This window comes from Pleurodeles waltl, chromosome 9, assembly GCF_031143425.1.
Source record: "Pleurodeles waltl isolate 20211129_DDA chromosome 9, aPleWal1.hap1.20221129, whole genome shotgun sequence".
In the NCBI taxonomy this organism is placed as follows: Eukaryota; Metazoa; Chordata; class Amphibia; order Caudata; family Salamandridae; genus Pleurodeles; species Pleurodeles waltl.
In genome coordinates, this window is record NC_090448.1 from 543,206,877 (window position 1) to 543,278,965 (window position 72,089).

Genomic DNA, 72,089 nt, shown 5'->3' on the forward strand with positions numbered 1-72,089 from the left:
CCGCCGTCCGCCGCGGTCAGAATCACCCCCAAAATGTTCCCTTCAGAGGTCCCCCAGAATAGCATAGTGCTCCACTGTTACTTCCCTTTCATCTTTGGGACTGGTTACACTCCCTGTGGCTTCATTTAAAAAAAAGCCAGGAGTCCACATTCTTCCTGAATTCCAGGTGGTTTTTGGTAGTTCTTATTGTTGTTGGTAGAATTGCAAAACTCTGTCGCTTGACCAGAGAAAAAGGTTCCACTGATGCATTTCTTCTTGCAAACTGGTATCGTCAGTGGCAGTGCTAGCCTGTTAAAGATAAGGCTTCTAAACGATTTTTAATGTACACTGGCAAAGAGTATAATTCTTCCTTAATCGGTTGTGGAGAGAGCTTGGTGCAACATTTAGACAGTTCTCTCTCCTCCAGTCGAAGACATCTTCATATACACATTATTTGCTAAGGGCTCCATAATATTATAATCATATATGGCCTGCAGTGGCGTTCCACAGCAACAGTCCTGTAAAGCTTCTAGGACAATGGAATAAAAGCAAAGTTAATATGATGACTTTAATCATAGTAATAAGACAATTTACCATTCAAGGTAACAAGCTTTTTCCTCTTGTTGGAAGAAATGGATGGAAAACCATTCAAAACTCATGCTAATCAGTGGTCACGAAAGTTAGCAGCTGAATAATCTGTACTATCTGATGTTTAAATGTCAATCTACAAGCAGGTAACATTCAGCCCTTGCGTCACCCTTCCCTTCTGTTCATATACAATTTCTTCATGCCAACTTACCAGTTTCCGTCTGTAGAACAAATTTTGCAATTCCACAGTTTTCTTCTGTGAAATTCTTTTGGTCTTTACTTGGAGGACAGCTGGTCATATGCAGTGGATAGCCCTATGGATTGTGCATAGGGTATAGGAGGTTGAACATCTAGCTATCAAACCAATGATGTGATTCTAGGGCTGGCCAGATTTGGTCACATGGATGAGTGCAGTAGTTGTCGTTTCTGGACATCAAGATTCTTTGTAATTGTCACAGCAATTAGATTGAGACTGTTGGTAAAGACTGACGTGGCAGCAAAAGAGAAATGGTTGTCTGGAGCTTCATAGAGATTCCTGGATGTGGGAAAATTTGTCTTAGAAAGTGATTCTCATGACTGTTTACTTAGGGAGCAAGTGGCAGGTTGGAGTCCATGACTACACACATGTTTCTTACTACTTTTAAAGAATCTGGGTAATACTCCAGGTTCCTAGATCCAGGCTAAGTAGGGATGGTTATTCTCCCCATCTCTATATGTAAAGTACTGTGTTTTGTGTGCAATAATGTTAAGGTGAACATCCTTTGGTCAATAACTCAGAGACAGTGGTATGATCTGAATATGTCAAGATACCTTGGATTTTCCATTTTTATAACATCCACAGTGCAATTGGCCTAGTTGCAACCTGCCAGATTGATGGATTTGATGAGATATGGCAATGAACTGAGGTAGATAGGTAGGTTGTATGATTGATTCAGTAGATGCTCCTTAAGTGGTGCTGAAAGATGGTAATATGAATGGATATGCTAGATGATGTTTAATCTGTCTGAGTGGTAGGAGGAGTTCCAAACAAGGTATTTCCCTTGCTGCAAAATTTCTCTAATATCTCTGGAAGGATGGGGTGAATAGGTATATTTTCAGTGACCTGTTCTGCTGTTACTTCTTGTAAGCTTCCTTACTATCATATAGTGTTAAAAGTAATTGATAGGACTTTTAGCTAGCATGACTGTTTCTTCATTCTTCTGGTTTGTCCTGTCAAACAGAGTGACTTCCTGCTCACTCCTCATGTGAAAAATGTGCCAAAGATTATAATTTTATACCTTCCTGTCCTCTTTGTCCATCCGATCCGGTACTTCAAACTGCCCGATGCACACAATGGCCTAAGCCTGCCACTACGGGCCTTAATTAATTGATGATGTGATGGTCCCTAAAGGTAAATTTCTGTGCACAAGTCCGTCATTTGCATTTTTAATTGGTTGAGAAGGAACTATATTTATTACACATTCAATACTCAATTTATTTGATGAATTTTTGCTTGACTTCCTGTCGTTTTTCCACATTGTTCTGGGAATCCCAGGAAACTAGGTCTTTCAAATTAAACAAATACCCAGACAGAAGATAAACATGGACCGAGATCTAGAGTGAACTGGCCAGAAAAAAATTACAGTGCTTTCCTCCATATTTTCAAGAAACCTGACAAATTACCACCAATAGAAGTTATGGAATATTACAATGTACCTATTTTGCAGAGCTTTTTGTTAGGTACTTCTTTAAAACTAGTAGGGTAGGCACTAGAGTTACCAAGTTCTCACTGACTTCAAACAAAACAACAAAATCACTCTATATAGCAACGGGATAACTACGAAAACCACCCTTGCATATATATATATATATATGTAGGTATAGTTAGGACCTAGTTTCCATAGAAAAAGTTTTTTTTTGCTTCACTCAGTCTTTGGCACTGTCAAGTCTTTATTATAGTACTCTCTGGGGTCTTGTTGTGCATGGAAACTTTTGAGATGATCCGTCAAGCGGGGCAGAGAAAAAGGGGAGTCAAAAAAGTGCATTTCCCATGTTAATTCTCGGAGACTATTTAGACATGCCTGCAGCTCAAACCGCTGGACAGAATTACACCAAATTTGGCAAAAATTTAGCTCTTGGTTCAGAGGTCACGCTTTTTGTTATTTGGTATAACTCCATCCAGTAGTTTTTGAGATATTAAAGGAAATCCAAATGTATATATCTAGAAGAGCGACTACTTTGCATATAGTCCCAGTCTGGTGCTGAGATTTGAATGGCTGCAAACACTTCAGCCAGGATGTGTTGGCAGCCATTTTGGTGCTCGGCTTCAATCAGGTCCAAAAAAGAAAAAAAATAAATTGGGCAGGTTAGGGATGCCCTAAATGCCCAGCCTTGGTTCTGGGGTCCCACTGGGACTCCACCAGGGCTCAATAGCCTTTTTATTACATTCACTGTGAAATTTATGAATATTTGTGAATTTTGCTATGAATTTTTAAAAAAACAAGCACAGTCTCCTGTGCTTGCTTTTAATTTTGCCTCTGGGTGGGCCAGGTCCCAGGGGCATACTTATTAGTAATAATGAGGGGGTGCATGGGGCCTCCCAATTAGTGCTCCTAAAAGTCCCAGGGATCACCACCTTGCCGGGGCTACATTTTAAAATTGAGGTGGACCCCACCAGGTACCACCGCCTCCCAGGCCTGTTTTTAGGAAAAGGATAGGGAGGCTACGCGGACCCACCACCCTCGGGCTCCGGAACCACCACCTCCCCGGGGCTACATTTTATGACTATGCAGCTAAATAACAAAAAATGACGGAGTGGCCGTGTGGCCCCCCCCCCCCCAGCCCCGGGAAACGAAATGTCTCCAGTACTACAATGAAATTTAGTAAGGGGTTCCGCGCTGACCCCCTGGCCCAGGGAGTGGTGTCTTCCTGGGGCCAATTACATTTTTTGAAAGAAGGAGGAGGGCTGTGCAGCCCACTTCCTAGAGCCATATATGGGTCTAAGGACCGCCGCCCCCCAGAGCCAGCTCCTGTTACCACCTGAGGTGCCCACCCTTGGGAGGTAGCTATTTGCTTTTGCTTGGTGAGAGCTATGACAGCTCTCACCAAACAAATGCAAACATTGCACTTCCAGCAAGCGGGAGCAGCTCCCGATTGCCTGAAACAGAGTTTTTATCTCTTTTTCTGCCTGTAGACATTTGGGCACAGAAACAGATTAAACTATTGCTCCCACACACAGGTAGCTGCATTTTCATCAGCTCCCTGCGTGCGGGAGCAAAACCGGCTCCTGCAGGAGGTGGGGAGCCTGCTGGGACCACAGGGACATTGAGGTTCCCTCCGCGGTCCCCAAAATGTATGCAAAACATTTTTATCCTGCCCTACTATTTTTAATTATGAGAATACGCAGGGCAGGTTTCATTGTGGCATGATGATCATTTCATAGAAATAAACCTCCACAGCAAGCACTTGCAGGTATAACCAAAGTAGATGCCCAAATTAAAGCTCAACTTCTCTAAAGTAGTAATCATCCTAACTTCGTGCACATGGTCAAGGCACAGCAAGTGTGCTTTCTCTGCATTTCCATAATGAAAATATATCTGTAAACCTTGAAGGAGGTGTTTGAATCCTTGCAGTTTTCTGAGCGTAATATCTCATGTAGTGATTGTGATGAAAGGGTTCTTTCTTGTCATCTGCTGCTGAGACCAGATATCGTGTTATCCCTTTTTAAAGATACAAGTATGTGATATGGCCTAGAAGCCCCACCCTTTTGGCACTCCCATATACATTAGTGATATGCAACAAATCCAAGGAAGATGGACAGTTTACTAAAAGGACCGCCGAATGTGTTTCACACTGATTTTGGAGGTGCACTCTTGATGCAGAGGAATATGATCACATCTGCACCAAACAAAGAATCACTTCGTAAGTGCCGTGGGGTGGGCTGCAGAGCCTGGCCTGTGGCCTGGCCCTGTGGCCATCCCCTGCCATGAACGGCCAAAGGCCACGTGTGGCATTGGGTTGGCAGATTATCTGGGATTGGCCGCTAGGCCTAGCTAAAGGCCAGGTCTGATGGCGAACCTCTACCATGCACAGTCGCATGCTGTATGCAGCAGTGATTGGATTCATGTATAGTAATTAAAATTACTTTGGGCCTGATTACAACTTTGGAGGAGGTGATAATCCGTCCCAAAAGTGACGGTAAAGTAACGGATATACCACCAGCCGTAGTACGAGTTCCATAGGATATAATGGACTCGTAATACGGCTGGTGGTATATCCGTCACTTTACCGTCACTTTTGGGACAGATTAAGACCTCCTCCAAAGTTGTAATCAGGCCCTTTACATTTAAAAAAGCATAGAAATTCACTGACAAAACCAAAGGTCACAGGGAAATTATAGTTATGAAATAGAATAAAGAAAAGCATAGAAATTCATTTTAAAAACTAAAACGTTACAGAGACGTTATAGTTAGGCTCACATTTTTAATTTACAAACTACAGAAATTCAGCTGTTATAGTTAGAGTTATTTCAAGTAACTATAACTTGTGCCCTAAGGTAACTATAACCCACATCCTCCACATGCACTGCTTATAACATCAGATAATACAGGACTCATGGCATCTTTTATGATATCATTGATAATATCACAGAAGCATTTGCATTACATTATTGATGAGAAAACTGTGCATGGCGTGGTGCGAGTTATAGTAAACTTAGGCCACTCTGGCCACTCTGTGTTCTGCTCGCCCAGTAGCATCACAAAGGCACACACACAGGCAGCTTTCTGACCAGCTGGGGAGATTGTTCCTGAGCTTGGGAGTCGATAACACGAGGCAGTGCCGCAACAGCGAGAGTCACCTACTCTGTCAGGTTGTCCACTTAATGGTTTAGCCCAGAGGCAATCTTCGAAGGGTAGGCGCCTTTGATGGGCCCCCAGCCTAACACTCCTGAACAGGATGCCTTTTGCTCCTAGAGACAGGGCTACACATGGGAAGCTTGTCCTCAAACTAGTTTTACCATGGGCAGGTAGCCCTCAGATAACCACACCTCGAGGGTGGGCTACTAAGCTCCTGATGACTGAAGAAAGGTCATGCCATCTTGAAAGTAGCACGACTGTGGCATTTTGGGATAGCCAGATGCCACACATCACAGGAACTTCATCACTAGGTAGGAGGGTAGCCCATTGGCTAGTAAATGTGTGGTGTCCTCAGTGTGCTTTCCTGGGATAAATATAGCACCCATGGTCCCCTGGCCCTCAGATCATGCTGGAATTGGAGAGAGGACTGAAGAAGGACTGCCCGCCCAGCTGCTCTTGTACCTGCACAAAGAGAGGCTGCATGCTCGGAAGGACTGCACCTGCAGAGCTTCAGGCTAGCAAACTTTGGTCTGTGCCTACCACTCATGGCTTAGGGCAAAGGTGTTTCACAACATCCAACAGCAATAGAGACTCCAAATATCAGTCAGCTGATCTCCTGGAATCAGCTCCAGGGACACAAAAGTTGCCCATTTCACAAAGTTGGTAGCAACGCAAAGGTTTTGCCACTTCTACTCGCCAGGCACCTAAGAGGACAAATCTGAGATAGCCAAAACCTGCACCCAGGTCTGCCGAACCCTGAGTGCTATCTAGGACCAGATTTGTCATACCCAAGGGACACTAGCCCCCACCAATGGATTTTGCCTCAACCACGGGTGTACACTGACCAGTAGCCCAGCATCGGCTGGCCTGCAACTGCAATGTGGAGGACTTTGAGGGACCCCGTCCTCTGTGGCCAAGTTCACCCCACTTTGCCCATGAATTGAGGTGCACCCACAAAGGCACCCCCATCAACCGCACCACAACCGGAGCATTCTTTGAGCTTCTATTGATTCCTATGGCAGTCATGCTGTAAAGTTTTGATCTTGCCTTAAAAATGCTCTGGTTGCCAGGTAACTGCCCAAAGTACCCTCTCTGGCCTCCTAGACCTCTGTCCTGCCAGAATCAGTTGCACAACTCTGGCAGGAATGGCAGAATTAACATTTACAAACTTTTCAAGAATTTCCAAACTTTTTTGTTGGCCAATGCTTGTTTACAGTTGATTTAAAAATTATTTATTACTTATAAAATCTTTATCTTTGGAACTCTGAGTGGATTTTGATGCTTAAGGTCTCTAAAAATTCATATAAAATATAATCTATTTTTATAATTTGGTGTCTTGTTTCTTTCATGTTGTGTGACTTTCCTATTCTGTTATTTGATGCTGTTAAATGATTTACACCTTGTTCCTTTGTTAAGCCACAGCTATCCAGGGTTGAGCTTAAAGTTAAGTAGACATACCTGACTGGGCCCAAGGTGGTATTGTGAGTGTACTGCAAGACAAGACCTACCAACTATATCATATAGTACACCCAAATCCTCACAAAAATCAGCTACGTGCTGCTTGAATTGGCTAAGTAATTTTGCTAAAGTTTCATGCAGCATTCGAAAATCACACAGTTTTATTTTTGACCTTTGCCAGAGATTGATTTCGTTTCTCATTAGGATTCCTTGTAAAGCAAGGTTGAGCTACTTTACTTAGCTTTTGTTGGCCTGACTTTGACTTGCATCCTGGCATTTTTTTGCACTTTTCCAGCCCCTTTACACCTACATTGCCGGAATCGGTGCTACCCAAAACAAAATCATTCAGTTGTATGCTTGCATAAACATTTGATTCAAAATTACGCTTCCGCTTAGTTGAGGCTAATATTTTTGCCTTTGTATCACATAACAGTGCTTAACCTCTTGAAAGCACCTGCGCTTAAGCATAATAAATCGTGGATCTAGCTCGAACCAGAAAACAGAAAAACAATCAATGCAAGTTAATTTGTGACAGTACAAAAAGTTATTTAGCAAGATGGTTGAGATTGGTGGTTTCCAAGCCTGGATACAGTCAAACTCTAACTATGATGCAGAGTTGGGCATTGGATCGAGGATATTTGGCAAGGTTTGAAGCTCAATTTTTAGAATACAGTTTGGATCGAAAAGGACATATTTGGATAAAAAGGGCCAGGGAAAGGTTTCCAGGCAGACAACAGTAGGAAGTTATCATCAAAGCTTCACAAAGAGAACCTGATGAAAAAGATTTATTAGGAGCTATTGCATGCGTTTTCTGCATTGATGGGCTCTAATTTTAGGCTGGATGAATTTGTAAAAATTCACATACTCCAAATGTGAGAAGCTTTTTTAATATATTAACAAACTTTGCAAACTGCATGAATTAAACAACGTTCTTGAAGTTTATATAAAAGCAGGTGAATTGATCCTATAAAATTAACATAAGTAAAAGACAAACCCACAAAACCTACCTTTCACCAAAGTCTCTTACTGAAAAGGTCTCCCACAAGGCTATTTTCTGCAGGTTCACAATTCCTGGACCATTTCCCAGGCATATATGCACTTGATTTTGGCAGGTGGATAAGTGGCTGCTAATTCCGGAACACTTGACATCCACTTTTGATCAAAAACTAGAGTTGTCAGCTGCAAACGGCTTACAACCTGAAACTTGTGAAAGTGATTTAACCTCCTGTAATAACACCGGAATAGTAATCTCAGGGCTTGATACACATAAATGAATATCATCAGCATATACTGACGTCTTTAACTGGAAATTGGTATGAATAAACCCTTTAATCTCATCAGTTTGTCTAGTACTAGAAAAGAAAAGTTCCAATTCTAAAGTACCAGGCCTATTAGAATCGGACCCTTACTGAACATTTTGAGGAACATAAGAGTCCAATTCGAAGATACATTGATGATGAACTCCAGCCAAGGCTCGTGACCAGCAGATGGGGCTGGGTGGCGCATGCAGGGGGAGGTCGATGAGAGGTACGCGGTGGGAAAAAAATAAATAATAATAATTAAATAAAAAAGAATACAAAAAAACACTTACCGCCACCGCTCCATCCACTCCTCTGCAGGAACAGGCTCTTCGCCTGCCCTGCGCCAATCCTGATGCTGCTCAAAGCAGCTTTAGGATTGGTTGGGAGCGCCTAGCCAGGGTGCTCCCAGGCAGACTGGGATCCTGTGCAGGCTCTCTCCAACCCAGCAACCGTGTTTCTGTGCTGGAGAGAGCCTACTGCGCATGTGTGTTTGGCTGGCCCGAGACGGCCGGGCAAACACACATGTGCTCTGAGGGGATTGCTCTGTGCACTCCCCTCAAGTGATCATCACAGCCTGTGGCCCTTCTTGAAAAGGTTTGCAGCTGCTGCTGCTGGTGGTGGTGGTGGGGGGGGGGGGGGGGGGGTGGGCATTGACACTCTTACACCCTAATGGAGGAGCCGCCCCTGATGAACTCATCTGAACGTTTTATCAGCCATATCACTTGCAAAATCCGTCATCACCGCTTCTCAAATTGGTCGCCATTGAATCGTTGAAACAAATTTCTGCAAGCAGGAAAGCATTGGGTCAGGCCGAAGATGCAGGAACATGCAAAAGCACAGGTGTATGTTCTGACTTAAAATGGTTGTGGTAGCCAGCCAGATGAATACCAGGAATGAGATCCGTGCAGTCTGCTTGAAAAAAAAAACCAATTACTTTCTCGTCGAGAACATGGCCATTCTATAAATGTATTGAAAGGACTTCATTACATAAATATTTAAATCGTATTCGGTCTGCCTGAGTCAGGTACATATTTCTGAAGTGTTGCAAAGAGAAAGTAATATGTACGAGATTGCAGTGCACTACGGTATGAAAATTGTCAATTTATTCTGGGGCGCACTTTTCCTTTTGAAACATGACAGGCATTTGAATGTACAAAATGTAATGCAACACTACATTGAGAAACTATTTTTCAGACTACCCCTGAAGCATTATTCTAAAAAAAAAGCGATCCTCTCTGAGAGAGGTAGTGTATTTGCTTCAATAAAAAGTGCTGCATTCCGTTCACATGCTGCATTCCATTCATAAACGTGCCCTTAATTGCAACCTGTAAATAAAATATAACATCGCTACAGAGAATACCATGGTGTCCCCAGCTAGTGCTTATCTCATTTTAGTGACTACAGAAATGTCACCCTTTGCCAAGGTATCGATTACATGATAGATAATGCGAAATAAATATTAATTATGGTGAGGCCTTAGTGCTTAGTTTGTGAAAAACATAAGTACATAACCAAATGTTTTTTCTTACAAGAGCACCCGGAGCTGCTGATAGAGCGTTCCGTATTAATAATTTACCTGTATTTTGGACGCTCTTTAGGCCGATGAATCTTTTGGCTAAGTGGGACCCTCTCCACCCTTAATCAGTCAATTTAATCAAACCAATAATCAATAACGAACATAAGCAATGCCCTGATCAACATAACACTTAACAATTAATCCAGAATACATTTCGGCGAACCCTGACCTTTCAGTCAGGAATAACCACACCAGTTTATTCAAAGTTAGTGAATTTATTTCCCTATATTAACAAAGCTAGCACAATATAGATGTGTCTCAACACCAAATGATAGACATATATGAACATTAATAGCTGTCCATAACGGCGAAACAGGTGCAATCTATGCAGCATTTGAATAACAAGGCATTCGATAATAGCAATGCAAATCACTAAAACTATAATCTGTAATGAACTAATTGCATACATTTAGTCAGCATAACAAGGTCTCAAATTGCATCGTGCAACAAAAGGAATCCTCATCTAACCTCAAATTAGCATCGGCATGTGGGACTTCATGCGAAACAATTTAGTAACATTAATTTAGAAAACTCCTAACTAGGGCTCTTATCAAAAATCAGCAGTTGGTTACCTAAAAGAAACACAATGCAATTTTACAATTTCCTTTCATATTTACCAATTACGATCAGCATTCAAGGAAGTCTTCGTCTCACAGGTACCGTTTTCTCGATCAGCATGGGACGGGGCAAGGGGGCAGGGTGGACGGGGCAATTGCCTCACGGCGGCAAGGTAAACTACTACACTTCATGCAAAGGGACAAATCAAGGTTAAAGTCTCTAGGGTAAGAATAATTTAAGTCTCTTTCTCTCGATTAAAGAAAGCATCAAAGTCTCTCAAAATGGCGTCGCAGCAAGGTGGGCCATAATAGCTGCAATGTCCTGCAAAATGGCGAGTATCGGGCTGGTAATAGCAATAATGGCTGCTTTCTTCTCGTGCACCTGGTTTAAATAGACAACAGTTCAAATCCAGTAGGGTCTTCCATTGGAGGGTTCATAGGTTAGCTTCAAATTGTCCAATCAAAAACAACAGTTCTCAAGCTTTTACTTAAGCATACATTATCCTTGGAGACGGGTACGCAAGTTGCAACATTTTATACCAATTAACTCATTTTCAGAGCTTCCATTGTCCGCACCTGCAGATTGACCTTGGAGTAAAGAGAAAAATGCCGGGCTGGCACGAAACCTTAAGATAAGCATGTGAACGATCTCAGTGGAAAAGTACAGCTTCAAGCAGAAATACAGGTTTAATAGCACATTGGAAAAATACGAGCATCTAAACCGTGAGACCAGGCAACTAGGCCGAAGCCTGCACTAAAGTAATGCTAAGCTAAAACATTTCAAACAAGCAAATCGTGGTATACGTTTATAATTATGTCGGATTAGTGCAATTCTAATACATCACGTTATATAAAGCACGCTTATAAATATTGGCAAACTACTCTGAGGGCACATTTTGTCCCCGTACAATCTTTATTAGTTCGGTTAAAGTCACACATGATTATTTCACTCTACGTTTATGCGCTAATAAATGTAAAACCTTCATTTCAGCTTCATCACTGCCAAATGCCCGCATTAAGGAACACCAACGCTGTGGAACCTTGCTCCCATCTCATGCCTCTTTCTTCTACTAACTGGTACCTCCTGCCCCTTTATTTCATTCTTGCAGGTTCTTTTTCATCCCTCCTCTCACCCATTGTCATTGTTTTCTTATCTTTATCATCCTCTTTCTTTCTACTTCTCAGCCTTTCTCTTTCTCGCTTTGTGTCAAACGAAATCCTGGTCTCGAAAATGAGCAACAGTGCCTATCACCTGCAATCACAGGCACAATTTAAGAAGCAGTTAATTGACAAGGAGGGCATTTTTTTTAATCCGGGGTCCCCTGTAATAACCTGATCGCTGTGCTTGAATTTTGGCAGTGTCCTAATGGACCCATCCATTGTGCGATGCCCTCAAACCCGGACGTAATTTTTTAGGAGAAAACTTACCAGGTGCCAACATTCTGAAGTTTAAATGGTAGTTTACTAAAGTAATCGATAGAAATAATACAGAGAAATATATTAGCATTATACCAACACAGACAAAAAAATATATATATAAACTGAGAATAATAAGTCTGTATAAGAGAAATAAATAATACAAAATTAAAACAAAATTGGGAAAGAAGGAAACATCTTAAGTTAGAAAATGAAAGGTTTATATAAAAAGAGATATAAACAAATAACAATTCCATCGGTTCTTAAAAACATAACATGACAACTGATCTTGAAGACAAAACACTTACAATTTATACAACTGTATTGAGAAAACAACAGCATAAATAAATACATTTAAGGTGGCTTGAGTACTTCTTGCAAATTGATAGCTTTATCATTATGTTTCTTTGCGATGTTAGGGAGATCTGAGGTTAGACTTCATCATGTTTTTTATTACGGTAAAATAAATTGATGACACACAAACTCTTTCAATCTATGGTTATAGCAAATGCTTTCTCACTAGGCATTAAAAGAGTTAAGAGAACCATTTTTCCAATATTTAGCATGCTACTGAAAAGCAATATCTATTAGCAGATTCACTAAGCCTGTGTCAGAAGAACAAGAAATTCAGACTTCTGCAATACTGCCCCAAAACAGAAATTTTAGTATTAGACATACAGTTAAAGTGGGTCCAGATTTCCTTCCAAAATTTGTGTATAGATGCACAAGAAATAAAGATCTATTTAATATCAACATTTTATGTTTACATGACCAGCACCCTTTGTTACATTTTATGACAATAAATATTAATCTTTGAAAGAGAATATGTGATTAGTAGCAACCTATTAAAAATAAAATGTTAACATTGACTCGTCCTGGCGAAACGTGAAAATTAAAAGCTTAGAGCAACTTTCTTCCCTTGTATCCACAGACCAAGACAGATTAAAATATTTTTTCTCATTCTAGTTCAACTTTAAATGTCATTGTGGGAAAAGTAGCATTTGTAACAAATGTATATATGTTGTACGACTGGATGATAAAAATTATGCAATATTATAATTTTTCATAGGTTGTTGAGATGAGTCAGGTAATGATGTGTTTTAATATAGTATTGGGTAGAAGGAGTGTGGGAATGGCAATGTAAGTTGTATATCAGTAAATAAAATAGTAGAGCTATTATTGAATAGTTGATTAACACAAATTACATGCAGGAGAGGGTGATTATATATATCCAATAACCAGAAGGAGGATTGTTTGGGAATAAAATCAGGATGATAAAATGGAAGTCAGAAAAATTCAGTCCAACTTCAGAGTCATTTTAACCTTGCAAGTGAGATTATAAATGTTTTCTTATTCAATAAAAACTTAAGTAAAACTGAAACAAACTTCTTGAAAAAATATGTAAGGATATAAATTAGTAACATGGATAAGAATAATAAAACTAGAGGGACTAGTGTTGGTTTAATGGTAGTAAACAATATTACAAGGACACAAGCATTCCATCTTGTAAACTGACATTTAAAAAAAAAATCTGTTACATTTAAATTCACTGTATCATGGACAGAAGCAGTGAATCACAGCCCTTTATTTTATCGGGATTTGAGGAAAAGCTGATTTCGTAAACATATATTTGACATAAAGTTTATGCAATGATAAAATGACTCATTTATCTGTACTAAACCTTTATTAGGCTTACAACCTGAAATGTTTGTAAGTGATTTAACCTCCTGTTAGAGCACTGGTATAGTAAACTCAGGATTGATACATATAAAAGAATCTTATCAGCATACACTGACATCTTTCACTGGTGGTTGCTATGAATACACCTGTTAATTTCATCAGTTTGTCTAATCCTAGAAAAGAAAGGTTGTAACGCTAAATTGAATAGTAATAAAAATAGGGGACAGCCCTGCTGAACTCTCCTCGATAAAGAAAAAGAAGATGAGATCAAACTATTCAGAAACATTGAAGCCTTAGAGAAGGAGTAAAGTAGTTAAATATAAATAATAATAATTGGTCCAAACCCAAACCAATGAAGGGTATAAAATAAAATTCCAGTCCATTACATCAAAAGCTTTCTCTACATCTAATGCAACTATTGCTTGAGGATTCTTTCATAACAGATTTACCAACAATGTTTAAAAAACTAGTGTTAGCAGATGTAAGGAAATGCCTTCATTGGGATGGTTACCCCCTAACATTTTGCCTTTTGTTGATGCCAGTTATGATTGAAAGTGTACTGGGACTCTGCTAACCAGGCCCCAGCACCAGTGTTCTTTTCACTAAACTGTACCTTTGTTCCCACAATTGGCACAGTCGTGGCACACAGATGAGTCCTTTGTAAATGGTACCCCTGGGACCAATAGCCCTGTGGCCAGGGAATGTCTCTAAGGGCTGCAGCATGTATTATGCCACCCTTGGGGGGACCCCTCACTCAGCACATGAACACTGCCTCACAGCTTGTGTGTGCTGGTGGGGAGAAAATGACTAAGTTGACATGGCACTCCCCTCAGGGTTCCATGCCCACCTCTCACTGCCTGTGGCATAGGTAAGTCACCCCTCTAGCCGGCCTTACAGCCCCAAGGCAGGGTGCACTATACCACAGGTGAGGGCATAGTTGCATGAGCACTATGCCCCTACAGTGTCTATGCAAAACCTTAGACATTTTAAGTGCAGGGTAGCCATAAAGAGTATATGGCCTGGGAGTCTGTCAATTTTGAACTCCACAGTTCCATAATGGCTACACTGAAATCTAGGAAGTTTGGTATCAAACTTCTCAACACAATTAATGCTCACTGAAGCCAGTGTGGGATTTATTGTAAAATACACCGAAAGGGCATCTTAGAGATGCCCCCTGAATACCAGTCCGACTCCTAGTGCTAGGCTGACCAGTTTCTGCCACCCTGCCACAACTAGATGAGTTTCTGGCCACATGGGGTGAGTGCCTTTGTCACTCTGTGGCCAGGAACAAAGCCTGTACTGGGTGGAGGTGCTTCTCACCTCCCCGTGCAGGAACTGTAACACCTGGCGGTGAACCTCAAAGGCTCATGCCTTTTGTTACAGAACCCCAGGGCATCCCAGCTAGTTGAGATGCCTGCCCCTCCGGCCACTGTCCCCACTTTAGGCGGCAAGGCTGGAGGAGATAATGAGGAAAACAAGGAGGAGTCACCCACCAGGACAGACATATCCAGTCACTAATGCTGACAATCAAACTAAAGTACATCCCATGGCAATGGTAACTTTAGAATGGGGAGGGGTTGCTGGCCTGAAACAGGTGGTAGTCTCCTCTGCAATTCCAGTAGCATGTCTGCTAGGGACTGATCTGGAGTCCTCAGCATGGGCTGAGGTAGAGCTCAAGACCCATGCAGCCATGCTGGGTATCCCTGAACTGGTGTATGTAAAGGCAAGGGCACAGAGCAGGGCTCAGGGTGAAAAAGAAGTGTTGGAGTCTGGAATTATGGCCCAACCTTCAAAGAGAAAAGATGTTCTATCCCCTGAGGGAACTGATTCCATGGAGCTGGAGCCTTACCAGGTTGAGCTCTGGGGCCCAGGGGGACCTTCAAGGGAACAGCTATGCAAGGGGGCAAGAAACATATCCCTCTTTTGAAGGCCTAAGACAGCAAGCAGCTGAGCAAGAAAAAGGAACTGTCAGTGGAACCCACAGGGTCTGTTGGGAAGATGGGCTCCTTTACACTGAGGCAAGAGATCCAAACCCTGGTGCCACTAGGATAGCGGTAGTGCCTCAGGAGTTTAGGGAGTTCATTCTGACCTAAGCCCATGACATTCCCCTTGCTGGGCATTTGGAACAAACCAAGACATGGGAGAGATTAGTTAACCATTTCTACTGGCCCAATATGTCCCAGAAGGTAAAGGAGTTTTGCATCTCCTGTGCCATCTGTCAAGCCAGTGGTAAGATAGGTAGCCACCCAAAGGCCCCCCTCATTCCACTTCCAGTGGTGGGGGTCCCCTTTAAAAGAGTGGGAGCGGACATAGTGGGTCTACTGGAACCTCCCACAGCATCAAGAAACCAATATATTCTGGTAGTAGTGGATCATGCTACCAGGTACCCTGAAGCAATTCCCTTATGTCCACTACTGCCCCTGCAGTAGCAAAAGCACTCATAGGTATTTTTATCAGAGTGGGATTTCCTAAGGAGGTGGTTTCTGACAGAGGTACCAACTTCATGCCAGCTTACCTAAAGCACATGTGGAATGAGTGTGGGGTGACTTATAAATTCACCACACCATTCCATCCACAAACCAATGGTCTTGTGGAGAGATTTAACAAGACGTTGAAGGGCATGATCATGGGGCTCCCTGAAAAACTCAAAAGGAGATGCGATGTCCTCTTGCCATGCCTGATTTACGCCCACAGAGAGGTGCCACAGAAGGGAGTGGGGTTTTCCCCCCTTTGAGCTTCTGTTTGACCATCCTGTTAGGGGACCACTGGCACTTGTAACAGAAGGCTGGGAGAGACCTCTCCATGAGCCTAAACAAAATGTGGTGGACTGTGTACTAGGCCTCTGTTCAAGGATGCTGGGTACATGGAAAAGGCAAGCAAAAACCTTAAGGCTAGCCAACAACTCCAGACGTTTTGGTATGACCAAAAGGCTGCTATGGTTGACTTTCACCCAGAGCAGAAAGTCTGGGTTCTGGAGCCTGTGGCTCCCAGCGGACTTCAGGACAAATGGAGTGGCCCTTACCCAGTGCTAGAAAAGAAGAGTGGGGTCACCTACCTTGTGGACCGGGGCACTAGCAAGACCCCCAAGACCCCCAAGACCCCCAAGAGGGTGATCCATGTTAATCACCTTAAACTCTTTCATGACAGGGCAGATGTAAACATGTTAATGGTTACAGATGAGGACCAGGTAGCAGAGAGTGAACCACTCCCTGATCTCCTCTCCACTGACCCTAAAGGTGGCTCAGTAGATGGAGTGATCTATTCAGACACCCTCTCTAGCCAACAGCAGGCTGACTGCAGGCAGGTCCTCCAGCAGTTTGCTGAGCTCTTTTCCTTGACTCCAGGTCAGACACACCTGTGTACCTATGATGTGGACACAGAAGACAGTATGTCTGTCAAGAATAAAATATTCAGACACTCTGACCAAGTCAAAGAAAGCATCAAAGTGGAAGTCCACAAGATGCTGGAGTTGGGAGTGATTGAGCACTCTGACAGTCCCTGGGCTAGCCCAGTGGTCTTGGTCCCCAAACCTCACACCAAAGATGGCAAGAAAGAGATGAGGTTTTGTGTGGACTACAGAGGGCTCAACTATGTCACCAAGACAGATGCTCACCCCATTCCAAGGGCAGATGAGCTCATAGACAAATTAGGTGCAGCCAAATACTTAAGTACCTTTGACTTGACAGTAGGGTACTAGCAAATAAAAATGGCACCTGGAGAAAAAGAGAAAACAGCATTCTCTACACCTGATGGGCACTACCAGTGTACTGTGATGCCCTTTGGCTTAAAGAATGCCCATGCCACCTTCTACAGGTTGGTGAATCAAGTCCTTGCTGGCTTGGGGTCCTTTAGTGCTGCTTATCTTGATGATATTGCTGTCTTTACCTCCAAATGGCACGATCACCTGGTGCACCTGAAGAAGGTTTTGCAGGCCCTGCAAGCACCAGGCCTTTCTATCAATGCATCCAAATGTCAGATAATGCGGGGAACTGTGGTTTACTTGGGGCACCTTGTAGGTGGAGGCCACGTTCAGCCACTCCAACCCAAGATCCAGACTATTCTGGACTGGGTAGCTCCAAAAACCCATACTCAAGTCAGGGCATTCCTTGGCTTGACTGAGTACTAAAGGAGGTTTGTGAAGGGATATGGATCAATAGTGACACCCCTCACAGAACTGACCTCCAAGGAAATGTCCAAGAACGTTAACTGGACCTTGGACTGTCAAAAGGCCTTTGACACCCTCAAGCAAGCCATGTGTACAGCACCAGTTTTGAAAGCTCCAGATTATTCTACGCATTCATAGTGCAGACTGATGCCTCTGAGCATGGGATAGGAGCAGTCCTGTCCCAAACAAATGATGATGGCCTTGACCAGCCTGTTGCTTTTATTATCAGGAGGTTACTCCCCAGGGAGCAGCGTTGGAGTGCCATTGAGAGGGAGGCCTTTGCTATGGTTTGGTCCCTGAAGAAGTTGAGACCATACTCACTTCACAGTTCAAACTCACCACAGACCTCTCAGATGGCTGATGCAAATGAAGGGAGAAAACCCTAAACCATTGAGGTGGTCCATATCCCTACAGGGAATGGACTTTGTAGTGGAACACAGACCTGGGACTGCCCATGCCAATGCTGATGGTCTTTCAAGGTTCTTCCACTTAGAAAATGAAGACTCGCTTGGGAAAGGCTAGTCTCATCCTCATTTTTTTTTGGGGGGGGGGTTGTGTAAGGAAATGCCTTCCTTGGCATGGATACCCCCTAACTTTTTGCCTTTTGTTGATGCCAGTTATGATTGAAAGTGTGCTGGGACCCTGCTACCCAGGCCCCAGCACCAGTGTTCTTTCCCTAAACTGTACCCTTGTTCCCACAATTGGCACAGCCCTGACACACAGATAAGTCCCTTGTAAATGGTACCCTGGTACCAAGGGCCCTGTGGCCAGGGAAGGTCTCTAAGGGCTGCAGCATGTATAATCGCACCCTGTCGACCCCTCATTCAGCACATGCACACTACCTCACAGTTTGTGTGTGCTGGCGGGGAGAAAATGACTACGTCGACATGGCACTCCCCTCAGGGTTCCATGCCCACCTCTCACTGCCTGTGGCATAGGTAAGTCACCCCTCTAGCAGGCCTTACAGCCCTAAGGCAGGGTGCACTATACCACAGGTGAGGGCATAGTTGCATGAGCACTATGCCCCTACAGTGTCTATGCAAAAGCTTAGACATTGTAAGTGCAGTGTAGCCATAACGTTTCTATGGTCTGGGAGTCTGTCAATTACGAACTCCACAGTTCCATAATGGCTACACTGAAATCGGGGAAGTTTGGTATCAAACTTCTCAGCACAATAAATGCACACTGATACCAGTGTGGGATTTATTGTAAAATACAACGAGAGGGCATCTTAGAGATGCCCCCTTAATACCAGTACGACTCTTAGTGCTAGCATGACCAGTTTCTGCCAGCCTGCCACAACCAGACACGTTTCTGACCACCTGGGGTTAGTGCCTTTGTCACTCTGTGGCCAGGAACAAAGTATTGTACTGGGTGGAGGTGCTTCTCCCCTCCCCCTGCAGGAACTGTAACACCTGGTGGTGAGCCTCAAAGGCTCATGCCTTTTGTTACAGCACCCCACGGCATCCCAGCTAGTGGAGATGTCCGCCCCTCCGGCCACTGCCCCACTTTTGGCGGGAAGGCTGGAGGAGATAATACGGAATACAAGGAGGAGTCACCCACCAGTCAGGACAGCCCCTAAGCTGCTCTGAGCTGAGGTGACCCCTGCCTTTAGAAATCCTCCATCTTGAGTTTGGAGGATTCCCCCAGTAGGAATAGGGATGTGCCCCCCTCCCCTCTGGGAGGAGGCACAAAGAGGGTGTAGCCACCCTCAAGGACAGTAGCCATGGGCGACTGCCCCCTGACCTAAACACACCCCTAAATTTAGTATATAGGTGTAGGAGGCTGGACTGGCTTGAAGTGAGTACCAAGGGGTACTTGCACCTTGCACCAGGCCCAGTTATCCCTTATTAGTGTATAGGGTGTCTAGCAGCTTAGGCTGATAGATAATGGTAGCTTAGCAGAGCAGCTTAGGCTGAACTAGGAGACGTGTGAAGCTACTACAGTACCACTTAGTGTCATATGCACAATATCATAAGAAAACACAATACACAGTTATACTAAAAATAAAGGTACTTTATTTTTATGACAATATGCCAAAGTATCTTAGAGTGTACCCTCAGTGAGAGGATAGGAAATATACACAAGATATATATACACAATAGCAAAAATATGCAGTATAGTCTTAGAAAACAGTGCAAACAATGTATAGTTACAATAGGATGCAATGGGGAAACATAGGGATAGGGGCAACACAAACCATATACTCCAGAAGTGGAATGCGAACCACGAATGGACCCCAAACCTATGTGACCTTGTAGAGGGTCGCTGGGACTATTAGAAAATAGTGAGAGTTAGCAAAATAACCCTCCCCAAGACCCTGAAAAGTGAGTGCAAAGTGCACTAAAGTTCCCCTAAGGACAAAATAGTCGTGTTAGAGGGAAAATGCAAGGAAAACACAAATCAGCAATACAAAAACGATGGATTCCTGACTGAGGGTACCTGTGGAACAAGGGGACCAAGTCCAAAAGTCACAAGCAGCTCGGAGATGGGCAGATGCCCAAGAAATGCCAGCGGTTGGTGCAAAGAAGCTCTTACTAGGCTGAAGAACTGTGAATACTGCAGGAACGACAAGGGCTAGAGACTTCCCCTTTGGAGGATGGATTCCCCACGCCTTGGAGAGTCGTGCAGAAGTGTTTTCCCGCCGGATGGACGCCAACAAGCCTTGCTACACGCAAATCGTGCGTTTGGCGTTTTTGGACGCTGCTGGGGCCCAGGAGGGACCAGGAGGTCGCAAATTGGACCTGCAGAGAGAAGGGACGTCGAGCAAGACAAAGAGCCCTCACTGAAGCAGGTAGCACCCGGAGAAGTGCCAGAAACAGGCACTACGAGGATGCGTGAAACGGTGCTCGCCGAAGTTGCACAAAGGAGTCCCACGTCGCCGGAGACCAACTTAGAAAGTCGTGCAATGCAGGTTAGAGTGCTGTGGACCCAGGCTTGGCTGTGCACGAAGGATTTCCGCCGGAAGTGCACAGGGGCCGGAGTAGCTTGCAAAGTCGCGGTTCCCAGCAATGCAGCCCAGCGAGGTGAGGCAAGGACTTACCTCCACCAAACTTGGGCTGAAGAGTCACTGGACTGTGGGGGTCACTTGGACGGTGTCGCTGGATTCGAGGGACCTCGCTCGTCGTGCTGAGAGGAGACCCAAGGGACCGGTAATGCAGCTTTTTGGTGCCTGCGGTTGCAGGGGGAAGATTCCGTCGACCCACGGGAGATTTCTTCGGAGCTTCTGGTGCAGAGAGGAGGCAGGCTACCCCCACAGCATGCACAAGCAGGAAAACATTCGAGAAGGCGGCAGGATCAGCGTTACAGAGTTGCAGTAGTCGTCTTTGCTACTATGTTGCAGGTTTGCAGGCTTCCAGCGCGGTCAGCGGTCGTTTCCTTATCAGAAGGTGAAGAGGGAGATGCAGAGGAACTCGGCTGAGCTCATGCATTCGTTATCTAAAATTTCCCCAGAGACAGAGACCCTAAATAGCCAGAAAAGAGGGTTTGGCTACCTAGGAGAGAAGAAAGGCTACTAACACCTGAAGGAGCCTATCAGCAGGAGTCTCTGACGTCACCTGGTGGCACTGGCCACTCAGAGCAGTCCAGTGTGCCAGCAGCACCTCTGTTTCCAAGATGGCAGAGGTCTGGAGCACACTGGAGGAGCTCTGGACACCTCCCAGGGGAGGTGCAGGTCAGGGGAGTGGTCACTCCCCTTTCCTTTGTCCAGTTTCGCGCCAGAGCAGGGGCTAAGGGGTCCCTGAACCGGTGTAGACTGGCTTATGCAGAATTGGGCACATCTGTGCCCAACAAAGCATTTCCAGAGGCTGGGGGAGGCTACTCCTCCCCTGCCTTCACACCATTTTCCAAAGGGAGAGGGTGTCACACCCTCTCTCAGAGGAAGTTCTTTGTTCTGCCATCCTGGGCCAGGCCTGGCTGGACCCCAGGAGGGCAGCTGCCTGTCTGAGGGGTTGGCAGCAGCAGCAGCTGCAGTGAAACCCCAGGAAGGGCAGTCTGGCAGTACCAGGGTCTGTGCTACAGACCACTGGGATCATGGGATTGTGCCAACTATGCCAGGATGGTATAGAGGGGGCAATTCCATGATCATAGACATGTTACATGGCCATATTCGGAGTTACCATGGTGAAGCTACATATAGGTAGTGACCTATATGTAGTGCACGCGTGTAATGGTGTCCCCGCACTCACAAAGTTCAGGGAATTGGCTCTGAACAATGTGGGGGCACCTTGGCTAGTGCCAGGGTGCCCTCACACTAAGTAACTTTGCACCTAACCTTTACCAGGTAAAGGTTAGACATATAGGTGACTTATAAGTTACTTAAGTGCAGTGTAAAATGGCTGTGAAATAACGTGGACGTTATTTCACTCAGGCTGCAGTGGCAGGCCTGTGTAAGATTTGTCAGAGCTCCCTATGGGTGGCAAAAGAAATGCTGCAGCCCATAGGGATCTCCTGGAACCCCAATACCCTGGGTACCTCAGTACCATATACTAGGGAATTATAAGGGTGTTCCAGTAAGCCAATGTAAATTGGTAAAATTGGTCACTAGCCTGTTAGTGACAATTTGAAAGTAATGAGAGAGCATAACCACTGAGGTTCTGGTTAGCAGAGCCTCAGTGAGACAGTTAGGCACCACACAGGGAACATACACATGCACACCTATGAGCACTGGGGCCCTGTGTGACAGGGTCCCAGTGACACATACATATAGGCCACAAACCTATGAGCACTGGGGTCCTGACCAGCAGGATCCCAGTGACACATAACAACCATACTGAAAACATAGTGTTTTCACTATGAGCACTGAGGCCTGGCTATCAGGATCCCAGTGAGACAGTGAAAACAGTGACAAACACCCTGACATACACTCACAAACAGGCCAAAAGTGGGGGTAACAAGGCTAGAAAGAGGCTACCTTCTCACAATAGGGGTGACCCTGAACCCAGGAAATCATATTCCTGCAACCTACAACAAGAAGAAGGACTGCTGACCTGGAAGCCCTGCAGAGATGACGGAGACGACAACTGACTTGGCCCCAGCCCTACCGGTCTGTCTCCAGACTCAAAGAACCTGCACAGCGACACATCCGACAGGGACCAGTGACCTCTGAGGACTCAGAGGACTGCCCTGAACCCGAAGGTCCAAGAAACTCCTGAGAACAGCGGCACTGTTCAAAAACTGCAACAACTTTGCAACTGTAAAGCAACTTTCAAAGAATTCTCTTCCCTTCGGAAGCGTGAGACTTCACACTCTGCACCTAACGCCCCCAGCTTAAGTTCAGGAGAACCAACACTGCAGAGAGGACTCCCAGGTGACTATGAAAATGTGAGTACCCTGAGTTGACCCCCCTGCACTCCCACAGTGACGCCTGCAGAGAGGATCCAGAGGCTCCCCCTGACCATGGCTGCCTGGTAACAAAGGAACCGACGCCTGGACCAAGCACTGCACACGCAACCCCCAGGACCAGGAGTATCCACCTACCAGTGCAAGAGTGACCAGCAGGCAGCCCTCATCCTAGCCCAGTTGGTGGCTGGATCGAGAAGCATGCATGCATGCAGCACCTAAGTGACCCCCGGGTCCCTCCATTGCTTTCGATAGCAAACCTGACGCCTACTTTGCCTACTGCACCCTCAGCCCCTGTGCCGCTGAGGGTGTGTTTTGTGGGCTTGTTTGTGTCCCCTCCAGTGCTCTACAAAATCCCCCTGGTCTGCTCCCCGAGGATGCAGGTACTTACATGCTAGCAGACTGGAACCGGAGCACCGCTGTTCTCCATATGCGCCTATGTGTTTTGGGTCCTCCTTTGACCTCTGCACCTGACCGGTCCTGTGTTGTTGGTGCTGTGGCTTGGGGATGCCTTGAACCCCCAACGGTGGGCTGCCTATGCCCAGGAGACTGACTGTGTAAGTGCTTTACTTACCTGAGAAACCTACCCAAACTTACCTCCCCCAGGAACTGTTGATTTTTTGCAGTGTCCACTTTTAAAATAGCTTATAGCCAATTTTACCTAAACTGTGTGTACTACTGTTTTAAATCAAAGTTCTATACTTACCTGTGTGAAGTACCTTGCATTTTATGTACTTACCTCAAATCTTGAATCTTGTGGTTCTAAAATAAATTAAGAAAATATATTTGTCCATATAAAATTATTGGCCTGGAGTGAAGTCTTTGAGTGTAAGGGGAACTGTTGGACTCTGTGCACATTATCTCTCACTTTGAGATAGTGGATACAGAGCCAACTTCCTACATCAGACATCTGTCTTCCTTTTACAAAACCTTTTTGTTGTTTACCTAATAATCTAGGCAGTGGAGGATCTAACCGCAATAATTGTGGCAAAAACTATAACCACTATTTACTAATGAGGCTGGTCTGAACTTTTTTTTCAATTTTCAATATTTGTGATCCTTACCCTTTTCTGGAATTATCCCCTCTGGTGCCCAGGATGAGCTGGTCTCGCCCTCGGCTACGGTTGCCCGGTGCCAAGAACTAGACCAGCTTGTTCTACTAAGGGCCCTCAGAGGATCGCTAACACTCCCCCCCCAGGGCCAAGCATCCCCTCCTCCCCTGGGCAGGGATGGAAGGAGAATCACTTCCCCTTCCACCACAACCCCCTCCGTGGCATGTGATGACATCAGCTTAGAGGCCTACCCATCTTCCAGTGCAAATCGGAAGAGAATTGCAAAAGCATTTCTCTTCCGATCACGTGGAGGGGGCGAGAGAGGCATGAAAGAAGAGGAAAGGCCTTTCCCCTCCTTTCATGTCTCTCTCTGCATTTCTGCTGCCCGATCGCAATGCGATTGGGCAGCAGAAATGCCACTAGACACCAGGGATTTCTTTTTTTATGCATAAGGGGAGCGGCCCCTTGGGCAAGGGCGGCAAATTATTTTACGGCTATTTCTGCCCCCCGGGGGCAGATCGACCTAATATAATTAGGCTGATCTGCTACCGGGGGGGCAGAAACCCCTAGACACCAGGGATCTTTTTTTTTTTACTTTTTTTTTTTTATATGTGGGGAGCAACCCCTTATGCAAGGGTTGCTCCCCTGGTGGCAAAATTAACTCTAGGCCATTTCTGCCCCCCTTGGGGGCAGATCAGCCTATTTTTATTTGGCCAATCTTCCTCCAAGTGGAGCAGAAACCACTGGACACCAGGGATTTTTTTTGTGTGTGAGTTTCACGTAAGGAGAGAGACCCCTTAGGCAAGGGTTGCTCCCCTGGCCTATTGGAATTAGACCGATCTGCCCCCAGGAGCAGCAGAAACCTCGAGGCATCAGGGATGATTTTTTTTTTCTTTTTTTTTTTTATGTGTTGGGAGCGACCCCTTAGGCAAGGGTCGCTCCCCTGGGGCCAAAATTATCTTTAGGCCATTTCTGCCCCCCTTGGGGGTAGATCGGTCTATTTTTATAAGGGCAATCTGCCCTGAAGGGGGGCAGAAACCACTAAACACCAGGGATTTTTATTTTTTGCATCAATTTCACGCAAGGAGGGAGAGCGACCGTTAGGCAGGGTCGTTCCTCTGGGGGGGAAATTTGTTTTAGGCCATTTCTACCCCCCTTGGGGGCAGATTGGCCTATTACTATTAGGCCGATCTGCCCCCGGGGGGCAGAAACCGCTTAGGCACCAGGAATTGGTGTGTGTATGTGTATGTGTGTGTTTTGTTTGGGGGGCAGCCCCTTGGGCAAGGGTCGCTTCCCATGGGGGCACATTACTGTTGGCCATATCTGCCCCCGTGGTGGCAGAGCGGCCTATTTTTTGAAGCCCCATCTGCTCCCAAGGGGAGCTGAAAGCCCACCAGAGAAGATTTTTTTCTTCTAAATAAGAGGGTGGGGGTATGGCCATACCCACACCCCAAATAAATGGAGCCAAAGTTGTTCTGCCCACCAGTGGGCAGATATGGCAATTACCCCTGATCCACACCACGGGGGCAGAAAGTCTACTAGATGCCTGGGAATTTTTTAAAAAATAGTGTGGTGGTGGCTACCAACCAGTATGGGCATGGTAATGCCCCCACTCCAACTGAAGGGGGTAACAGTCTTTTAGCTCTCCCCCACACACTAAAACATCTTATCCCACAGCAAGCAAGAGGACATTTTATTATTTTGGTTTTACATTTGGGCCATGAGAGCTTGGCTAACTCTCAGAATCGTCCCACTTGGAATGGTGAGGGCTGCACTTTTTGGACTTTGGGATGCTGCTATGTAGAAAAATCCAAAAGACCTAGACACATCTGAAGACTAAACATCTGGGTGAGTCCAGGGTGGTGTGCTTCACATGCACTCGCACAATTTTCTAACCCACAATGCCCTGCAAACACCCAACTTTGCTGAAAATCACACATTTTTCCCAAAGTTTTTTGATGGAACCTTCCGGAATCTGCAGGAATCCTCAAAATTCTTACCACCCGACATCGTCGCATCCATACTGATAAACATTCTGCCCCACTTGTCAGCCTAACAATGGTTTTTTTCAAACTGCCCTTTTGGACCTGCTTTGGTTCCCACTCAATTTCAACATGTTTTTGGCTCTTCCCTGTCACAGTTACTTGGCCCACCAACACAAGTGAGGTATCATTTTTACCAGGGGACTGAGGGGAATGTTGGGTGGTAGGATATTATTTGTCCCGGTGCGGTGATCCCACACAGAAATGTGGGAAAATGTAATTTGTTAGCTAAATTTGAGGTTTGTTGAGGGTAAGACAACACTGGGGTATCAATGCAAGTCACACCTCCCTGCATTCCCTCAAGTATCTAATTTTCAGAAATGTTTGGGTCTGGTAGGTTCCCCTATACAGCTGCTGAGCCAGGACCAAAAATGCAGGTTCCCCCCACAAAAACAGGTAGTTTAGTATTTGATAATTTTGATGTGTCCACGTAGTGTTTTGGGGCATTTTCTTTTGAGGGCAATAGGCCTACCCTCACAAGTGACGTACCATTTTTATCGGGAGACTTGGGGGAAGGCTGGGATGAAGGAAATGTGTGGCTCCTCTCACATTCCAGAACTTTCTGTCACCGAAATGTGAGGAAAAAGTGTTTTTTTGGCCAAATTGTGAGGTTTGCAAAGGATTCTGGGTAACATAACATGGTGGGAGCCCCACAAGTCACCCTTTCCTGGATTCCACTAGGTGTCTAGTTTTAAAAAATACACAGGTTTGGTAGGTTTCCCTAGGTGCTGGCTGAGGTAGAGGGCAAAATCCACAGTTAGGCAATTTGCAAAAAACAGCTCTGTTTTCTTTGGGAAAATGTGATGTGTCCATGTTGTGTTTTGGGGCATTTCCTGTCGCGGGCACTAGGTATACCCACAGAAGTGAGGTACCATTTTTATCGGGAGACTTGGGGGAACACTGAGTCGAAGGAAGTTAGTGGCTCCTCTCAGATTCCAGAACTTTCTGTCACCGAAATGTGAGGAAAAAGTGTTTTCTTGCCCAAAGTTTGAGGTTTGCAAAGGATGCTGGGTAACAGAACCTGGTGAGAGCCCCATAAGTCACCCCATCGTGGATTCCCCTAGGTGTCTAGTTTTAAAAAAAGCACAGGTTTGGTAGGTTCCCCTAGGTGCCTGCTGAGCTAGAGGCCAAATGCACAGCTAGGCACTTTCTAAAAACATGTCTGTTTTCAATGTAAAAATGTGATGTGTCCATGAGTTTCCTTTCGCAGGCAGGAGTCAAGATAATTCATAACCTCTTCTTGACTAGCTGCATGCTCCTGAGTATATACATTTATAAGTAAAATCCTGTATCTAAAATAGCACAATCTTTGAATGCCAAAATCTTCAAATCCGTATATTTATAACAATTAATATTAAATGACAAGCTTATAAAATACCACTTATATTCTGGGCACTATGATATTTAGCACTGGAGTTTAAGAGAAACATAGAGGCTATTTCTACAGATTTGTGCTTCAATTAGGCATTCAAAAACATATGAAGAATTAGTAGCATAATAAGATTGTTCCATTTTTTTCATTTTGCCTATCATCCGTTGTAAATAATTGTGTGATTATCACTTTTTTCACAACAAAAGTAACAATAAAACCTCTTGCTGAGGCTGTAAGTGTCTGTAAATGCACCCTCTATAGTCGATGAGGGTGGTTCATTTGATGAAATACATTTATGAAGTTAATCTATTAAGGTCTCCAAAGTTTGCACACAATTAGATTTATTCAAAGTGCCATATTAAACCTCTGTCTTCCTCCTTTTTTACAAGCAAAATCAAGATCTCAATAAATAATAATTGGAGTGTGATCAAATACCACAATAGTGAGACAAAACTTAACTTAGAAACAAATTATCAATTATTGATTAGGAAATGTGTACAGGGGAGGAAATAGCATATTCTTTGGTTCATGGCTTACATCATTTCCAAGCATCCACAAGAGATCTTTGTTTGAGAACTCTACCAAAATGTTTCTGCAAGGGTGTAAGATATAAATTTAGTGGCTTAGTTACAAGGAGCTTGCACCAACTGTTGCATATTTTTTTTAACTGAGTGGCAGCGCTGTGCTATCTCTATATTTACAAAGTGAAGCATTTGGCCAAATATGTCACTTTTCCTGGCCTTGCATTAAAAAAACTGCGCTGGATCCGCCTGCGTCACAGACATTTTAATTTATGCAGAGTGGGTGTTCTGTCAGAAAAGGCTAATTACAATTGACACAGTGGTATTTACAAGATATTCCTCATTTAAAGCTTCTTCAAAATGCATCACATATAGCCTGCAGTGCATCAGAATTCCTGCACAATGAAACCAGGTGTAGGGCTGACACAGTGGCTTTAAAACAGGAATCTGGCTATTTGAGGTCACTTCACACCCTGGACTATGACTGTTTTGCACCTCCATACTGTTTGTAGTAGGTCTACACGGGCCAGTCATCTAGTAGGTCTCCTTGGCCAACATGAGACATGGGACATGGCACCTATGATCCCATCATCCACTGCAGCAAGCAATGTGACGTTGTGTACTTTTTGAAGGGGCAGGCCAGGATTGTCACTTCTCCGAAGAGGAATGGGTCCCTCAATCCAGGTTTGCCTGCTCCAAAGGACAACAGGTAGGTACCCACTTAAGGTAGGTAACACAGTGTAATGTAAGTGAATATATGTATATGCTGGAATGTGAAGTGGAAATACATGTCATTTACTATGCTACACATACTGAGTTCTCTGCATACACATAATTAGACTATGCCCACTGTAATGTGACATATAGGTTTACTGCATACATTACCCCTTACATCCAGGAACAATGTAAGGTGTAGAAGGTGGTATTCCACCATTTTACAGTCTTTTACATTGGTGCTCACACATTAGGCTTCATGCATCAATCTGAACTGACGCATCGCCTCAGATTTTTGATGCATTGCTGAAGTTGCGTCAGTTCCTTTATTTTTTTATGAACAATCGATTTAACAATACTCCATCTGCCATACTCATCCATTTCCTGAGAGACTACCGAAATGTCTGGATGTTTATCACAAAGTAGAATTGTGTCATTCTATTTTTGTCTGTAGGTGAAGTAAAAACATGACTCACTCAACTATTTTTGAATTTCAAAGCCTCCTCCAAAGATAAGTGGAATTTTTGGAGAAGAACAATTTGGGGTTTATATTGTGATAGATGTGTAAGCACCTTTTGTCTTTTAATGGGTGTACCAAGCCCTTTCACATTCCAAGTAGTTACTTTAAAGAAAATGAGATAAAATTACATATGAGAATCATCTCTAAAAGATCAACAACCTTACGTAGATAATAATTACAAAATGCATTAAAAACTGCAAGAGTTGCACCTAATAATTTCCAATTAATAGTAGCTTTAAATTATGCGAAAGGCAAATAAAAGTAGGGAGCATAAAACAGACATTCAGAACACAGATGGAAAAAATAAAAACAGAATAATCACATAAAAAAGATCATTACACATACCTATATTGAACTCAGGGAGAAACTGGTGTGTTGCGGCCACAGACAAAATGAAGATAGCACCACTTAATTCCGAAAGACGTGGGGCAATAACATGTGGCTAAAGGTATAAAAATGGCATGGCTGATAGACAAATCTTAAAATAGATAAATAGGAAGAAAGGCATAAGGGGACATACATCAGAGACTGAGGCCCTCATTACAACCCTGGCGATCAAAGACCACCAGGGCTGTTTTGGAGGTTGCACCGCCAACAGGCTGGCAGTGCAAACTCGCATATTACGGTCGCACTGCCGGGACCAGTGGTTTTCTTCCTGCCAGCCTTTTCATGGTGGTATGAACTGCCATGGAAAGGCTTGCGGAAAGGGGAGTTGCGCGGCCCCTGGCACAGCCCTACACAGCTTTTCACAACTGCACCCGCCGCACCGCTGCAACACCGCCGGCTCCATTTGGAGCCGGCTCCCATGTTGCTGCCGACATCCCCGCTGGGCCGGCGGGTGGAAACTCGGTTTCCACCCGCCAGCCCAGCGGGATGCCGTAATGGCCACCGCTGGAGTGCAGCCGCATTGTATTACGAATGTTGTAATGAGGGCCATAGCGCCTGATTACGAGTACGGCGGTCCATAGGATTGCCACACCTGTGTCCTAATCTGTCGGTTGGACCGCCACAAGAACGCCGACACAGCCTGGATTGTGGAACCCGACTTGTTGGTGCAGGTTGTGGTCAAGCATGCCGTGCCGATGTCGGCACTGCCGTGCTGATCACAGCTTCTCTTTCTGCTGGCCTTTCCATGGCGGGACCCCACCATGAAAAGGTGGGGGAAAAGGCAGAGACACGGCTACATGGGGGCCCCTGCACTGCCCATTCCCATGTCGTGGGCAGTGCAGAAGCCCCTCGTCAGCACACTCGGAATCCGCACTGTCTGCTATGGCGATAGTGCACATTCCAAGTGTGTTGGTGGCACTGACAGTGCAGTGGCATTGGCCTCAGCTCTCCCTAAGAGCCAAAGGCAATGCCGATGCACTGTTTCCACCAGCCGGCCTGGCGGGGAGATCATAATATGGCAGTGGGGAGTCCACCAGCTTTGCTGCGTCCTCCCCACCGCTATATTTGCGGTTCTGCAGTCGGACCTCCAAAGTCATAATCGAGCCCGTAAATTATTCTGCATATCCGATGAATGTGTTCTAGATGTAGCCATATCTTCACCTCGGCAATCATCCAGAAATGTCTACAACTTGGCTAGTTCATCATAAGTAGCTTTTAAATTACTTTGAAAAGACAAGGGCGTCTTAAACCAAATCTTGCATTAAGAGCTCACAAAGCAGGTTGGAATTTCTTTCTACAATTAGCAGTGACATTAGATAGATTATGTGAGAAAAACAGATTGTTATCACACCATACAATCTTCTTCTTAGATTTCACAACTAATAGCTCCTGTAAGTCAGTTAACTCCAAGAATAAAATTATGACACCTCTAGGTTTAGAGGAAGGTGGAATAAAAGCTGTTTTATGCCCCTGACTGTGAGTCCTTTGGATATTAAAAGTAGCATTTCCCAAGCTAAGCACTTTTGGGAGAAATGTTTGAAAATATATCACAAGATTAGATTCGTCATTACTCTCTGCTAGTCAATGTATTAACAAATTATTCACCTGTTGCTTTTCTCTATATTTTCTGCCTGTTTCTTGTCGGATTTTAACTGTGGCATCTTACAAATCACTAACTTGTTGTTTAACCTCTGAAACTTGTGTGTCCATAAAAGACCGCATCATCTGAAGACTGAAGCCTGTTATTAGTTTCCTCTATGTGAGGATTAAACACTCTTATCTCTTCCAGTAATGAATTCTTGGATAATGTAGGTGAGGTCTAAATTGGTGAGGGTGGATCTTTCTTTGATCTCTTATTATTGCTAGCATTTGATACAATAGCATAATATTTAAGTGTAATAAGAGAACGAGAGAAAAGTTACCCAGGAGTCATCTTTCATGCAAAGCATAAACCATAAAAGCCCAATAAACAGGCCTGCCTAAATCTTATTCAGTATCATTATGGCATATCTTGGCTTTGCACTGAGCAAAGGTAATTCAAATGTCTTGTTTTCACACTTGGATTCACTTTGGGTGTACTTCTCCAGTGGTCAGGGTTGGGTTGTATATTCCTCTTTTCCCCTAACTTACATCTCTTGGCAGGAACTTTCCACCTGGGGATACTTGAAATGATTCCTCTTATGCATTAGCATCAAATATTTCTAATCCTTTCTTTTCATTTTCATTTTATCATCGACTTTCCTATCAGCCTTGAGAAAGTCCCATGAACGGGATGAAACACCTGTTGGCTGAGAGTATCAATACAAATATCATCTTTTCTACATGGTTGGTAGTATCTATACAAATACCACATTTTCTCCCTGTGTCTTTGGGGTTTCTGTATCATATCAGATCAAAGACTTCTACAAAGACAACATCTCTGTAAACTTCTGCTTTCATCGACCTGAACTGTATTAAACAAAGAAGTAAAATCGATCTGATATACCTTAAGAAGACTTGGATTAACTTTTTGGATTTGACAACTAATTGCAATAAATGTTGCATCATTTGTAAATACATTTTGAGTAGGGGGTGATTAGTGTAATTGGTCATTCAATCTATATCTATAGTGCTCCACTACACAACTAACTTGATTGCTTTCTTAGCAATGGTCATCTCTAATACTATGTTTGCCACCCATCCCGCATTATTTTAAGTTGCTCTATAAAAAGTTTCTTTTTTAAATGTTAAGGTTAATAAAAAAAACAAAGTACATTATAAGTTGGTCATGCTGTGACCAGGAGATAAAACGTGAGCCTAGGGACTGCTCCAGGTGTATTCTTACTTCACCAAGGAATGTGGCTTGATTTGCAACTGCTGAACATCTCAATTGGCATGTCAGTACTGCTTTGTGCAGGACAGGGTCCAGAGAATGTACTCTACCAGCATTGCATGTCCCATGTACTTTATTGTGCAGGTAAACCATGTGACATATCAGGATGCCATTTTCTGTACTGTGGCAGTGCAGAAGGGCTCTGTGCGCTTCTTTTTGGCATCTAGAGTGTATACATTAACTCAAAATGTATGTAAGTCAATGTTTATTTTGCTGACAGCCGAGTTAGAAAACATGGGGCAGAAATTGGCTCTTTATGTTTCCGAACTATTCTGTCCAAAAACATGCCTTAACGAGGAGATATTTGGGTTAATTAAGTCAGCAGATTCTCAATCATAAACCTATGACTGAGAATTTACTTGAAAGGAGCAGAGTGGAAACTTAAATGGATGGAATTTAAAAGTGATAAAAAAATGTATGTGTTTTTAAAACGTGACAGTCCATGTGCAATTCCAATGCACTCGGGGTAGAACTACCTTATTGAAGAATTCAGGCTTGCACATTTTGCTTGGTGCATTTGTTTGCAGACTTTTACGCCGCCCCACTACCAAGCTGAGTAGCCGCAACTAGGGAAAGGGTGAAAAGGTGTGTTTTCATAAGAGTCACACCTGGATATTTAAGACATGTATGCAATATCGCTTATTGCTGCCTGAAGGGAAATTACGAAACTATCAATTTCTTTTTCTTTCTTTTTTCTTTTAGTATAGTAGGAATGCCCAAACCGATTGAAAATAATAATTAGATGGTGTACATTTGATATATTTGTCAACCTGCATCATAAACTTCATAAAACAATGGGCAGAACTTGGGCAGGTATAGGCGCTGGTAGCGTAAAGCAAACTGATGTGGCGCCCCTGCAGAATATGATGAAGGTTGATAACGCGTCCCGCCCTAGGTAATTTACTTACTCGGGGACTCGTTTTAGGCCAATGAACCTTTTGACCCTGATTGGAGACACCTTAAGATGAGATAACTATTCAGCATTTCATCAACAGATCAATGACCTCATCAATATTCACAATAGCAAATCAATGAAATTAGTTAATGACATTAATAAGAATCAAACTCACCATGACCTCTCAGCCATGAATAACCACACAGAATTTAGTAAGATTTGTGATATTTATTCCCTATTTGTTACACTCTACTAGTAAGTTTATTAGTCTCAATACCAGAAAACACATCAACAATGTCACAATATGGCAACTTGAATAAGACTTCATCAAAGCAAAGATCACGAACACTAGAACAAAGCACGACGTCAAAATGAATCAACTTTAGCAGAGTATCATTAGAGCAAAATTCAACAAAGCAAATATTCAGTCATTTGTCTGCTTGCATCCGTTTTGTGAACTCCTTAACTAACCTCGGATTAGCATTAGCATGTTGGGCTTCATGCAAAACAATTTAGTAACATAAATTTAGAAAACATCTAACTATGGTCTCTATCAAAAGAGTAGTTGGTACCTAGAAAGAAAAGGCAAACAGACAATTACAATTTCATTGTCATATAGTTACCCTCCGCAATGGGTCAGCATACAGAGTCAGTCTTCGTCCTCAGGACATCAGTTGATTCGCCAACAGCCGGGGTAAGCAACAAAGTTCAGCAAGGCAAAGCAATAAGGAACATTTCCCTTGTAAGGAGGAAAAGTAAGAATCGGGCAAGGCAAGGAAGACGAGGATAGTTTGAAGAATCAAACAGCAAAGTCTTTAAGAAAGAAGGTCAAAGTAACAGCATGAATGTCCCTATAATGGCTGATTTCTTCTTGTGTCATCCCGTAATATCAAACTTGTCGAACAAGTCTCTAGTTTCCAATTGGGCAAACTTTGGTGCATCATTATCTCTAACCAATGATCCGTTGATCACCTTACTAGAATTTTCACTTAAGACAGTTCTCAAGTAGTTTATTGGCTCCTGTAATTGACATCTTCAATGGGTAGAACGTCAGGTAGGAAAAGTTACACTCACTGATTCAGTCAGTAATTCCATTGTCTTTACCAGTTCAGGCGACCTTGCACCTGTTGCGAATTACACTGTTTGCATCCGACAAGAATGTCTCCTTGAGCAAGTCGGGTCTCATGAGAAAGAATTTACTATGGTTACACACACATCTCTAGCTTCTGGAAAAGTACAGTTTTGTGTCCTTCAGCAAGTCAGCACTTTGCACGTTAGAAAAACACATTTAGTATGAGACCAGGCAGCTAGGACCAGACCATTGCCAACTAAGGCTCAGTGATTAATTTAGCAAAACCTTAACATATAACTCTTAGTGCTAATACAAAATCATACATTAGTACATTAATAATTCATAATTAGTCAATTTCATTAATCATCGTATACATTGGTGGCCACTCCCCGTGGGTACATTTCAAACATGTGTGTTAATATTAGTCTGTCACGTTTTCTATGCAACTTCATTACACATTAATTTGCAAGCAGTCCATGTTAATTTTTGCTTATAAAAGCTACACTCCAACAAGGTCCACTGAGTCACTCATGTATAACAGATATTCGATGGCCTTGGCCTCAGTGGAAGCCCCTCCAGGGCTGGGGCCCCCTAAAAATTTAGGGGTCCCTAGCCTGCAGAGAGTCCAGGGGCCTATGTTACACCCCTCTCTTAAAGGGAGGTGCTGGTCGATTTATGTTGTCAGGTTCAACGAGAGCCTGGCGGGAGGCTTTAAGAGATGTGCTGAGAGCGCCCCACAGGTGTAGTGCGATGTGTACTTTTGTCCTACCAGCTGTAAGCAGAGACGTGTTTGCCCTGAGATATCTGTCACTGAAAACAGCAGTTTCATTTTCTTTCAGCAATTTGATCCACTTGGGCACACGGCCGCCTCGTAAAAAGCCCACTTGTTCTTCTCAGCCGTTTCATGACGTGTTTTGTCATTTATCACCACAATCTCGCTGTCTGATCATGCACAGCATACTCCCAGGACAAAGCGAAGAGAGATCCAGCTACATGGCTTCAAGCAATTTGATCAACCAACAATTTGAGGCTGTAAGTGCCTCATACCTTCTATTGTGCAACGGTAGTTTACACTCTGCTAAACTAATCTACAATCCTGGAGGTAAGGGCTAGACAGCGGGTGGCCGCCAAGAAGAGGAGAACAGTGTGTGTATGTGTGTGTGGGTGATGAGTGGGAACGGAGGTGGGGACAGGTAATGGAAGCAAAGAAAAGTAGACATTTACTGCTTTCTTTTTTTTACATTTTATTATTGCATTGGGCATGGGCCACTTCGGGCGGTGGAGTGCTGTGCAAAGTGCTATGATTCGGCCGCAGGTTTTTCATATTACGAAGATTAATAGTGTTATTAGTAACAGCAACATTATTAATAAAGGCAATAATAATAGGGATAGCTCAATAACAAAAAACAATCACAGCAATAATGAAACAACAGCAAGAAAACAACAGCAAGTAATAATAATAATTAATAATAATAATAATAATAATAAAAGTTATGTACTTAAAGAGTACTTATTACTGTAGAATATGCCTTTTCATCGTGCTCTAAACAAGTGCAGCTATTAAGCTCATTCGACCGTTGCACACTGGAACATTCCAATTTTTAAAGACATGCCCAAAGGGAATAGACATTGCACATAAATATACATTAATACAAAGAGACGTGATCCAACAAACATTTGGAACACTGTCCAACCAGCTCCACGACAAACAATTTCGTTCAAGGTCTTTAAGAGGGAGTTTGAAGAACTCTTATTAGATACATCATTTAACTAGCAAGCATTTTCAATGCAACGAGGCTCGCATTTGCTCGAGTTGGAGCTATTTGCATGTAAACTCCGAACCTAACTTTTCTTGCCACACAAATTAAAAGAAAAAAAAAGCGCGATCGCGCTTTGTAAAATGCAGCGCAATCGCGCTGAAATTGAAAACAAAATAACGTAGCGCGATCGCGCTGTGTAAACCCCAGCTCGATCGCGCTGCGGGGAAAATTAACAGATAAAGTAGTCCAGAAACCAGGCTCAAAACATCGAGCCTCGTATGTTTCTAGTAGTTTACCGGTGCTGCGTAGGCAGGCTAAACACCAGAAAAGGCATGACGTATGCATGTCTTTCACAAATGAAAGCAAGCAGATTTTAAAGAGCAAGCCTAGGAACCAATGAAAGAGACTGACGCTACCTGGGCGTGGTTTGAAGCCCAAAGAGAGATTACTTTATGGACGGAGCGCTTTGCGCTCACCCATAAAAAGGGGGCACCTTCCTGACATGATGGACGAAAGAATGCATTTATTTGGATGATCACGGGTCACGTGTGTAATGAGAATAGGGAAAAAACTGGTTGTGTAAATTTTCCTCTTATATTTTGTTGCTAACTTGCGTCTTCCTCTTCATAGTATTCAGAAAACATACATAGAGGCATATTTGAGAGCCCCTAGCGCCACCGGAGCATCACATTTAGTGACCCTCCGGTGGCGCTAAGCACTGCAACATATTTACAAGGTGGCTGTAGTATTCTAATAATGTAAGAGTTAGCAATAGCATTGTAGAGTTCTAGCATGCGGAAGGTTGAGTGTTCTGTTTTGACTGAGGTCACTGACGGAGTCAGGATTGAATGGAGAGCGGAGCACCTGTGATGAGCGGAGGTTGGAGAAGGGTGTTTTGGATGGCTGAGCTGTTTATTACCCGATATCGAATAAAGAAAGGATTAATATAAACAACTTTTCTGAAGTATTTTATTCAGTGGCGTTAAGCCACTTTTTGTGGCTTAACACCACCTTGTAAATACGGCCCCTTCACACACAGCACTTTGCGTGGAAGGGGTGTGCAATGGGTGTTGCTGTGGGCGTGACACAGCAACACCCATTGCATTTTCACGCTGCCCCAGATTTACGAGTGTTCGTAAACCTGGGGCAGCACCAAAACTTAACGACACCCCATAAGTGGCGTTATAATAGCACGAGGAGAAATGCTTTCAGTTCTCCTCGTTTTTTGCTCTTTCTGAGTGTGTTGCATTTTGCAGCACACATAGAAGGAGCAAATCAACATTGAAGACTGTTTTTGAGGAGGAAGGTGTCACTTCCTGCAAAAAAACTATTTTCCCCTCCCCTCAACGCAGCCATCCTTGCATTGGTGGTTGCGTTGGCGCGCAGCAGCAAATTTTGCTCCAGTGCAGGGGGAAACACAGGGGTGCACCGTATTATTGTAAATACGGCGCACCCCTGCATTTTGAAAATGACGGTACGCGATACTACCAAATTTGGCGCAGCGAAGCATGCTGTCATTTTCACTTAAATTTGTCCCTAAATGTTTATGTCTATATGTAATATTTTTTGTTCTCCGTGTTAATCTATCTGATTATAATTACACATTTATGAAAATATTTTTATGTTCTTTGTATTAAGGTATTGGATTGATTAATGTACAAAGAAATTAGCTTATTGCGACAGATAACTTTTATATGTATGGCCATCTTTTCCTTATAAGGGGCTCTGTTGTCGCCATTGATGTGGCCTTCGCTAAACAAAACCTTTAAAATAAAATCAATAAACTATGAATATGTTGGTTTCATAAAAACCCTTAAAACAAAATATAAATATATTGGTTTCGTAACTGAGGTTGGCATTAGAAGGTCTCATCTTCTGTCTTTGTAGGCAGTAAATCTCCAAGAAGTGATTGATTTTAGTTATTTTTCGAAATATGATAGGCCAGGCACTAGTGGGAACCATACTGGGATTTTAGAAACATATTATTTTAGAGCAGGGATCTCAACCTTGTCTACATTAAGAGCTACTTTAGTTCAATGCAATGAAAATCAAATGACAATCATCACAAGCTACTAATATTATTAGTATTATAATAGTGACCACTTCAAACATAATTATGTTACTGTCCACCTTATGCAAGGTTACCCAGCAGTGATTACTTCTGTGCATCAAGATGGAGTTGCCAGCACCAGCTTTGTCATTTAGAAAGCTGCACACGGGTCAGGCCGGTGAACACCAGGCCTGGCAGCTTTCGCTGCCTACGGGCCTTGACTGAGGTCAGGCCAGAGCCATAGGCAGTGAAAGAAAGCTGCAGTTTCTGGCCTCTAGTGCACTGGCCTGCCCCGTGTGCAGTGCACATGGGGCAGTGCGGTGCACAGGAGGCCTCAAACTACAGCTTTCACTGCCAAGGCCCTCTCCTGAATGCGCCCGATCTCAGAAGCGCTAAGCAGGGGCCCGACCCTGCTTAGGGCTTCCGAGATCGAGTGCATTCAGGACTCTGCACGTCATGGAACTCCGCCTCTGTGGAATTCCACTGAGTTTTTTCAACTCCATGAAATTCCACGGAGTCCAACTCTGTCAACTCTGCACAGGGCTAGTGCAAATTTCATCAAGCCAAGGCGTCAAATTTAGTAGGCTGGCCTGCACACAGAGCTACTCAAATGTAGCTGAGAGTTACCAGTACCTCACACGCAACTCGTTAAAGAAGCCTGTTTTAGAGACATATTATTTTAAAGAGTTTTTTTATACTATTGATAAAGATAAACTTGACAGGCACATAAAGCATCTCAATATCAATAACTACAATGGTTTTTTCTGCAGCAGTCATAATGCCGTCTCGGTTGACAATGCCTTGTTATTGCAAAGTTCATTTTTTTGTTGCATACTTTCACAAGATCTACTACATAATCTCTAAAAAAATGGTGAATTATAAAAATCAAAAGATTGCTTAAATGACCTTCCTTTGAAATTTGATATCCCATTTTTTAGAAACAAGATAACAAGTTTTATAATTCTCAAATCTTACTAATAATAGAGTGATCACAATCAGCCCTCAAGGGTACTGAGTTGTGGGTCACCTGGGTTACCAAATCCTAGGTCCGCCAGGAGTACTAAGCCCTAGGTGCCACAAGAGTAATGACTATTGGTTATTCAGGGTGTTCCAAGTATTGGGTCCCCCAAGAGTACTGGGGTCAAACTCCCCTAGGACTACGAAGACCTAGGCCACCTGGGGTACCGAGTAGTGGATCTCACGTAGTTACAAAGCTGGGGTCACCTAGGGGTACTAAGCCTCATGTTCCCCGGGGTATCGAGCCCTAGGTTTCCCAGCAGTACTGAATACTGGTTTTCCAGGGGGGTATGGAGCCCTAGGTCTACTACAGAGGATACTGAGTACTAGGTCCTCTGGGTGTTCTGAGTATTGGGTCCCCAAGGGTACCGAGTAGTGGATTAGATGACTTTCCTAGGACATAAGTTATCCTACATTTAGAAATTAGTCCTACTAATAATACAATGATCAACATCAGATCCTGGCAGATACCGAGTTGTGGGTTTTCTTATAGAATCGAGTCGACGGTCACATTCTGTTACTGAGCCCTAAGTCCACTGGGGATAACGAGTAGCGGGTCACCGTTGGTACTGAGCCCTGTCCCCCCTGGGGTACTGAGCTAGGTCCTCCTGAGATATCAAGCCCTAGGGCTTCAAGAGATACTGGTTATTGGGTACCCTATGGGTACTAGGCACAAGGTCACCCAGAAGTATCAAGCCCTGGGTCCCACTTGGGTCAAGAATATTAAGTCCCCTGGGGTTACTAAGCCCTAGGACACCCTGGGATAGTGATCCCTAGGTCCCTCAGGGGTAGCAAGCTCTAAGTCCTCCAGAGTTACAAAACCCTTAGGGGCATATTTATACTCTTTCTGCGACAAATGTGCGTCAAAAATTAACCCCAAAATTCCGCTGTGTGCGTCATTTTCTGGATGCGGGAAACCGCCTTGCGTTAATGACATGCAAGGTAGGCGTTCCCATCCAAAAAATGACTTAAACACCCGTGTGCCATATTTATACTACCATGCAAAAATCCTGCACGGCCGGGAGGCGGAGTCAGAAAATGGCACACAGCCCGATTTGCCTAAAAAAATAACACCTGGGTCAGGGCAGGCATTAAAATGGAGCAAACACACCACTACTTAAGGAAAACTCACACAAGCAACAGCAGAGCTCCAAAAGGAAGACATGGAGGTGCTTTTCATCCAGCATGCACGAAGACACAGAGCACAGGACCAACAACAGCAGCTTCCACAACACCAACAGGGACCCCAAAGGCAACACAGAAGGTAGGAGAGGATGTTCCACACCAGGACAACCCTTCTGGGACTCTGGCCTCAAGACATCATCCAGACTCAACTTGTAAGCCATTCAGCAGCTGCTGCGCAACATTGAGCCACAGTTGGCACCCAGCTTGCAGACACCCCACATCATTCCACCAGAGACCAAGCTGCTAGCTGTCCTCCACATGTTGGCAAGTGGCTCCTTTCAAATCACTGGTGCCCTGGTTGCCAGGATCTCACAGCCCTCATTCTCTGCCTTCCTACCCAAGGTATTGGATGCCATCATCTCCCTCACAACCCGCCACATCAGCTTCCCTAACACACAGCTGAAGCAGCAGGAGACCAAACAGGGCTTCTATCAAATCAACGGCTTCCCATACATGCTTGGTGCCACTGACTGCACACATATACCCATTGTGCCACCTGCTGCAACCGAACATCTATACTGCAACAGGAAGCACACACGCTCAATCAATGTGCAGGCCATTGTCGATCACCAGGGATTGATCACCAACATCGTGGCAAAGTATCCTGGGAGTGTACACGATTCATTCATCTTCAGCAACTGCAGCATCAATCAACACTTCCAGGATGGACGACGTGGCAATGGCCTACTTGTTGGTAAGTACAGAATCCTACTTATATACACACAGCACAGCACAGCAACCCTGTAGGACACACAAGACATACACCACTACGTTGACACGTGACCAGGAAGACACTGAAGTTGTGACACTGCTAGGCATGTTTGATATCCTGACCCAATGGGATACACACCTATGGACAAATGACAGATCCAAGTAACAACAGATTCCACTCCACAGACACAAGGGAACTATTTAAAACAAGATAATGACATGGCTTTAACTGGCAGTACAACTTGGAAGATAAATCTTTTAATATCACATCAATAACACTCAATCAAACACCCTTCCAAACAATAAGTACTGTGTAAGGGGTGTGCCATGTGTTTTGCTGCAGGTCAAACACCATTAGACACATAGCATGATGATGATGACTCTAATGACGGTGACATGGAATCATTGAGGCAGTACCAATATCTCACATCACTCCTGCTCTGACATTGCCCACTACCAATAAGCAAGTGGACTGTGCTAAGAACACATATTGATGTGACAATATTGAAAGTGCACATTCCTACACATAGGGTGTGAGACAATTACACATATACACAACAGATGTACAGGCATATGGACTTTCTGACACTCAAAACGTCAACCTTACAACCAAGTTAGCCAGCTGAACTGGACCAGGTTCAATAGTATAGGTACACTTTGAACATGAGTCAACTCGGCAAGGGCAGAGAAATAGGTCTGCAGAGAACTTGTCACACGTGGGATATTTGTGTATTGTCAATTGTCAACAATTCAGTGCTGACAACTTATGGAGATGTGTTGTACATTGTCACCTAGCCAAATCAAAGGGCCTCACTGATGTTGAACAAATTTGATTACATATGTTAAATTGGATGGGATGTCCCATATAGATGCAACCGTGTTACCACCACTGTGGAACTGATTCTGTGTATGAAGTATCATGTCACTCCCAGTTAAGACACATGGAAACCTCTTTCACATGACATAATCCAAGGGAGTACACAATGTACTGCAATTCTACAAAAATACCGCGGCCATCCAGTCAATCAGTCAAACACAAGTTCAGATAATGAAACAACCCAATGCTGATGGTACATCCTAGAAGCCTAGGATTCCACACAATAACACAAACACAGATGAGTCACAGAGAACACAAGAGAACAACTGCTATGCAAAGTGGTAATCATGGTGCAAGCAACATCAACATTTTCTCACTCATTTTCTCTTTCAGCTGATCAGGGGTATGGGATCCAGCCAAGGATCATGACCCCATTTGCAAACCCAAGCACAGCATCAGAGCATGCCTATAATGAGGCACATCGGAGGACACACACCATAGTCGAGAGGACTTTTGGCATCCTGAAGTCAAGATTCAGGTGCCTCGACATCACCGGAGGCAGCCTCCTATACTCACCAGAAATGGTCTGCAAGATCATTTTGATTTGTGCCATCCTGCACAACATTTGTGTAAGGAGGAACATTCTCCTCTATGAACCAGAATCACAAATGGCTGAAGAGGAGGACGTTTTCCATCAACATGAGGGGGACCATCCAAACACAGCTGCAGGAATGCGTCAAAGACAACACATTGTCCAAAACTTCTTTTAACTATAATCACCATCACCACTGTCTTACCAAATGTCATTAAACACCTATTCTAATCACTATATCATGGTCTGGGTAATCATTTTTGCATCACATTATCCCTAAGATTCATAATCAGAGTGTAGCCTCATGGAGCATTGCAGAAATACATATTAGGATACTGAAAAATCCACATCACATTTGATGGGTATGAATGTACAGCCAACTTCACACACACTGTAAATGACATATATCCTGTCCATTTCACATTTGAAGGGCAATAGCAGAAGACCACAGCTATTTCACACATACATGTTGGCAACATGGTTCATTGCAGCATATGGCACTCAACAAAGACACCATCATTCAATATGGAAAAAATGCCCATACATGAGCCAATGGATGTGCTATTGCATTGGTAACATGAATGTATGACCAGACCCTTGACAGCAGTAAGTGTGACATCAGCTGTCTTTGCAAGGAGTATGTGTGATAAGAAATCCATGTAAGCAGCAAATGGATAGCACGAGTGCCCCAGGTATGACTAGCATTGCTCACAAGACATCCCCTGCACATGCCATCCCAGGTCATAAGTCCTGCCACTGCCATGTTTTCTGTCTCTCACCACCTTTCTCAAGGAGGCCCTGGAAATGGACTATTTGTACCTAGATAATCCCTCATCTACACACACCCAGACTCACATTCTGACTCCAGTGTGCTTCCCTCTTTAGTATGGTATGCCATAGTCATTGTTCATCTGTATGCATGGACTTCTGGTCGGATAATACACTGCCTTGTAGCCTGTAGGACCTGTAATCACCTGTCTATTGCTTCCCATGTGAAAGATACTGTTGGCCCTTTGAACTTGATTCTCACCTACAGGACTTGTGAGAGACTGAAGCTGCACACCCCTGTGAGCACCTTTATGCAAACCAGCCATTTGAACATGCAGTGCCCTTGCAGCTGCTTAGAACGGCATAGAAACTGCCATTATATGTATATCACTGTTATGCATTGCCGTATAAATCACTTGTTTAACACAGGCCTTGGGTTATTGTGTAACGTTGCAGCACACAGGACAAAAATAGTATGCATTTTCCACAGTGTTGTTCCAGCTTTGACCAGTCTCAGTCTGCTCACTGTGTATTTGCCTTGCTCATTTTTGTTCCTGATTGACCCTGCATCCTGTTAGCCTGACTGGTTCCTGTCTTTGCGTAACCATAAAGGTTCCCTGTGGCTACATTTGTCTCATAGTTGTTTTCCATGCCCTCACTTTTCTCCTAGGGTACTGTGTCAGGTAGGTCTACAATGAATACTCAAATACATTGTATAGCGTAATCAGTTTACTTATTGTATCATGGGGTGAAACTTGTCTTCAAATAGCCTAATCACGGCCCATCCCTTGTCTGGGTTTCATGTATGCATGAGTGACAAAAAGTGACAGTGTACCCTGGCTATATGCATGGATTGGGTATGGTGTCTCCAGCACAACAAACAACGTTTAATAATGTGCATGAAATGTCAACACATGTTTGTACCCTGACGGTCCACCCACTGACTCACATAGGCCCCAACATATTGATGGGGCTTGCTTGGTGAATAGCTGTGAGAGTAATTAGCACAGAGGCACTGATGTTCCTGGCTGCAGTGGGAATTTTAGAGGCCACCCTGTGTACAAATGTTGTGATGAAACCTGCCGGTTTAAAATTCCTGATCCATTAACTTTGTGAGCACACCAAGGTTGCCCTGTTGTCTATCTCATAAAACTTCTTCAGTGCCAGCTGTGAAGGATACTTTGTTAATGCAGGGAATGGCTTCATAGGTTCATGACTAGACCTGCACGCAACTGTGACAACATGGACTCCAATAATTACAGAGGCTACACATGGGCCCACACTCTTGAACTGGGCACCTTTGTGCAATTAACCACTCGAAATATGTGAGCACGTGCTGCTTGGTCTGCTGGTCCTCCACTGCCACAGGAGAAACATAGGTCATTTAAACTACTGAAACTGTGGAGTGACATTACATTTGTGGATTGGTTTTGGGACTCGGTATCACAAACACCGTACCCACATAGCATTTTCAAATGCCTGACTCATGGGTAGTGTCGAAACAAGTGACCAGGAAGTGGTATCCAACATTCCAGGACATGTGATGACTTAGTCTTGGAACATTGCCATGATCAACCGTCCTCTATCTATCCTGTGCATGGTTTGTCATGGGAGATGCTTATGTCCAAACATTTGGGAAGTTCACACAGCATTTGTTGCTACGTGTATGACAAACACATTTCCTTACTCATTTCCACACTGAATAGCATCTGATGGTTGTCCCCATTGACAACACATGCATACAAGCACATTTATGAAAACACGTCTTGTGATGTTTACACAGTGGGACAACTAAAATTGTAAGAGCCAATTCACACACATTGACACACAGGCAATGAGTTACTGTATTGAGTTGCGTAGCCTTGCTATCCTCTGTTGACGCACAACCTGCTCAAACTGGGTAATACCAATTTGTATTCCAAAAGTTTGGGCATCCATTGCATCAGTGAAGAGTGCAAATCCGGTACAACAACTAGAGGATCATGGTCCGCAGTGATCTGCCACATGTGCCCATACACTGGAATGCACAATGTAGCTGCAAACAACCTATCTCTGTAAAGTTAAAGCTGTCATGTACTATAAAATTTGAGAAATGACCCAAACCCAGTAAAAGACATAAATTTTGACGCATACTCATAAAAAAAGACGCACATGCGTCAAAAAATGCTGCATATGCGTAGAAAAATGACGCTCACTGCCATGATACATCCATTAGCCCTGAGCGGTAATTCCCACACTGCACCCCATGAATTGGTGAACTATGAAAAATATTTGAAAAGATGGATGCGGGGTAATTTCTGTCATTTCTGGTGTCTAATTTTGTCTTTGTACTGTTGGGAGTCTGTTGTGAGTAGTGCTAGTTTGGGGATAGATGGGCTGTTTTAGTGTTAATTACTTTTCATCTCCCTCTCCTCCTTTCCCTTAATTATCCTCTGTACCCCTTAATTCCTTTATTTTTCTCAAGCATGTTGGGTAGGCCACATCTTGGTTGAACAGGAGAGGAAGAGCTCGGGGGATTCATTTGGCTTGTGTGCCACTTTCTCCCTTTGATGATAGAAGCAGGTGGCCAGGTGATACAGTGTTATCACACAGAGGCAAAGAGGCTCCGGTGGGCAAAGGTCCTGTACCATCTGCAACGCATATACAACAGACCGCGCAATGACCACCAGCTAAAGCACCGTTGGGCTGACCTTGTTGCCAGGGAGCAAGACCTGCTAGACCACCTGGGAATTGTGATTGGTGGCCCTGTTGGTGAGTACAATTCAGGGTAATGTGCACATTTAAATGCTCTGTAGTGACAGTAGCAGATTTTTCATATGCTGCAGGCAATGTTTTTGGACATGTGGAATGCAAGATAAACATACAGTGGCCGTGAGTTATACAATAATTGCTACACATTACTGTCATTTGCTGACACAACAGCTGCACTGAGTTACAAAACACAACTGGAGCCTGTAAATTAGTGCTGCCTTCATGTCAATAGATGATGCAAATGTGGCTCTAACATATGTTTTAGGCAAAGCCTGTAAGTGTACCAGGAAAGACATGTTTTTAATCCAGATATTTTCAAGAATTAATGTGCCCCCAATTATTTCTGATACATGTCTGAAATGGATTCTGAAACATACGTACAAAGTTATTTCTAATCTCAGGTAACATCTTAGGCTGATAGTTTGACTTGGTTATGCTGCAATTAAATTAGGGATGGATGCCAAAAGTAATGCACACAGGTTCGTATCTAAATGTTTAATGCTACTTTCCATAGCCTTGGCACCTAAAATGAAGCAAATGATACAAATTGAGGGGTAACAACTATCCTTGGTCCTCTGTTCATTGTACCTGTGTGTTTTACATTGGTCTTGGCCACAATAGCTGGAAGAGAGCTAATGCATTTGCCATCTGTATTACTCTATAGCCATGAACTTCTCATAAGTTATGGGATCATCATGGTATACCTGACATTGGGGAATGCATGATCATAATGTATTACGCGAATGATGTTGTGCAAGGGACCCTTGACCAATTCCATCATACATATAAAGTTCACTAATACTTTGCTAGTTTAGTTTGGCACACCCTTGCTGATCTAGTGCAGGATGTGTTTAATAACTAACTTCCCAGTATGGAGGCTATCACAGACATGGGTGTATGCTAAGATCAGAAGACCATCATTCCAGTGACTGCTGCCATTCTGAAGGTACATACAAATTGAATCCTACATCATCATGATTGACACAGTGGTAAATTTGCTAAACCATGTGTTAATAATATCACAGTGTCAGTTTGCTGTATATCCGCTGATCAACCAACTTGGCAAATGTAAGATGATGAATGTGGATCACTGTGATTTCCTAAACCCATAATGGGTACACAGGGCAATGAGTGACACATTTCAGGTGCAATGACTTCACGTGTGCCCATGCAGTCTGTCATGGATGACTACAATATACACTATCAACATATATCTCCTTGTTGTATCCCAATATTAAAACTGGTCAATCCATGGCTAGCCTCAAACTGTCACCAAATAATGCACAGGATCCCTGCCATTATGGTGTCATACGGGCATATGTGGCGCAGGGTATACTGTTAATGTAGCATATGTAACCTAGAAACAACACAGGCCCTACATGTAAGGGACCATAGAAAGCATGATAAATCATGACCTTAAATCAACCCACAGGTGTGTCACACAGTAAATGATTGTCCTTTGATGTACAAGCCACAATACCTGAGTGACTGGTATTGCAGTGCTCCAGGAAAGTGGCTTTGCATGTCTCTCATTACTTCAAATGATGAGAGGAGTACACTCCATAAATGAGTCTGCAAACAATTGATGGAGCATGTTTGCCACCACATGATAGTTAGGGCCACTGCATGTGTACAGATATGTGTGTATCACTCACTGGAGTGACCTGGTCTGTGCATGTTTGCAGTGGTATGTCTGTTGCCGTATCATCATGCCAGAGAGGTTGGACTTTCAGATTTAATGTTACACACAGTAATTTTATTTGGAAGTGGTGTACAGTGCACAAACATTGAGCACATTTCTCCCTTCCATGCTTTACAGGTGGACCTGCCCCCTATACAATCGTAGAAGTGGCTCGATTTGTGGACCCAGACATATCCAGCAAGTGTTGATATTTCAGTTGTGTGTTGTGTTTGCAGCTGTTCTGTGATTGACTCCTGTGTGTTGGACACAAAGCAAGGTGTGATGTGCTGGTAAATGATCGGATATGTTACTTGAGAGGCGTATAACTTTTTTCCATCTTTGAGTTGGACAATCATTAGTGTATAGTCATATTTTGGGATTGTAGTGCAGCCCTGTAGGCATGGCCATGTGAATAGGGTGACATTTGTTGTTAAATTATTTATAAAGAAAATGTAACAGAGGGCCACATTTATGAGTTAGTCAGCAAGTCAGACCCTGAATCTCACAGAATAGGGATGCCAAAGTCTTACCCAGAGACTTGAGCCTCCCTGTTCACTAATGAACATGTTCAACTGTATGTTTGACTTCCTAGCAGCATGTAGCTCCACATGTTGTGCTACATGTATGTGGCACTTGAGTACAATGTCATAGGTGTGCATGCAGCCCATGGCCAGATGTGTGCTAGCATCTATCTGCTTTTTGTAAGACATGTATTAGTGGTATTAAATGATGTTGATAATTGTCTGCATTTAAAAACATAAATGTGGATGGGATTGTTCAAGGTTTGGGTGTATCCTAGTTGGACATCCTCCTTACCTGTGGTGGACTGCCCAAAACCATGTACAGCTGTCCAAAGCTTCCTGGGTGTCCTAGAGATGGAAAGTATTTGTTGCTAGTTCATCCCCCCCGAGACACAGGCTTAGGGTTATGAAATGTGTACCTAGGTGTGATGATCCAAGTTTAGTACACAGACATGTAAATCTGTAAACCACGTGTCCAAAACTAGGTTACCCACTCATGATTAGCAAATGCATTCCATCCTGGCAATTCCATTTACAAATCACAGATCTTGTGGCCCTTGATTGTCATCCAGAAGATAGTCATTAGTTGGCCTGTCACATGTGGAGGACTTGCAGCATTTTTTACGTGACAAATGGCTGAACAATGATGCATAGGTCATTTAAGTTGTTACCCATCTTTTAGAGCATTGCTGTGCCGTTAGATAGGACATGTGTAGGCTGCGTTGGCATGTACTCCCTCAGGGTGAATCTGTGATCTGTATGGTGATATGGCCTGTTTCGGCTACATTAGATGTATTGTCTGATTTACTTCAGTAGCTATATCACACAATGAAGTACCTAATGTTTGGCTTTATCTTCTTTAACAGCAGCCAATATGAATGCCATCCAGATTCGGGAGTTTCAGCGCCGGGCAATGCGTTACCGCCACATTCTGGATGTGGAGTCTGGGTTCCGCCACATGGCACAGCGTTATCGCCATGAAAGAACCTCCGGAATGTGGAGGGCATTCGCCCAAGGGGGCCCTTCAGTGTCCACAACAGCCGCCACCACCAGCACCACCACTACCACCCAGGTGGCACCAAGCATATCAGGCACCAGTGCAGGACCATCGACCTCCACTGCTCCCAGACCTATGACAGCACCACCTGCACCTCCCCCTACATGCATGGCACCAACAACCGGACAAACATCTACAACTGGCACCCAGACCACCCCTGCTGCAGTCATTGACCCTGCAGATTTCCAAAGAATGCAACGTGACATGCAATGTATGTTGAGGAGAATGAACAGGCTGCATCAGGAGGTGGCACAAATTAATAAGAAGGTGCGAGCCATCATGAAGACCCTGCGGAGGGCGAACTTGTGAAAAATATACCCTCTGTTTTAAATCCCTCCCCTCCCTACTCTTTCCTGGTTCTTTTAATTATAGGTTTAGGGGGCTAAGTGTTAGGTTAGAATAGGCTGGTGGTTTAGTTAGTAGTAGTTGGTTGGGGTTGGGGGTATGATAATTTTAATATGTTTTTAATTGTGTGTGTGGGTGGGTGAGGGATGAGGTTGGGGTTTTGGTGTTTAAAATATATATATATATATATATATATATATATGTATATATATATATAAAAATATTTTAAAAAAAATTGTTTAGTATGAGGTAATATGTGTTTTGGTTAGGATATGTTGTCCTCCATGTGTCCAGTCTTATAAGGGGGATGGGGTGTTGATGTTTAGAGTGTTTAGTTAAATGTGACAAGTAAGTTTAGCTTAGGTTAGTTAGGGCCTGTTGTGGGTAATGTGTAGTTAGGATAGGTTAGGTTAGTTAAGGTGTTTCCCCAGGTTTTATCTTCCTATTTTACTGTTAAATAAATAATTAGGTACTCCATTACAGTATGTGTCAAATGCTTGGGGATCAGGGCCTTGCCATGGCTGAATAGTGTCTCTTTAGTATTTGCATTTGTGTCCCATCATGCAACCAATTCCCAATTGAGCTGTTACATTGGCAGCTACACCAGAGCTACTTTGCTAAGATTCTGCCATCCATTGCACCCACCACTCAAGGTTACTATGGATCCCAAAGTGTTGTTAATTTTTGATGTATGTTTTCAATCTCACATACTTTGGGACCAGATTTGGTATTGAGGACACTGTGTTACGTCTGCCTGCAGCCTGATGTTCAAGTGAAGCCTTATAAGGTGAGTGGTGGTATGATCTCATGTAGTGTGGAATACATAACTCACACCTATCATTTGTTCCATTGTTCAGCCAGGTTACTTATTTGTATGTACACTCATAAACATCCATTCCTGCTGTATGGTGTGTGAGGAAAATTTTGGGTCAAATGTCACATACGTAAAGATTGGCTTGAAGAAAAATTTTAAGACAATAATGTTTGGCTTAGACATCCCTTGAGGAAGACTTATTCTGTCCAACACATCATTATACTGTCTAGTTTCTTTGCCCTTCCTGAGGGTTAATTCTGAGGGAAAGATGATGGTACAATCGAGACCACAGTGCATAGTTATCAGCCCACATTCTTTCAGGGAAGTTGTATTGACATTCTATAATCATTCACATGAGGCAAACATCACTGATCTCTCTCACGGTTGATGTGTCACATTACACAGAGACAAAGCGGTTGTGTAAGTGCTATTTTTTATAAAGTCTGTAGTGCTATATTTACATTGTCCATGATTGTGAGTCCATTAGTGTGACACCTTCCATTGTGATCCTACACAACTGTAAAAGGACATGTCATTGGACATGCTGGGGTGAAGTGTTTCCGACAGTGCAGAGGGACATGATTTGCCAATGAGTTAGTGAGAGACAATCACAGGGCAGAGTGACAAGATAAACAGTGAGCTGGAGAACAGTGCTTGAGAGCAGCTGTTGCAAGACTGGCATGTTACAAAGCACAGGACCTTGGTTATAAGTGGCCATGTGGCAGGGACTAGTGCTACTGGGTACTCTTACGGGTGAAGGTGATCTGTTCCACGTCTTCATCTTCTGATGTGTGTGTTTTCTCGTCTGCCCTTGGTGGTGGTGGTTGTGAGACAGACCTCAGTGTTTGAATACGTGGAGTCAGACATCCCGGTAGCTGCCAACTGCAGGGCTATTAAGGGCAGTACTGCAGCAAGGAGGAGCTGCTGGTTCTTAAGAATAGCAGCCACATCACTGTGGTAGGCAGCCAGGTCAGCCCTGAGGGGGTCAATATTACATTTGTGCACGCATTGAAAAGTTTGTTGTTGGAGGTGTTGTGTCAACTCTCTTACAGCTGTGCTGATTTCCTTCACACTTTTTTCAAGTTCTTGCAAGATTGATGTTCACCCTTGCATGGCTGCTGCCTGTTCTGCAGTTGACATCATGCACGAACGCACCCCCTCTAGGCTGGCTGACATATTTTCCATCCCCACCCGCACCTCCTTGGCCAGCTTCCGCTGTACTCCAGCTACAATTCTCTCAAAGCCGGCGCCAGTGTCGTCAGAGACCTCAGCTGGGTTGGAGCTGGCAGGTCGTACAATTGGGGTGGTGGGTGGGTCCTCTGTGATGGCTGCTGTATCTGCGCTTCTCCTTGCGACTGAAGGTGGGGTCTGGAGGGTTCCAAGGACATCTTGGAGGGTCTGCTGGCTGATGTTTGTCAGCTGGTCATCCATGTCATCAGGGAAGTCCAGGACAGGCATATCCCCAGGAGAGCCATCGTCCTCTACAATGAGATATTGTACAATTAGTGTGTCTGTGTTGTGGGATTTGTAATGTGACGTGCCTGCCTCCCTATTTGTTGCACATTGTGATCTTGGTTCCTGTTATATAATATTAGCATTCTCCCAGGTCTATGCCCCACCTGCATGTTACATGTAGTGTGGTCAGATTGGGGACTTGTCAGCATCACATACTCTAGGTGTAGGTGTAGGTTATGCCCAAATTGTATATTGCCACCTTCTTGCCCTACTCAACCCTCCGTCTACTTCCATTCTCATGGTGAGGCCTTGCACTGGCTGTTCTGATGGCACTTGCACCACACTTATAGCTGGATGTGAAATATCAGAGACTGGCTCAGTTCCAGATTGATATGTTGCTGAGCCCTAGCATATACTATGTATAGCATTGGCATGGCACACTACAGATGTCAGCATTGGTAGTGTGTAATGTTGATGTTGGGGAATGTGTGCTACATTAGATTGCACTGATGGTCCTAGCAGTGTTCCATTTCCTCTTCTGACTGTGAGGGTGTATTTCACTAGCCAGTGCATATGTCCTCCCCCTCAATGCTGTTGTCTGAGCAGTATGACATTTGGGATGTTGCATTGTGTCATTGGAGCTATTGTGACCCAGGCACAGGGTGGACCCTGACATATGCAGAATGGGTATGACATCAGTGCTGTGTACCTCATAATGTTTATGACAATGAGAGATGTTTGTAGCAACTATGGACATTCACATTTGACACGATTAGAACATTTTTATTGATTACAGGGGATTGATAACGTTGTCATCCTGAACCCTCTAATTTGGCTGTGTTTGATACATGGGGACGTTACTGCCATTAGCTACTTGACCTGCACACACAGCAGAGGTGGTAGTGGCAACTGTTGTCAATGTTAAATTCCACTTGCAGATATGGGCTGAGACTGCTAATTGAGCCCTAGTTCATGTAGGGAGAGTACCAGCTGTCGTGTGACAGCAGGCCAGTTTTACGTTGTAACCTACCGTCCTGGACTGGCTTTACCTTTCCAACATCCTTGGCATGGCAGCATACCCCCATGCAAAGGTTGTTGGTGTAGTGTAGTACTGGGCCCCAGGTTCCCTCTGAACAGCCCATGCCCCCCTGCCGTGCCCCTTTACCCATGCCACTCCATGAATATCATGACTTACATGCATTGTGTAGTAGGTATGTCCCCCCTCCTGCTTGCAGTTAACATTTGTGCATTTTAATTCCATGTGTGACTTACCCTGCATCTGTGTTGTCTCCTGGTAGTCTGCGCTGTCCTGTCCTTGAATCCCTGTGACGATCTCCTCAGGGATGACGGCTGCCACCATCTCCTCCATGTGGTCCAGGGCTGCCTGTGGTGCTGGACTCCCACCTCCAGTCTGCAGTGCTGCCTTCCTGTTCCTGGCCATCATTTCCTTTGGCCTGCGCTTGCAGTCATGCCAGCGTTTCTTGCACTCAACGACTGTTCTCCGTACTTCTGCCACACTGCTTATCTTGTCAACAATTTGTTGCCATATTGCCTCTCTCCTACTAATTGGCAACTTTGAGGTGACTAAAAGTTGGCGCTGGTGTTCCGTCACCTCTTTCACCAGAATGTCCTGCTCCTCTGCGCTGAGCGACACTATCTTTTCCTTTTTCTCCCTTTCCTGGGTCTTGTGTGGGTCCTCCTGGCTGGTTCCTGGTCTGTTGTCATCTTCCTGGGGTCTGTCCAAGCATCTGGGATCCATTTTGGCTCTCCTTAGCACATTTTGCTGTGTTTGCGCTGCTTTTTGACACTATTGCCTCAAAAAAAGGCACGGATCCGGTTTGCGACGTCGTAAACTGGCTCACAGTCATTTTCACTGCATTAACGTTGTTTTTCTTTAAACGTGACGCATTGGTTTGAGTAAAAAAAAAAGACTCACATCTGTGGTTTCCGCCGCTGTGCATCAAAGTATAAATTTGATGCCCGAGTGGTGCAAATAAATGGCGTTAGCCAGCAGTCAAATTGTTGACGCAAAACTCTGTCGGCGCAGTTTTGCGTCAAAAAGTATAAATATGGCCCTTGGTCTCCTGAGGATACCAACTGATGAATGATGCAGGTGAGGTGATTGATGTGATACTTTTTAAAGGATCATATTTGGAAGGTGGGCAGTACAAACAATATGAGGGGTTAGTGTGTTTCACTTTGGGCAGGAGAGACCTATTCAGGGCAGAGGAAATGTGCTGGAGTTTGCCCCTGACCACCAGGAGCACATACTTTGGGAAAGGAGAAAGGAAACATTATTTGGGTCATTCCGACCCTGGCGGTCATAGACCGCCAGGGCCGGGGACCACGGATGCACCGCCAACAGGCTGGCGGTGCATCCAGGCCAATTCTGACCGCGGCGGTAAAGCCGCGGTCAGAAAAAGGAAACCACTGGTTTCCCGCCGGTTTTCCCCTGGCCTGAGGAATCCTCCATGGCGGCGCTGCAGGCAGCACCGCCATGAGGATTCCGACCCCCTTCCCGCCAGCCTGGTTCTGGCGGTTTTGACCGCCAGAACCTTGCTGGCGGGAACGGGTGTCGTGGGGCCCCCTAACAGGGCCCCACAAAGATTTTCAGTGTCTGCATAGCAGACACTGAAAATCGCGACGGGTGCAACTGCACCCGTCGCAGCCTTTCCACTCCACCGGCTCCATTCAGGGCCGGCATCCTCGTGGAAGGGGGTTCCCCGCTGGGCGGGCGGCCTTCTGGCGGTCGCCCGCCGGCCCAGCGGGAAACTCAGAATTACCGCAGCGGTCTTTTGACCGCGCTGCGGTATTCTGTCAGGGGAACTTTGGCGGGCGGCCTCCGCCGCCCGCCGAAGTCAGAATGACCCCCTATGTGCCAGCTGGTATGTTTAAGATGGATAGAGCCAGCTTACACAAAGGAGACGGTCATCTGAACCACAGTGCCTAAACTGACTTCATCATTTACTAGTTCACCTATAAATCACATGTTGCATACACACAGACATACACCGTACATGCTTTCCCAGAAAGTATGTAGGACTGGCCTTTACTAAGGAGAACCATTAGCCTGTCCCCCTACCGGATACAGGTAAAAAGTCCTGAGCCCCTGGACTATCATCTTTCTGTCACCATTGCTAGTCACAGCATATTATGAGTAGGCATCAACTATGTTCATTCAAAAGGCAAGCACATTGTGGTTAACCTCTTGGCATTAAAGCACAGTACAGTTCTCATGGTGACAAACCCTAGTGCACCTTCGGTGGGCTTTCTTGGTTGTCGAGTCTACAGGAGAAAAAACACAGTGTAGTTGAGGAAACAGTTAGAGGGCAGGATTGCAAAGCTTTTCAAAGCCACGCAGGAACTTTCATCTCAAAACTATACTATAGCAATATTTAGCACTAATGGAGAGTTCTCACATGGATTAAAAATAGAAAGGGGAACTATACTGCACTGCACACTACTCCTGTCATTTTTTGTTCTGTATATAGAACAATCTGTGGAAAAATGCAAGTGCAATAAATAATAAGTAATACTGCTAAAATAGTATTGTTAGACTTGACATCCTGGCGTGGTCTCCGCTAACTTTTTGCCTCAGTTTCACAGGTTTCTGATGTGTGCTGGACTCTGTTTTTGCTGTTTGTGTTACTCTGGGCAGTCCTAGTACAGTGCACTAGAGGTGCCCAGGACCTGTAAATCAGATGCTACTAGTGGGCCAGCAGCACTTGTTGTGCCACCCACATTAGTAGCTCTGTAATCATGTCTCAGATCTGCCACTGCAGTGTCTGTGTGTGCAGTTTTAAACTGCCAATTCGACTTGGCAAGTGTAATCACTTGCCAGACCTAAACCTTCCCTTTTATTTACATGTAAGACACCCCTAAGGAAGGCCCGAGGTAGCCCCATGGGCAAGGTGCAGTGTATGTTTAAGGTAGGGCATATGCTAATGTGTTTTATATGTCCTAACAATGAAATACTGCTTAATTTGTTTTTCACCGTTGCAAGGCCTATCTCTCTCAAGGGTTAACATGGGGGCTGCCTTTAAATATGATTAAAGTGTAGATTCCCTTTGGGAGCGGATAGACATGTGGAGTTTAGGGTCTCTGAGCTCACAATTTAGAAATACATATTTTAGTAAAGTTGATTTTAAGATTGTGTGTTTGAAAATGCCACTTTTAGAAAGTGAGCATTTTCTTGCTTAAACCATTCTGTGACTCTGCCTGTTTGTGGATTCCCTGTCTGGGTCAGTTTGACAGTTGGGATGTTTGCACCTCACACTAGACAGTGACACAAAGGGAGCAGGGGTGTATCCTGCATTTCCAGCTGAGCCGTCTGTGCTAGGAGGGAGGGGAGAAATGGTCATTCACACCTGAAAGGGCTGTGTCTACCCTCACACAATTCAACCCCCTAGTGTGTGTCTGGGGCCTGGCCTGGGCAAGGCAGGATTTCACAAACAAGAGAGACTCTCCTTTGAAGTAAGCCTACTTCAAAAGCCAAAATAGGTATAAGAAGGGCACCCAAAACCACAGACTTTAGATCACTTCTGGACATCAAGAGGAACCTCTGCCTGGAGAAGAGCCGAATAGCTGGGGAGAAGTGCTGCCCTGGTTATGACTGTGTTTTGTGGCTCAATCCTTCAGTTGCTGCTTCTGCCTGGTGAAAGGGGACGAAGACTGGACTTTGTTGTGCATTCCTGCTTTTGAAGAAATCTCCAAGTGCTTGTCCTGAGCTTGCCTCCTGTTGTTGAAGTCTCAGGGCCATCAAAGACTTCCCCTGCCAGCACCTGGACTTTCTGCTGAGACTCCTGCCCTGCCAAATCGTGCTCTATCCAGTTCCTGGGGCCTTGACTGGTGAAGCTGGCAGACCAAGATTGAAAATCCACGCACCAACCGCCAAGCTAAAGAAACAACGCGCCACCGGCTCTGCAGCTGAAATCGAAGCACCGCCTGCAGCACAGCTGGAAGATCAACGCACACGGCTGTGGAAACGACGCACCACACTGCTAACGGAGGCTGGTAACATCGCAGCCCACACAGTGTGGTTTTGCTAATACCGTGCGGCAGGATTTTCAACGCAAACCTTGCTGGGCGCAGAAAAATGACACAATGCCTGCCCGGACCCGAGTGCTGCCCTGATCGGTGCATCGCTCTCCTACGGAGAGGAAAACCAACGCACACCGACCCAACCGGAGAAGGAGAAACAATGCACGGTCTCGCCTGCAGGTGAGAAATCGATGCATTGCTAACCTTTTTCGACGCACACTCGCCCGTGCATGTTATTTTGACGCTACCCAGGTACTTTTCAACGCTAACAGTGTTTTTACTGTTTACAAAAGGATTTAAGACTCTTTTTGCTTTTAAATGTAATAACTTGACTTCTGTATGTTAAAGTTTTGTCGTTTTGGTCTTGTTTTGTTTAGATAAATATTCCCTAATTTTCTAAACCTGTGTTTTGTCATTTTCTAGTGTTTTCACTGAGTTACTGTGTGCGTTGGTACAAATACTTTACACCTAGGCTCTGAAGTTAAGCCTGCCTGCTTGTGCCATGCTACCGAGGTGGTTGCGGGGGTTAACTGAGGGTGATTCTCCTTTACCCTGACTAGAGTGAGGGTCCTTGCTTGGACAGGAGATAACCTGACTGCCAACCAAAGACCCCATTTCTAGCAAGTACTACATGTGACTATTATGTTGCAGGAGGGCCTTGCTCTGCTGAGCAAAGGGGCTGTGGAGATAGTTGTTCCAGAGAACCAGATCAAGGCAGAGATCAAGGTAGACAAAAGACTGGGCCTAACCTAAACGGTCCCCATGTTCTTGCACAACAGAATCTGCAGTCCCACCCTGATTGCACACATCTATCAAATATCAGTGCTTTAGGAAACCTAAGCAACAGCCCCTTGATAAATGTCTTCATTGAATTACCTTAGTTTCCAGATCTCCAACCACAGAAATACAGAATATACACTTCAACGCACTAATAAGCTGCCCTTACCCTCCATCTTGTTCCATGTGAAATCAGAGACATCCTAACTGGATCTCACTGTGCTATATAATTAATACTGTGAGCCAAGCTTGAGGATGGACTTCAGTAGACATCAGCTCCAGCATGTGCAAAATCTCCTTCAGTGTTTATGTTTAGCTTTTACTTAATGCTCCCAACCCCTGAGCTGATCAGCTATTCTTGCTGAAGCAGTGGTCTAGTGGTAGCCTAGAAGTGGGCAGATAGATAACCTGATTCTAGTGCCTATTGAACGTACATAATACAGCACAATCTTCACGTGCAAAATACATTTGTTTCTACAGCTTTGCAGCCTCAGATTATATGCTATCTGAAAAACTCCCATGTACATTCCTAAAACCTGGCATGAAAAGCTGATATTTAATCAAATCTTTTCAAATGTCTTTTTTTTCCCTTTCCATCAATTGCATGCCTCTTCTATCTGAGCATAACTGCCTCTAAATCACATGCATTTTTGCCTTAATGTCTTAATATTTTGCTGCAAATTGCCCACAAACCATTTTAAAGACCATAATCATTATTTTTTTGGTAAATGATACCCCTGCAACCTAACACTAACTAATCTCCTCTAGCTCATTTATTAAATCCAACATCTGTATGAACACACATTTTCCTCTTTCCTCACAAAAGAGCACACCTAAATATTACTTTAATCTACCACAAAGAAACTGAAGTGAATCCATGCAATGGTTTGCTTATGTGCTCAAAACTAATCCCAATAACCGGCATTAACTAATTATGCTAGGCAAACCACTGACCTGAGCCCTAGAGCAGCCTGCTGCCTGACTTAAAGTGCTTCAAAACCTCATCAGGGTAGTGAGCACTATATAAATGCCATTTCATCATAATACAACTTTTACTGGGTTATCTTCTGTATCAGCCTATTAAAACACATTGCACCTATTTGATCATGAGGTGTGGTGCCATCTACTGAATGGTTTGCTCTCCTAAAACATTGTCTATGACCTGTTGAAAGTTAAACACTAATCCTGAAAAACTGCAATCTTGACTCAAGTCTTCTCTTCAACTTCCGACCCATTTCAAAACTATTGCTGCATAAATGTCTCTCCAGCAAGTAAGTTTTATCATCAATAGTGGAGGAATGCCAGTATAGCTTATTATGGTCTGGATAAAGCCCCAGAAACTTCATTCTATACATACTGGACACTATGCACTGCATATTAAACAGGGGGCTCATGCATTCTCATTCTCATCGACCCGTTGGCAGCCTTTGATACTGTTGACCAAGTTAGGCTAATGTGCACCATGGATTATCACATGGGCTTCCACTGCCAAGTCCTGAGTTGGCTTGTCTTATTCTTGACAAACTACCATCAACTGGTAAAGGTCAAAGAACACATCCCAGACTAAGTCCCAATGTTTAGCTGGGTCCCCCATGACATAATATTGGCTTCTACCATCTTCTATTTATGCCTTGTGTCTAGTGCTTGAGAGAAAGCATGTGTAATGTTATCAACTAGTATTTGGATGATATGCAACTCTACACTAATGTTTCATCCATTCATTAAATTCACTGGCATACCCTTACCAAACACAAAGCCAGGATGCCAGGGAGGTTTCTCCACCATAACATTGTAAAATATAATTCCTTCTTTTTTCCCCGCAACACAGAAACACAATTCACCTAACTCTGTATGACCACATTAAGGGAGCTGCTTTGACAATTCACTTGAATAAGCTCTTCTTAAAATCTCTATGATCCACACTTGATCCTACCCTGGTCATTATGCCTTACATATATAGAGCCACCAACTCAGCAAATTTGAATATGCATGCCCTCAAAAAGATGAAACGATTGCTCTTCTCAACATATGAACTAGTTCCTCTGTGTCTCTGTTTGGAAAAAAAAAAACCATCCTGGCTGACATCTCACAGATATCCTTCGCCCACATCGAGGTGGCACTTCAATGAAAGGGCTTTCTTCTATCAGCTTCCTGCAAATTCAACCCTATGTTGCCCATCCTCAAAGAAGGGAACTTTAAAATCAGATGCCTTATTTAGTCATGCATCTGAAATGTACCCATACCTACTCTGACTTCTCAAAAAGAAGCCAGAGGCCAAAGAGGTTTCCGGAACAGAACTACTCTATATCTTGTAACACCAAAGCTCAGGATCTCTTAAGCTCTGAAATAAACTATCTCAGATGCAGAAATATCCTTTCCGGCCTCCTTCCATCGAAGCAATACATTTTACTCACTTTCTTAACATTAGGTACATTTCTGAAAATGTCCCTTTTCTGAGTATTCCTGAATGATAGTTCCTCCAGCTAAATCAAGCTCGTTTTTTTGTAGTTCCATTGTACATTTTGCAGTTCCCTATAGGCACACGAATGCCTGACCGCGAAGGAGAACCATATAAAGCAAAAAATAAATTAACGAATACTCAAAGGAGAACCAATGCATTCTTACCTGATTTCGACATTTCTAGTTTCACAGTGATTTTGTTCTTCTTGGATAGAATGCATTTTTCCGGTTTTTCGTCCCGTAGTTGGATGTAGAATCTTGTAAGCCATGACTGCTGTGTTTAAGACACAACATGCTTCAAAGGTGAAAAATTGAAGAATACTATTATTCTGGTTGTTATGGCAAGTGTCTAAGGTGAGAATGGCTCCTGGGCACTAGTAGTGTTAGCCTGCCTGAGTGGAGTATCCGTAAGGAAGAAACTGGTGTATTTCGTTAACGAATTGAGGTAATCTTAGAGGAGATTTATTTTCAAGCAGTAAATTTAGGGACAGCGGCAGCTGGTAGTCTTTTAAAGTAGAGGGGCATAGTGAAGTGCCTCACCACTTCCCCCCAAAAAAAACAATAAGCAAGCCCTCCCTCCAAAACCCGAAAGTAAACTATCTCTCCATCCAAAAGCCCAAACCATAGCACCAAACACAACATAAACACCTCCACTACACTTACATGCATTATACACATGCATTCAAGTCAACCACTTCAACTGTTTAACCACTTGTCAGTTACTGTTGAATGGTGACCACCCAGCAGCCCAATTTGGGAACAGACTAACGTTTTTGTTTTTAAAAAAACATGGGAATTTTTTAAAACAATATTTGGGGCTCCATCCCACCAAATACTGGAAATTTCACAGCAATACAATGTGGAGCCCAATTTTAATGTGTTCACACAAAAAGTAAAAAGAATATGTGCAAGGCATGCTTCAACCACAGACTTAAGGGAAGATGATTTGAAGAGGTTGTAAGTATAAGGGATGGCTTTTTGTAGGGTGCATACAGAACGAAATAGAAATCATATGGTAACAGAGATTTAGATAGCACTGTATTACCATTATTATGGCCATGAAGCATGTTAACCTAAAGGAGTAACAAAGGACAATACGTAACAGAATAAAGCATTTAGAAGGAAAGGAAGAGACACAAGAGATTCAAGTAGGCACAAAGAGGGCAAATTATAACTAGAGAGGAGATGCTGGTTGCTTAAATATGATAGTGTAATGGCTGCTAAGTGGATTTAATTTTATTTGTGTTGCTTACCTTGGATGGAACAACCAAAGTGCCATACTACCTTTCACAGATGTGTGCGTGAACTATTACAATAGACTAAACTCTCAATCTCTGATTCTATTTTTGTTCCTGGATCTGTTTTGGGTGAGAAGGGAGGGATTGTCTTGTATTCTGCTCTTCTCACAGCATTGGGATGCATAATGTGACTAGAGGGTATGATGTGCAATCCTGCAGTATGCAACTTCTTACAGCCTCACTCCTACTACATGAAGCAGACTTCTTGCCCCTACCAGAGATGCCAGTTATTTCACTGGGCGCCATATTGCAGAAACTTTGCACTGGTGTAAAAAGGACAGATACATCTGCACATGTTTTGTTTGTGTAATATTCGATGGGGCAATTAGATTTAACAACACTCAACCTTAAAGAAAGACGTTTGTACCAGGTCAAACATTCAGAAAAGAAATAGTGAGACCATTTGTGGGATTTTTTTGACAGTTTCAGGGCAATCAAGGATTACTAGATTCAAATTGAGTCAATGATAGCCAGGTGCCTCAGTTATCCTGGGGGATACCATATTGTTCGACAAAAATGCATCCCTTTAGCATTTGACCATGAGGGTATCTCAAAACTGTGGTCCAAGGCTTACTCAAGGAAGTGGTGTCAAAATGAGACTCAATTTTGAATTGAACAACTAATAACATCTAAAAAGCATTGCGAAGGTAGTGTTTTTACTAGAAAAGGAGAAGTTCTTTAGCCATGACACTCAGCTAAATACTACACGTGAAGTGCAGAATGCGAAATAATGAACATACTTTTACCAGGCATAAATCATTGTGATGAGGAGTTAGACAATACTACCTGTATGCTACTCCCAAACTATTATAGGTGTTGGCCCTCTGATCAAAGTAAGAAAGTTGATTTGAAAGATCCATTTTGTCTGAGTCTTCCTATGACCTTGTGAGTATTCATAAGACTTAGTCCAAGGCTAATAAATTTGGGCGAGACTAGGATTCCAGGTTGATACTTCCTGGATTTATTCAAAAACATAATAAATACACAATATCTGCAAGAGGACTAACATAAGGTCAGTCTCTGAAAAGACCCAAGGAAAGACTAAGTACAAATCAGTAAACAGACTAGCACAGAGACTGTCTTCAAAAGAATACACCAAAAGACAAAGTATAATTCAGACAGACATATAGGCATAGAGGCCCCCACTACGACTCTGGCGGTCTTAAGACCACCAGGGTTGCGGTGACATTCGGACTGCCGCCAATGTAGTGGTCCAACAGCCACATTACGACCGCAGCGGTAGCACCACAGTTGGACCGCCAGCACCACCACTTTTCTGCAACAGGACAGACTGGCGGTTCTAATCCACCAGGGCAGCGCCGCAAGCAGCGCTGCCCTGAAGTTTGCGACTCCCCTCTCCGACAGCGGTTTGATGGCAGTAGCACTTGGCTAAGGCCAGCCCCGTTGCGATGGTCACATCGCAATGGGTGCTGGTGCACAATACGCACTACAGCATTGCTGCTGGCTCTATTATGAGCTGAGGACAATGACGTAGGGCGTGTCCCGCTGGGCCAGCAGGAAGCTCATAATTGGGCCCATGGGGAGTCAGCTGCACTGGTGCCAACCTGCCCATCTGGACTTCGGCGGACAGGCTTATCTATCTGCCGAAGTCATAATTGACCCCAGAGTCTGTTCAGTATATTCTGGTAAAGGAGACATTTCTAGAGACTCCTACTTCTGAATGTATTCTGTTGGTTATGCTATGGAAAACTAATTAAGGTTTAGAAAACAACAGGACATGTTACGTAGCAAAACAATTCAATGGTTTGTTCAGCTAATAAATGACATACACAGAACACTGGCAGGAAACCAGCAGGAAACTGTGGGAAGTTGTAAGTAAACAAACATCCTGAAGTTATTTCCTCAAGTGAATACCAATATTACAATTTACATTCGTGGTGACATCACTGGTGATGCTTCTTTATTCGATGATTTTCCTAAAATGGGAAACTACCCGAGAACAGGGAGAGAGATAGAGGCCTGTTCATATAACACAAATGTGACTGTTATTCCACAAATGTGAATAGCTGTCTATGCAAGAAGACTGCGTCCTAGCAATTAACCACATCTAAATTACACATTATTTCTAACATGTAAAAACTCACCTACAAAGGTGACCCAGCATTTCAGATATGTTCCAAATGAAGTCAACAAATTATTTCATCCTAGCACAAAGTGGTAGTAGGAAATAGCATATAATCTCAATCAACAATTTAATTTACAGTATGACCGATTTGGCCACACATTGAAAACACAAGTCAAATTCTAATTAAATGGTTTTATTACAAATTAATACTCAAAACAATATAAACAATTCTGAAACGACTGCAAAGATAAATTATCACCATAAAGTGAGCAAATTGCCAAAAAGGATTTCATCAAATTAACATGAGAAAAACGAAGCATTCTACGAGGGCTATGGAAAATATCAAAAGCAGAACCTGGTGGTCTGAACATAGACACTGTCCAATTTGTTTAAGCATTAGTACAAATTTTGAATAATCAGAAATACAATTTGCTGGGCAATAAAGACATTTCAAAACCCATAAATCTCTAAGTCTACTAAAGATGGGGGCAAAAGGTAAAAAGGAAATACAGGACAGAAGGGATCTGCAAAAAGGACATCTGGGGCAAACTGAAGCTAAGTAAGGTTGACAAAAAGTAGGTAAAAAAACGAAAGTGTCAGCATCTCAGAATCTCGGTCAAGAATCTTCTCATGGATCACAGAAAAATCAAAGTCCTTTCAGCATGGCATTGGAAAAAGTGGGGCAAGGGCAAAGTGGTCTGTACTCCTCAAAGTCCAAATAAAAGAGTCTCGCAAATCCAACTGTAAATAGTAATTTAAAGTTCAAAGTGAACAATGATTTTTCCAATAAAGCCATCATGCGAGTCAAAAGATGTAACTGTCCAAGCAAAGCACATCAGGCGATGTGCATCGCCAACATCAGGGCATATTCCCTGGATCCATCATGGGAAGGCATCCATCCTTGCTCTTCTGCACGACTTTGCAACAAATGATGATTTGGGTTGCATCACATCCTCTGTTTTTTTGGTATTCCATCCTCAAGGTGACTTTCTCAGGCTCTGTATGAGTAAAGCAATAGCACATCTACTTCCAGACTAACATTTCAAGGGAAAGGAATCTGAAAGAAATCATATGCAAGCAAAAGGAATTAGCTTTCTCACATTCATGAGGCTTAGGCCTAGCAGCCATAAAAAATGTCAACTATATAAAACAGTATTAACATGGCATACTTTATTCATGTAACATATTCACATAGAATGTTATAATTGCGATTGCATAGTTAATAAGTCTTATCAAAATTCATGTCTCAGTAAATTATCAAAGTAAAACAACGTATTAATGTGATTACGTAGGTCCAATGGGGAACTACAATTTTCAACAATAACATATGACATTTAGGGGGTCATTCTGACCTTGGCGGTCCATGACCGCCATGGCGGAGTGCGGCGGAAGCACTGCCAACAGGCTGGCGGTGCTTCCTGGGCGATTCTGACCGCAGCGGTAAAGCTGCGGTCGGAAAAGGGAAGCCGGCGGTTTCCCGCCGGTTTCCCACTGGCCCAGGGAACCCGCCATGGCGGCACTGCTTGCAGCACCGCCATGGGGATTCCGACCGCCTTCCCCCCAGCCTGTTTCTGGCGGTGTCCACCGCCAGAACCAGGATGGCGGGAACGGGTGCTGTGGGGCCCCACAAAGATTTTCACTGTCTGCTTAGCAGACAGTGAAAATCGCGACGGGTGCCACTGCACCCGTCGCACCCCTTCAACTCCGCCGGCTCCATTCCGAGCCGGCTTCATTGTTGAAGGGGCTGTCCCGCTGGGCCGGCCGGCGGTCTTCTGGCGGTCGGCCGCCGGCCGCACGGGAAAGCCGGAATGGCTGCCGCGGTCTTTTGACCGCGGTGCGGTCTATCGGCGGCAACCGCCTTAATTACATATTAATCATACAGAAACTTTCTCTTAATATCATTAGAAAACATGCATTAAAAAAAATGATAAGTCCTTAATTGGCATGTCACTAACACAAGCATATAGAACATTAGCCAACAGTGAATGCACTTTAATATTGCTGTCAGTGCACCACTTTACAATTAACCTATAGTTTTACACAATATGGTGTCAACATGGTCACATTTAGATCACCATTGTGATGCCAAAGGTAACAGCTAAATATCAGCTGCACCAACAGCGATGGGCGTTTTAATGAACAATCACTACAAAATGAAATAACTTGACCAGAGGGACTGGTGGGTTGCAATCTGCTGACATTTCTGTAGGGCTGTAGCTAACATCAATATGGGCATTGTGTTGCTGTTTAGAGATTGCAATCCCAATTGTTCCAGCATCTGTTACAGGTCTTGCAATGCTTCAATTACACTCAATAGCCTTTAAGAAGTCAAACACAGAGTTTTCAAGCTTCTATTCTGGAGTCTGTGGTTGTGTCACTCCTACTAGCATGTAGGAATGGCACACCACCCATAAATAAAAGCCTTGCCTACTCTGCCCAACCTTTCTGATTTCAACATCTTCAGTCTCTGCAGTGCAGCGTGCACAGGCCCATGCATCCAAACATTTGGAAACTAAGGAGATGCAGAGACACGTGGGGGGAATGCCAAATTCCATTGGTTCCTGCTGGAGGAAAGGGGGAAATTGTTTTGTGAATCTTCCTAGAGCCCAAGTTAAAGGCCACTGTACAAATCAATCAAAAAGACCATCACAGATCACAGCAGTGATCTTGTTGGGGATGGAGATTACACAAATGAGTGCAGCTGTGATATTCCTTTGCACCCTTCGTAATCATACTAGACCTCACCAGCTACCTTCTGCAGTTCTCCGTGGGCTGGGCAAGCTCTACCAGCCCACATGCAAGCACAGTTTCAGTGAGCAATATGCATCACTCTGGGTCACACAGCAGAAGGTGCCAGGGATATGGGGCCACACCCCATGGTACAACAGTTCAGGCCCTTACCCAGGCTACTGCATGCCACCTTCAGTTCTTCATGCACAGCTCCTCATGGCCCTCCCCTTCTAGGCTGCCTATATTTATGGCAAGAGTACCTTCAGCACTCCTCCTCAGCAGTTCATCGACTCCTTCACTCAAGATGGTTTCAACGTAGTTCTTCCTGGAAGGATGTAGAATTTCCAGGTTCCTTTTCCTGTCACTGCAAAGGTTGTTAGCAATCAGTGTCCCAGTCCTTAAGCTCAGAAGTCTTTCACAGCCTCCAGTGGTGTGTTGTGGGACCCCTGGCACTGGTCGATGAAAATTCAAGGCACAATGACTGGGTGTTTTTGCCCCATTCTTACACTCTGTTTCGATACAGAATTTGTGGAGTCCACTAGCCTAGTGTGGGGGTTGTTTTCAGGAAGTTCTTAACTTTTTGCACATGGTTCCTATACTGGGCATGGGATAGTCTATATTCTGCATCATCATCAGCAAGGAGCGGTGGGCGGGTGGCTCCCATCCACAGAGGCCTAAAACAAAAACACAGAAGAGAGAGAGACTTTCTTATTCAGCTACCACACAACTTGTTGGAGGTATGCTCTCTGGGGGAGAATCAAGCATGAAAATAGCAAGCATTTGTATCTATTCGTCAAAGGGAGCCTTTTTCCACTGTCCTCCACGTCACAGAAACTAGTCAATTTCAAAGGGCCTCAGCAATTGTTGTTTTCTAGACTGTTATATTTACACAGCACACAAGCTCCATGATTACCCTATTGTACAAACACCATGTAAGCACCATGTGACATCCAAGACACAATCGGCACAAAAGACCCAGTTGCAGGCCACTCGTAGACCTTTTTTGGTTAGCTGCAACTACCTCTTCGCAGACAACAGGTAAAAACTCCTGTCTGCAAGTATAATCAGTGCTGCCACCATTGTCAGTCCTTTATAGCCCAGCGAGCTGACGGTAGCCATAAACAAGCATTTGCAATGCAACGGGTCTCACGTTTGCTCATGTTAGAGCTGATCGCGTTGTAAACTCCTACCCAACTTTTCATCTATCGGCAAAAGTGCTTTTATGTATTTAACCTGAAAAGTGAAATTAAATGTGTAAAGCGCTCGACTTCTGCCAAGCAAAATCGCGCTAGGAAAAAAGAGAAAAAGTAGTCCACGATCCGACTGAAAACAGCGAGTCTTGCATGTTTTTTGTACTTGGTCGCTGCGCTCGAGGAGGGCTAACCACTGGATAAGGCATGACGTGTGCATGCCTTCCACTAATGAAAGCAAGCAGATTTTACTAGGAAAGCCCACGAACCAATCAAACACACTGACATGACATCGACAGGGCTCCAAGCCCTTTTCTAATAGCTAAAGCGTCTCGCTGCGATACGCATGCGTGAGCGCATGCAACGCAGGCTCGACCCTAAAAAGGAGAGGTGCACATGGTGTTCCCTTCTGGGTCCTGATCTGTTTCTACGGAGATCCTCAGTGTACATGCACCTTGGTTGTTGTGTACACTGAGGCCAGAAATCAAAAATAACCACTTAAGGAAGGGGTTCAGTCTCTCCTGGGAAATACAAGGAACCCTTTTCTTCCGAATGGTTTATAGATTCTTAAAAATGTTTTATCAAGCAAATAGAACTAAAGTAGAGTAACATAAATCAGAGCTATATTTACACCGTTTCACTCCATTTACGATTACATCAGGATAAAATACTGCATCAATGTATTTGCCCTATTTTTTTTGTTATTTTCAAGAGTGCCAAGTTTCTATAATAAAGCGGCTCCACGTCTGATTCAGCACTTCACGTACAAAACGTTACACTGCCATTTGAAGATGCGCCTTCTCTGACTTGAACAGTGTATGCATTTTCCATGTAAACTCATTACGGTTAAATTCAACAGAAGGGAAAATGACCAGGACTAACATGGCAATAATCCCTAATCCCCTCGTCGTTTATCAGGAGGATTCATTTTCAGCCCCTTCCATGCTTCCCACTTTGGAAAGACAGATGGAGAAAATTTTGAAGCCTGGAGCTTCTGTTCTTCCTCCTCCTGCCCCCCACCCCCAATCAGTATCTTCTTCCATGCAGTGTGCGCTGATGTCTCCAGCTGATCTCCCTGTGGCGCAGAAGAAAGGTGACCTTGTGACTGTCTGTCTTTCTCCTGTTCTGGACCCTGCTGCTGTGATCTGCTGTCAGACCCTGGCAGGATGAAAGGAGCGGCTCCCCCTTGCCCTAACCTCGCATTATTTTGGCTACAGAGAAATCCGACTCTGTGCGCGCAGACCCATGAAACGGGCCACAACACACACCTCTGTGCCCTTTCGGAAAATTTTTAGGAGCCAGTTCGGAAGCACAACAGAAATGAAATCCCTGTGCAATGTGGGAATGTTTCATCTTCAGACGCCCCCTGAAGCGCTGAGTCCATCACTAGTCTATGGAGAGGTCTAATCCAGGGGTACTCGCAAACATTTTCCTAGCCCAAAAAGTTTGGTCTGTGATGTGACCGAGGGCTGCATCAATGCCAGCGGAATGGCAGTAGGGCGAGGGGTTTGGGAGGACAGGCGGTTAAGTATTGTTAGGTGAAGCGAAGGGTAGACATCTAGTAGCTGAACTGAGCAATATGCAAGTAGAAAACCTAGGATAAATCTTAGCTTCCCCACTTTTCCAAATTGTGTGATCCTATGCAAATGCTAAATTTTAGGTTCAGGGTCTGCACGTACAAATCTGCTTCTGTGTTTGATTTACTAAACTATAATGCTGTTCATCCATAATAGGAACCCAGGCCACTCAAAAGGTGCACATAACATCTGACTTGCCTGTGTAATTCACTATTGGGTTAGTTGTCAGGGTAGAAGTGAAAATGAATGTTTCTAAATTCTTGTTTGAAAACTATCACATTTAAATTAATACTTCTCATTGCACTGATACAATAAATTATGCTTAGGTGAAATGGACTGCGTGTTAACTTAATACACTTTTTGAATTTTGAAGTGACTGTTATACTTGTACACTTTTGATGCAAGATGTCTTTAAAAATGAACTTGCTTCTAAAGTGAAGCTCAGGACTCCCTGGTTACTTTCTTTCCTTAACACCAGTTAACCTTGAAATAAACAATTGCCTCTTTATTTACGATCGAGTAAAGAGCAACCCTGCACTCCTTTTGTTCAGGGGGCCGCATGTAATGGTCAACTGGGCCGCATGCGGCCCCCGGGCCGTACTTTGAGTATCCATGGTCTTATCTCTTGAATTAATTTAACACAGGACATGACTACGTTCTTGCGCGCATGATTAATGCTGTGCCAGTGATATAGACCAGAAGGAGAACCTTGCAGTAATTTCTCTACTATTTGCATGGATGCCAAAATTCCATCATATCGTAATTGTATTTATTTAGCGCTTACTACCCATGATAAGGTGTTGAAGTGGCTTTTTTTTGTGGTGCCTACTCAATGAAACGTGCAATAAATTCCTATCTTGCTCTATGGTCATGGAAATTTGCCAAGTGCAAATGTCGCACAGTCACAACAGTGGCAGCCCTCATCTTTGTGGGACTGTGAACCTGGGAGAATGAGACTGCCCAGAGGTTTTGGAGGCAGTGAAAGTGTTTGCACAGTCAAACAGGGCTACGAACAAGCCACAGGATCAAATGGAAACACACATTTGGCCATTTGGGAACGTCTGTGCAAACTCTTTGGACAGGAGACGTACCTAATGAATAATTCTCCTTGCTTTTTACTGGGAACAAGAATGGATTTGTTTACTATACAGGGTAAGAATGGTGACTGCAGCAGAGCGGCACAATGTCGGGACAAGTAGGTGTTGAAAGAAAGCATGAGTTTGAAAATCAGAAGTGAACACCTGAGCAGAAGGTTCTGAGAATCATGAGAGTCTGCCAGAGGATAGCAGTTATTCTCCATTTATGCCACAAGGTCGGCATCTGATGGACGTGGGTCCTGAATGTTGAGTAGGGAAAACCATTAAACTTTAACATCATAGCAAAAAAATAGAGAACAAAAATATTGACAAGCAAGTATGTATAGATTTTCTACACCTAATTCCACATATATGTACACTGACGCTATTAATAGCTTCAAGGTGCATAGATGTGGAATTTAGAATACTCAATCTATACTTCCCCATATGCATTTACTTACCGATATTTGGCCCTCGATATTTTGGCTACCTTATTAAGGTATCACGATATTCCCTACTCGATATTCCAGGCTGCAACCCATTTAAAAGGTTGCCTCCAATTTCAGCTGAATTCATTATTATTGATGTTGAGCGGAAGAGGTTCAGTTTTACCAAGAAGTATGTCAGCCCAGACACACCATACCATAGACAGGACCTACTGATATAACATGGAGGGTAATCACCCCTGGGGAATTTCTCCGCTGCTTTTCCCTTCCAAAGAGTTAATTGCAGTGGAGTCAAGGGGCTTGTATGTGGCATGGGTGAATAGCTGCTTATGTGATAACACTGCAGGCCTCATCTGCCTAAGGCCACTCCCTTTAAGCAGGGGAACAATAAAGAAAATTCTTGGGACATAATAATGTTTACAAAAGAACATAAGATGTAGTGTATCCTGTAATGAGATTCCGTCACAGCTACAAGGACCCAGACTCGAAGAATCATAATATTCTTGGGAAAAGACTAACATTAGGAGAAGCATATTCAACCTAAACTGGGTTAAAAGACATCTTTCCTTGTTATTCTTCACCATTGTTAGATACGGCACAATGTCCCATGTGGTAGTGATCAAAACAAATTGACAAACAAAAGGTTTAGATAACTCATCTTCTTCTCTGAGTACTTGAGCTCTCTCCCTATAGGAATCTTTTACCCATTTTAAGTCATTACTAAAAATACCGTCAGGTTTGAGAAAGATCCCCTCATGGCCCAATTTACTAAAAGATTCCTTTAGATACTTAAACCAAGGACTTTTTAAAATATTAGACAACTGTAAACAATCTTTTACTATCTTTCTATTTAAACCTAACTCTTTCTGGAGGTACAGTGTGGGGTGCAAACCAACCATTTTAAAAATGTATTCTCCTCAACCTGTCACTCCCTTGCTAAACAATAGCCCTACAGCTCAATCCTGTACATAGTCCTAGAGGTACATTTTGCTTCATATACTTTTGTTAAGGCCTTTAAAGGCCGACTCCCTATTCGAGAAGTAATACTAAGGACAGCCCTAATTGCCTTCCTAAGATCTCTGCTCTTAGCCTCCACCAGGGGCTTCCAGTTAATTTAGTGATAAACAGGGCCCCTAGATAAAGAAAAGACTCACTTTTGGTCAATGGGGAACCCCTTAGGAAAAATGTCTTCCATTTCAGAGATTTAGTACCCACCGTCATACTATAAGATTTGGCCAAATTGTTTGAAAGATCTAGTTTATCAATAATGACATTAAATGACCGCATTGTCCGCATATAACAAAATAGGCAATAGGCAGGAGCCTATTAGAGGAAAATCGGCCTTGACATCCAATAATGCCGTCTCTAAAACAATTATATACAAGCAAAATAAAAAAAGGGCCTTGTCTGATACCCCGACTCATTCTAAAGGTCTCTGTGCCGCCCATGTCATCCGAATATCCAACCACCACCCGCTTATCTGAATGCAGGTCATGCAAGAAGGACACAATATTAGGATCCACTTTCATTTCAAGCATAATCC